Source organism: Carassius gibelio, chromosome B20 (assembly GCF_023724105.1).
Source record: "Carassius gibelio isolate Cgi1373 ecotype wild population from Czech Republic chromosome B20, carGib1.2-hapl.c, whole genome shotgun sequence".
Classification (NCBI taxonomy): Eukaryota; Metazoa; Chordata; class Actinopteri; order Cypriniformes; family Cyprinidae; genus Carassius; species Carassius gibelio.
Window position 1 is genome coordinate 10006491 of NC_068415.1, and position 72089 is coordinate 10078579.

At 36.0% G+C, this 72089-nt stretch overlaps 3 protein-coding genes and 1 long non-coding RNA gene across 10 annotated transcripts; all 4 read right to left on the bottom strand.

The window, feature by feature from the left end:
- Positions 1-4298: 4298 nt before the first annotated feature.
- Positions 4299-31932, bottom strand: scml4 (Scm polycomb group protein like 4). Of its 7 annotated transcripts, none has more exons than XM_052586292.1 (9): positions 31687-31932; positions 25801-26038; positions 15916-16142; positions 15145-15271; positions 12325-12525; positions 10972-11172; positions 9894-10100; positions 8656-8801; positions 4299-7705 (listed from the first exon to the last, which is right to left on the bottom strand). In XM_052586292.1, the coding sequence occupies exons 2-9, from the start codon at positions 26000-26002 to the stop codon at positions 7580-7582; spliced, it is 1437 nt and encodes a 478-aa protein (XP_052442252.1). In that variant the 5' UTR covers positions 26003-26038; positions 31687-31932; the 3' UTR covers positions 4299-7579. The 7 variants fall into 7 exon arrangements, with proteins under 7 accessions (XP_052442252.1, XP_052442253.1, XP_052442251.1 ...); XM_052586293.1 differs by having other exon boundaries at positions 9894-10097; positions 31317-31927; XM_052586291.1 differs by lacking the exon at positions 31687-31932 and adding an exon at positions 31317-31650.
- Positions 31933-35000: 3068 nt separating this feature from the next.
- On the bottom strand, positions 35001-47440 carry sec63 (SEC63 homolog, protein translocation regulator). Its single transcript, XM_052586290.1, has 20 exons — positions 47054-47440; positions 45576-45675; positions 44698-44812; positions 44483-44595; positions 44116-44177; positions 43948-44006; positions 43774-43824; positions 43274-43382; positions 43102-43196; positions 42865-42997; positions 42539-42631; positions 40243-40388; positions 39972-40119; positions 39809-39891; positions 39441-39500; positions 39149-39316; positions 38405-38566; positions 38126-38326; positions 36086-36190; positions 35001-35532 (listed from the first exon to the last, which is right to left on the bottom strand). Exons 1-20 carry the CDS (start codon positions 47175-47177, stop codon positions 35395-35397), a joined length of 2265 nt encoding a protein of 754 aa, XP_052442250.1. The 5' UTR covers positions 47178-47440; the 3' UTR covers positions 35001-35394.
- A 526-nt stretch (positions 47441-47966) lies between these two features.
- si:ch73-257c13.2 (uncharacterized) lies at positions 47967-49989 on the bottom strand. Its single transcript, XM_052585785.1, has 4 exons — positions 49773-49989; positions 49388-49426; positions 49191-49287; positions 47967-49110 (listed from the first exon to the last, which is right to left on the bottom strand). The coding sequence occupies exons 1-4, from the start codon at positions 49874-49876 to the stop codon at positions 48163-48165; spliced, it is 1188 nt and encodes a 395-aa protein (XP_052441745.1). The 5' UTR covers positions 49877-49989; the 3' UTR covers positions 47967-48162.
- A 2911-nt stretch (positions 49990-52900) lies between these two features.
- LOC127984323 (uncharacterized) lies at positions 52901-57777 on the bottom strand. The gene is made up of 2 exons (XR_008160574.1): positions 56784-57777; positions 52901-54795 (listed from the first exon to the last, which is right to left on the bottom strand). It is a non-coding gene; the product is annotated as an uncharacterized LOC127984323 (long non-coding RNA).
- Between the last annotated feature and the right edge of the window lie 14312 nt (positions 57778-72089).

Genomic DNA, 72089 nt, shown 5'->3' on the forward strand with positions numbered 1-72089 from the left:
AGTTGGCAAATTTCAAGCCAATCCATCAAACTATAATAAGAGTTTTAAATAATAAAATATAACGGATAAAATAAATGGAATATATCAGATTTATAAGACTATATTTCTACAACTTTCTAAAGTATTGTTTTTTAAGGATGTTTAGATATTTTACTGTTAAGCCAGAAAAAAAATTGGTTACCTAAATTTTTGAGGTATGCTGTAAAGTAGTTTTTGGTTAGTCTGATCTTTCATATAAACTGTGTCCTGATGAAGTACAAATGCATGGGGGAAGGGTTTTAATTTAACTGGACAGTTAGCAAAACTGTAAATGTTCTAACAATAAACAATAAATAAAAACTTCTAACAATATTCTTTCCACAAAAGAAAAAAGAAAATTATACAGGTTTTGGATGACCTACGTATGAAGAATGAAAAATGTATGGGTGAACTATCCATTTAAGGTTGTACTGTACAAGTTTATCTTTGAGGATACATCCCTAGAGACAAGCTATACAATTTTTGCACTTTTCCCTAAAAATGTACCTTACTACCATAAGCACCTTGCTACCATACGCATCTTTAACACTATCGAACATCCATGTTATCCTTCTAAAACTGCAGACCCAGCTCCCTCAGCTCTCTGGTCATATGATTTTGCTCTCCTGCTTAACCAGACGAGACATGTGCATGTGTGGGAGTTGATGCATCCGTCAGGCCTGAAGCAGCTGTAATGTAACTTAACGTTCAAGACTCCAACCATGCGGCCGTCAGTCTGCCAGTCAAACCCTGCAAACATCTTCACTTCAGCCCAACAGACAGCAGTTTCATGCCAAAACCTGAAGGAACTGACACACAGAAGTTCCCCTGCCCCCCTCTCACTCGCCTCGCCTGTCATCTCCTCTGTAATCACGTCTCGATCTAGTTATGTTTCTGTCATTTGTTCCTTGATGCATGTTATCACCAAAACAAAAAGCCAAGCTCTGGTGAGAGGAAACGTGTGCATACAGATTTTTTTTTGCCATCCCAGCTTTTCTCTCTCCACCCAGAACCTTCCTTTTTTTTCATGTTACAAGGCTATATGTCCTTTTGTAATTGTCACAAGAAAAAGTAAATCAGAGAGAAATGAAGAGACGTGATAAAGCAGCAGCAAATAAAAGTGATCTATTCATATTCGTTTCCTGAGGCAAAGGGGATGCTTTACAAACTATTTCAGAATAAAATAATTACTCAAATAGGATAAGAAAACCCACAGGGAGGGCACGACATATCCCACTCTCCTTTCTGTCAAATCCAGTAAGTTACTTCATCTTCTCTCATCTGCTGCTGTCCCCCATTTAAAAACATCTCCAGACGCATTCAACATCAACTCCAAATGGATGGCACAGGGGGAGATGGAGGCAGATGAGAGTGAGTTATGGTTTTCAAGGCAGATGGAGATGTTTTAATATCTTTATGTGACGTATTTGTGCCAAAGTACAGCTTATCTCTCTCATCCAAGAGCAATAAGCTGTATGTACATGAGAGGCTTGTCTTCAGTCGGTCTTCTGACACTCTGCCATCACTGAGATGAGCTCATTTGAGTCGACAGATAAGACTAGAGCGCTCTTCTAAAGAAGCCTGCACTGCTCCAAGCATGTTTTCCTAAAGCCTTTCTTTTTTCATTTCTTATGATATACAGTGGAGAGACTACACTGAAGATATGGATTTCAAAATGTATTTAAACCTGGAAATATTTTTTTTTTTTGGATTTGAATGATGAAATGGTAATTTGTTAACAAATTGTGATCTTCAACTATGCTGATAATGTAATTTTGAGAAGAAAAAAAATAATGGCAAAAAAGTAAACATAATATAAATACAAACAGAAATAATGATTGGTAAAAAAGATGATCCAATATGCTTATGGTATAAAGTTTAGACTATTTAGAAAATGTTGAAATGCCATTCAGAATTGAACTGAGGTCACTTTATAAGTTCTTAAAAAAAAAAAAAAAAAAAAAAAACAGACACCAAACAGGAAACAGAAGTTGAGTTTGAATTAGAATTTTATGTAGAATTAAAGTAATGTTAGATAGGCCGACAGAATGACAGATCGACAATAATACAACTATTGATAGAATGATAAAAACGATTGACATTTATAGACAGACATAAAGCTTTAACACTCACAGTCCTTCTATTTCTATTTCTTATTATGTACACAAATAGGCGTATAACTGAAATGTATGAGATTTTTAACAATTCCAGATTTTGACATTGCAGAACTTTATTGTATGTGAGGGAATATTTACATTTCCACTGGTGGTAATATTCTACAATATACTCTTCCTGCAATTTACTATAAAAATGGATTTTCCTCCATGCCTTCGGGTTGCACATTGTATCATTTCAGCATTAATTTAAGAGCTTCTCCAGAATCTGCAGAGCCTATATTTGTCTTTCTGTTCAGAAACATTTGGCCAGAGGCCTGTTTTTTTTTTTTTTTTTTTTTTATGGCAATAGTGTTCTACTGTTGCATATTCTCTTCAATGGGCGGCTTCAGTCCTGAGAAGCTTTTGTGTGCTTCCCCTTCAGCACGATACACATTCATTTCAATTGCATCTGTATTCTGAAAACACTCCAGTTTCAAAAGGAATAGCGTGAGCCTGACCTGTCTGATTTTTCTTAATCTTTTTCTTGTGCATGGGTGTTCTTTGATGCCATCAAAATAACAGCCTCAAAATAAACAGACAATAATAAAAAATAAAGTGAAAACATAAGAGCACAAATCATGATGTGCATCCTCTATATTAAAGGCACTCAAGGTAAACACTCCCGGCCATGAAAACAAGTGCTGAATATCAACTTTGCCATCTACTATATACTGTCCTGTCAATGAATGAATCAATGTGGCATCAGGTTTGAATGGAATTCAATTCAATGCAAAATAATTGTAGTTCACCACACATATTAACCATTGGCCTGATACTTTTTTGGTAACAAGTTTAGTTTTTAAATACACCAGGGGTGTTTTGTCTAACTTGCTGATTTATATGTGGAGACAAGAGAGTGAAGTATGATTTATTAGCTCATGTTGTGTTGGGCTGTTTTTACATGCAGCACATTTAAGACACAACAGTGCCACCTGTATGTAGAAGACAGTCAGCACAACACAACAAGACCGGCAGTATAAATAGTCCCAATTTTTTCCCAATATTATACTCCCAGAATATTCCCAATTTTTTAACTTAAGTGTCTTGATATGGAGGACTAGGAGTGCCACAGTGTATTCAAATGACAATACTTTTCAAATTATACTATTTTGTATATCAATTTATACCGATTAGAATCAGAATCAGAAAGAGCTTTATTGCCAAGTATGTTTGCGCATACAAGGAATTTGTTTTAGTGACATAAGCTTCCAGTACACAGAGACACCAACACACAGACAAAAAAAAAAAAAAAAAAGGTAGTCAAATAAATAAGTGTATAAACAATTGTGCTATAAATGATAATGGAATAGGATTGAAAAAGATGCAGGGATGTACTAGGATGGAGGGGTAACAAATAAATATAAGGATGTTGCACTTTTGTTTGCATAAGCATAAGTGGGGAACATTTAACTGTTCATGAGGTAGATTGCCTGGGGGAAGAAACTGTTTTTGTGCCTTGCTGTTCTGGTATTTGCGGCTCTGAGACGCCGGCCAGATGGCAAAAGTTCAAAAATGGGGTGACTTGGATGTGAGGGGTCCAGAGTGATTTTATGAGCCCTTTTCCTCACTCTGGATGTATACAGTTCTTGAAGGGTGGGCAGGGGAGCACCAATAATCCTTTCAGCAGTCCGAACAGTTCTCTGTAGTCTTCTGATGTCTGATTTTGTTGCTGAGCCAAACCAGACAGTTATAGAAGTACACAGTACAGACTCAATGACGGCTGAGTAGAACTGTTTCAGCAGCTCCTGTGGCAAGTTAAACTTCCTCAGCTGGCGAAGGAAGTACAACCTTTGTTGGGCCTTTTTTACAATGGAGTCAATGTGATTAGATTTATATATATATATATATATATATATATATATATATATATATATATATATATATATATTGTTTTCAGTGTCAGTATCTATTTTTACAGCACCTATTTAAAAATATTTAAAACAATTATTAAAACAAATACATACTGTTTTAAGCATCTATTTATGCATGTCTGATTGGAGAATGTATTATTTTACACTTACATTTAATTACTTTTTTGTTTAAGTGGCACAACAGCCATGTTATTCTGCAAAACAAGACTAGAAGTCTGAAGTTTGAGAGCTGTTAGAACATTCTACATTCTCACAAGTGCTGAAAAGACTTTATTTGAAAAGTTTTATATGCATTTTCTAGTTTGCGATGGGTTGTCTTGTTTGCACAAGAACTGAAATACAGGAAATATGAACAGCGATATAGTGATATAGCCATATCTAGAACTACAAATACAGTTAGAGTTCAGTATAGGGTGTTCATAATGCTTTATTCTGACTCTTTCATAATGCTCTATATTAACCTCACAAACAGACACGCAATGCAGAGCCTGTCGTCAGTCACGAAAGTTCACAAGACTGAAGCCTATCTGAAGAAATAAAGCAAACCAACAATAAAATCATATGCATAAAATCATTATTTGTTAAATACACAGTCATATCATAGCACCAACATGAATGGTCCGTGTTGTAGTCCCCCTTTTTCCATTCAAACTCTTTTGTGAGCTGACAAATTTAAACAATCTTACAGGGGCTATCATCAAGAGCAGCATTCATAAATGTACATTTACATTTGTCATTACATAAAAAATGACAAGGAATGACATGGTGCGGAGGCAAACGCAACCTGACATATGCACACACAAAATTATGAACCGCAGAAAGGATCATCCCTAAAAGCCCACTAATATTCCCGTCACAAATGTTGGCAATATCTAGCCAGGAACATCAGAGTCAGTCGATATCAGTAGAATATTTGTGTGATATCATAAACGGCACAAAACAAAATTATTAAAGATTGTTATGATTGTTATTGTGTCGGGGCTTCTTACATGATTTAGTTAAGTGCAGCCATAGAATATAGTATTTAGAAACATATGTAAAATCTCAGTGCTGCTATTACTCAGTTAAAGGGCTTTTAAAACTAACAAGATATTCCCACTGTTTGAGTACATGAGTGGAAAGAAAAAAACTGCTTTTAAAGCTAATACAAGAAATTGAACATCACACATGGGTAATTCATTTCTATAATCTTGGGCATCACATGATTAAAGCCTAGTTTATTAAAAAATGAACACTACTTTTCAAATCAGTAGATTTAGTCATAAAGAACCCTGACCTCTTGGCACCAGATTTAAGAGCTCACCGATTATTTCCCTTTATTTCTTACTGGTGCCTACATTTTTCATTGAGAAAGCTATTACCCAGGACAACTGATGCTACACCAAAAGGAAAAAAACATCTCAAAAGCCTCCCTGTTGCAAAATGATAAACAATGATTCTGTACAGACGCTCGGTTTAACATAGCAGTGGCTTTAAGAGGCAGATTGTTCAACAATGAAATCTAGCACAGCAAAGCTGATTACATGTTAAAGCTGGATGTGTTCATTGGATGATTGGCTCTAAACTGTACTTAATAGATTTTTTAACTTAAGAAATGGTAGATTTCATCAGTGATTATCACATAAGTTATCATATTTACACATGATTGCAGATACAGAAAAGTTGTACACTTCGGTGTAATCCATTTTTGGATATGACATCATCAAGGCCGACTTAAAGGGATAGTTCACCTAAAAAATGGCAAATCTGTCATCATTTATTCACCGTCATGTCATTCATAAGCATTCCTGTGGAACAAAACTGAATTTCACTATAAGTCTTGGAACAACATGAGGGTTAATAAATGATGACAAATTATTCATTTTGCATGAACGATCCCTTAAGTTCACCTGTCTGAATAGGAATACAGTGATTCTGAATGCCATTTTTGTTCAATAAAAAAATACTAATAATACAAATAATAATAACAATTATTACACATCAAAGTCTAAATGTCACATTTAAAAAATAGGCTGAAACATGTTGTACTTTTTGATGAAACTTTACAGTAAAGTTCAATTTGTTTACATTTATTAATTCATATGTAAACTAACAATTTTACTGCATTTATTAATCTGGGCTAATGGCAATTTATAAATATGCTATTGTGCATTTTTAATTTATGTTTGTTTATAGCACAGTAATACGAATTCATGCAAAGCTGAATTTTCAGAATAATTACTCGTCTTCAGTGTCACATGATCCTTCAGAAACCAATTTAATATGATGATTAAGATTTCGTTTCAATGCTGGAAAAGTTGTGCTACTTAGTATTTTTGTGGAAACCATATCTTTACTGCTAGATTTGATCAATTAATTTTTTTATTCTACTTTCTTTCTTGCAGACCCCAAACATATAAACAGTAGTATATGTAGTAATTATCATTCAACTAGATTAATAAATACTGTAAAAGTATAGCTCATTGTTAGTTCATGATACCCAATGAAATGAATTAACTGAGCACTACTGTAAAGTTCTTCTCATTTTCGAAGTAAATAATAAGCTGACATTTGTGTAGAATCAGAGCAGCTTTTCAGTCTGCTCCGAAAAGAGGAGAAAAACAAGACATTTAGGGACTAATAAGACCTCTATTTGGTCCACAGTAAGAAATGTACTGTACCAGTATAGTTGTTTTTATTAACTTGACTTGTTTGTTGAGAAACAGCACCTGGTATGCATTACTATGTTTGTAATGCACCATTTTAAACTGCCTAGTAGTGTATCCTGTTTAGTTCTGATTTAGGCTGCCAAGGAGGCTTTCCAAAGATGACGTGAATGGTCCATTGCTGAGTAAAGTTGCATTTGTGCCTGTTATTTGCTGGTTGCAAAGTGAAACTGTTCATAGTTGTACCCTGCAAAAACTGTGTGCGTACTGTATCTGTTCAGTCAAGAGCACAATGCTGAATTCTGTATGTTAGTGATCTCCCAGGTTAGCGGCCTCTGAAGTAGCTGTCAAAATAAAAAAGAAAGTTGAATGGTTCCTGGTTACAATGGTAGTAAATATGACAGAGTTGCAGTGACTCCACTTCACCAGCAGGTGGCTGAAGTTCACAGGGATTTAGACAAGGGTCCATGGCTCTGAAAACATTGGAGCTTGTTTGTCTCTGACTTAATATGTTTGTAATGACGCCCATTTGAAAAAGCATGATTTACACTTATAACTCATCTGCATAACTCTCACTTGAGGACAAATAACTCAAATCCCAGAAAGCAGCTGAGATGACATGCCATTTGATTAGAGCAGTGTTCAGTATCAAGTAATCAATAAAATGCTTGTGCACTTGAAATTAGAAAAATGAAACGTTCTGGTCAGTAAAATGCCTCAATATACAGGCAGACACACCAAGCAAGTAAAAAAAATGGTCTGGTACTTGTCCTCAAATGACCAGAGTGGGGGGGAGTGGGGTTGGGGGAGGATCCTGTACTACAACAAATGAGAGTGACAGTAAATACTGTGAGTGAATCCATCTGTGTTTGTAGGGTGCAGAGACAGGTCAGAACTTGTTCTGTTTTAGTTTGTCGATGTGGTAGCAGAGCTTGAGAGCCGGGCCCAGTTTGAGTCCCAGGTACTTCATGATCATGTCGCTCTTCAGGAGAAGAAGAGCATCCCCATCAATCTCCTGAAGAAGTAATCACAATGTGCACAACAGAATGTTTTACAATACTGCTAGTGGAGATGCCATAAAAATCTGGTCCAAAAATGCTAATTATTTTAACAAATAATGTGATAATAGAAACTAAATTATGTGAGTGGTGCAGAGTAAAAGCAGAGCTTAAAAACTTGGCAAAGACCTTTACTATGAAGCACTAATGGTACATATATTAACTAGATAAGTAAAGTTTGAAGACCAATTGTAATGCTGACTTGAAAAGGCCTTTTTAAAAGATTGAAGGCTAACATATTTAGCACACAGATAGCATGCATCTAATCGAGTTGCATCTAAGTTCAGTGGCCATGGCTTGAAAGCTCTAGGACAATTTACTCGGTCAAGCCAACATACTTATTGTAATATTTATAAAACCAATGTAAACTGCACATTCAACCTGGATAATAACAATCATCTCTACCTCTATTTCTTCACTTGTAGCAAAGATGTGGCGAATTACATAAATGTGAAGCTGCAGTGCTTTCCAATTACAATTCGCACATAACCACCACACTCAGAGCACCTACTGAGATCCACTCATTTCCACATTTAATTAAATCACAGGCTTTTGCACTTTAATAATGCACACGATTCCAATTTCAATTCGGCTAAGTGTGCAGCCCTGGACGGAAGAGTGAATTCAATGTTAGTGTTAAATTGTACTTTGCTTTTGTTCTAATCTAAATAAGCAGTGTGCAAAGAAGTCTCCTGTAACATTCAGATCAGGTGCTTATTTTAACAATGATGTGAACTTGAATTGCTTCTGAAAGTGTGAGCTGTGAAAACACACAGTTGATCATATCTAGGGTTGTCTAACGCGAAACTGAACTAATGTTACCCACACAGGGATTTCTTATCTGACTAAATGTTCAACACATGGTGTTTGTTTGCCACTAGTAAATAAATGTGTCAATCAAACTCACATGTTTTCTGAAGAGATCCACGTGAGGGCCCAGCGCTTGAGGGTCTGCATCCTTGATAAACCACACCACCTCATCCACGCTCCACCTGGAGGGATCCTTACTGGGTGGGGGCTTTGCCTCCCCTCCCTCTGGGGATGGACTATAGGCTAGATAAAGAGAAATCAGGTTCAGAGGTAGAAGGTAAAAATAATGAGAAGTTAATTGTTAATCAGAATATACCAGTGGTACTTAACCTTACTGAATCCAAGGCCCTCCATTGTCCACCACAGAAGACCCCATGACTCAATTTGAAGATTTTTTTTAATGTATCACTCAATTTCTACCCATTAAAATATGTTAGAGCTTGGCGAAATTAGAAAAATATTTTCGGCTCTAGAAATCATAGTTTTAAAATGAGACTTCCTCATATGTAGTTTTACATAAATGTGAGAATCCAGGTTCTAAGACAAACAAAGAATTAAAATAAGGATATACAAAACCACTAAAAATCGTAAAGTTTTTTAAGTCATCTTTAAACACAGATTTGGCAAAAAAATTCCGTTTTTAATTTGTCTAGGTTCTGTTTTTTCCGTTTTAATTTTCCTAGACTGTGTTTTAATTGTTAAATTAAATCTTATTAATCAAAAAGCATGTCTAATTCATTTAAATCATGAAACGTACACAATTTAAAAGCATTAAAATTTAAAATAAATAAAATAAAATAAAAATAAATTAACATTTATTAAAAGTTAACAGAAGTTACATTTTCAAGGCCCTATGAAATATGTTTTAATTATTTTTTTCTTTCTGAAATGCAATTTTATTTTTGCCAGATTCTGTGTTTTTCAATCATTTTCTGGACTGAATAATCAAAAGCATCTCTAAATAAATGATTTTAAGAAAAACTTTTCTTTTTTTTCCAGAAATACTGTGTTGTGTATTTACATTTTTCTGGTAAATAAAATTCTAGTAAAAAATGTTCTATTAAATATTCCTTAAAAATAATGTTTTAATCATTTTGTTAGTTGTAGTAGCAGTACTACATTAAGTAATATGTTTCTGTCACAGTTTAAACCAAACTTTTATTTTGATGCGTTGTTGTGAAGAACAAAATCATAGGGCCTATATATACCAGTTTTTAGTGTTTTGATTCCTTCTTGATGTCTTCTCACATGAGCATCTTCTCATCTTAAAGCAGTTTTACAGTAGTGTGGAAACACTTGCAGCTTCTGTGAAAAAGTGGACATTTCCTCTCTTACCACTTCTGTTTCCTTCCTGGAATGTGCTGGGACTGGCTGCTTGCCTGCACACACCTCCAGAGTAGGCAGTGCCAGAACGAAAACCATACACAGGTTTACTCGCGGTGTACGGTGAGGACATCGCACCGTAGGCAGAGTCAATGGGGTCAACTGAATAGCGCTTGGGGTCCATTGAATCTCCATGGTAATCGTCCACCATTGAGTCTGCTGTACAAAAATAAACACAATTTAGGGAAAATAATGCATGCAAAGTGAAGTGAAGATGAAGATTGCCTTGCATGGTCCTTGAAGAATATTGTATACATACATGCACAAAGAATGGTAAGAAAACACATTTTTCAATTTCATTTTTCACTCAAAAGCTAAAAATTAAAAAACATTAAATATAATTAATTACAGGTGGTTCAATAAATATTTAAAATCAATTAAATGAAAATGTAAATTAAAGAAAGAATTACTAAATATAACCAAAATAGTGTTTTTACGTAGTTTATCTAGGTCAAATTATGGGGTAGACAGTGCAAACGCTGCTATATGCAGGAATCACTGATATGCATACAGTATATGTAGGCACCTTCCAGAGTAGGTTTTCCTCTCTTAACCACGTTAACCATTGACATGGGATTGAGTCATGACATTCAGACTAATCTCTAGAGCTCCAAAACCACATTCAGGCAGGAACGAGAGAGAGAGAGAGAGAGAGAGAGAGAGAGAGAGATGGAGCCAACAGAATTTAGACACTCAAACCACAGGCCACTCACAGAGGCACTCAACCTTTCACTGCCACTTAAAAAGCTCAGCTTGCACTAAAGGCCTCCTCTGCATTTTCAGAAGGGCAAATTTGGCAGCAACAGAAAAGAGTGCAGATGCAATAAAATGGGCAAATTACAAAACATCCAAAACCAAAAAGACAAAAAAACTATAAATAATAAATAATAATCTAATATATAAAATATAAAAAGTTATGCTGTGTAGATTTGTTTAGGGAAAGATGTAAATACAGCTCTATTAATGGGTAGAAGAAGAGTATAAAAGGGTAGAAGAACAGAGGTCACGTAAAAGCTTGATGAGCACGCACTTGACTTGGGCTGTCCGTCTGAGTGCTTTTCAGCATGGAATGAAGAAGAGGAGGAGGGAGACGATGAAGGGGCGATGGGCTGGTCACTGAAGAGGTTCTCACACAACAGGCTTCTGCACAACTTCTTGAGGAAGCGTAGGACATAGCCCACGCTGTTGACCACTGGCAAACTCAACAAATGCTGCTTACCATCAAAGGTGGCTGAGGAAGAGAAACAAAGAGTGTTTAACTTCCAATAAATTGCACATTGATGGAAATTGTGTTAATACTTAAGCAGCAACACTTTATTTCACTGAGTCTGCATTATACATATTAGATAGGGCTTCACGATAAATGCCATGTAATATTTAATGTGCATTTTGTCAGTAAAGCCAGTTCTGTAATCAGCTGTAAATCTCAATCACCTGCGCACTTTCACATGGAGCAGCATTTACTACACAAAGCCATTGTTCTCTGAAAAGCTACATGTGCAAAATATGATCGAGTGGAGATTGACCGCTGATTACAGAACTGTCTTTACCATCAAGATGTGCATTAAATATTGCATGCAATTTATTGTGCAGACCTAATATAAGAGGTTACAGTGGTGCTGCAAATGTGAACTTCTTTTAAAATATGCAACATTTACAGTTGTTTAAATAAGTTTGTAATACTGAAAGTTCATTACATTTAGAACTTAATATAAAATACGAATACATTTATATATAAATATTTACTCTATATCTTTTAAGTGGACGTAGTTTTTATCAAACACTGACAGATTAATCTGCTCTGGACAATATACCCATCCATCACATAATTAATATTTTACAAATTGTTTTTTAAATAAATCCTATACTCACCAAGGCTGAAATTATTTGATAAAAAATAAAGTAAAAACAATAAATAAAAAAGCAAACAACATATTTTAACAAAGCAATTTATTCCTATGATGGCAAAGCTGCATTTTCCATTACTCCAGACCTCATGTCACACGATCAATTAGAATTCTTATTATATGCTCAAGAAACATTTCTTAATACTATCAGTTAAAATAATTCAATGTTGTTGAAATGTTGTATGAAACTCTTTCTCTGATTAATATTTTAGTAGAAACTGTGATACATTTGATGAATAGAAAGTTCAAATTAACTGCATTTATTTGATATAGAAATCTTTTGTAACATTATAAAATGTCTTTACAATCACATTCGATCAATTTAATGCATCCTTGCAGAATAAAATAATTCATTTCTGGGGTTTTCTAATCTTACAAGCCTCAAGCTTTTGAACAGTGCATATAAAGGATGAATATCAGAATGCAGAACGGTAATCAGAATGGAGACACGCATTTGTGTTGGAATGCAAATGAACCTGAGATCTTTTCTCCCCCGTAGCCCTCAGTAAGCAGGGTGAAGACGGCTTTCTGCTGAAACGCGCTGTCAATGCAGCCCTGTACCGCCTGCTGAAGCACCACAGAGGGCCTGGCAGGACCCAGGTGATCGGGCAGCTGCAGCACCTTCTGCCTGTCCAGGTTAGGACCCGTGTTCACATGCTTATTCACGTAGATGCACACTGGAATAAGATGGAGAGATTTTAAATATGGAGAAACAGAGAGAGATGAACAAAGAAAGATATTTCTTAGTTACTGTGTAAAATTAGCAACATCTGCATTTATAATGGAATAAGTATGATATAAAACACCACAGTTAATTGCAATGCTATGCAGGGTAATTAGCTTTGAGCTTGCTTTTGAGAGTTTTGAAATTGAGTTCATTTGGTTAGCTGGTGATGTAAGTGTTTGTGTAACTGTAGCAATAAGTAACTTTAAAAGCACAGTAAATTAATAGTACAAAAAAAATCACCCCAATAATCCAACATTAATTAATGAGCTATAAAGACAGTGTAATTGTGCAACACACATACACAGTGCATATCTGAGATTTTACTTTTAAATCCTCAAATATTTGTCAAGGAATCTACAAATATTTGAGACCACTTTTATAGATTGTTTCCAGAGGTCAGGAAAGGAGAACTGCATTTCATAAACAAGAAGATATCACATCCTTATCATGGGATCCAAGAGACAAGCAATAAAGAAAAGGTGGGAGGCAAAGCATAAAAGACATGAAAATAAAATCTTGGCTCCTGTGACAGCTATGGTTTTTTGTATCATGAACAGTGTTTTATCCTGTGTATTTACCTAGTTGTTTACATGAAAAAGGAATAATTAATTCAATTAAATCACTAGATTCACACACTTAGAAATACAAAGCATAACACAAATAAATCTTGTTGCTTTTCTTGAGGTAATGACTTTAAACTATATCACATACTGTAAATCATACCCAAAAAATCATCTGTGGTTTTATGAGCCAACCGTAAGCAATAAATTTTGATTACCCCAAATAACCCCCCCCCCCCACCCCATAGGAACCATTTCCATGTACTCATTTATCTCAAGTGACTTACAAACAAGGAAAAATACATGCATGAGCGAGTCATCTTAACAAAAAAAAAGGGTTTGTATGCATTACCACAGAAATAAAAAAAGCCAGAAAAAGAGAGAAAGCAGCCTGTGCAGGAATCCACCAATCACTTGTCCCCCTCCCAAATCCTCCCACACAATCTGTCCCCACTGACTTCCCTCGCTCGTCTGCAGCATGCGGATGCTTTAATCTGACAGACTGCCATGCTGAGGGATTTCCTCCGTCGTCTGTCATCTAGAAGCGCCATGACCAGGAGGCAGACACACACACACACACATACACACTGCCCGTGCCGCCCATGGGCTAAAATAATCGCAAAAAGTAGCATGTGCGTGTGTTTAAGAATGTGTAAAATGATAAAGTCAATGAACACTTAGTGTGGGAGGACTGATGTGACACACAAAGCATTAAATCAGATAACTGACAGCAAGATTACTGACATGCCAGACATGTACAGTAGACTTACAGACACTGAAAATGTTGCATACTCAGGAAAGGCAATATAATTTAACAAGCACTAGCACACACGTTTTCTGGCTCAAAAGCTATTAACAATGACCTCAAGTCATCAAGGTCATGACCTCCACCAGCAGCCGAAACAAGTCCCTTGGCGACCCCCACAACAGTCCAACAGTTCACACACATACTGGAACACAGGTTTGTGAGCATTGAGATGCTGTCAGATTTCTCTCTTCAAAGAATTTATGGAAATATGCTGATGTCAAACATATGAAATTGGACAAAATGATCATGGTTTTTTGAAATACACTAAAGGGACTAAAAGAGAGCGTGACTCTTCCGCTGTACAAAGAATTAAAGTCTAGACACCTGGTGGGCAGACAAAAGCCTCTTGTTCGGCAACTGCTCCCTACGACAAAGGGATTAAGCTTTGAGAACTCAGGATTGAGTTCAGCCGTACCATCACATCTTCTCAAGTTTAAAGTAGACCTAATGGAGAACCAGACAGGTGCATTGAGACGCAGCCTCTACTCATTTTGAAAGGCAGAATTTAAAACACACAAGCTGTAGTCAGGATTTGAATTTATTCTAAGCTTTTATTCTTTAGTTTAAATACTAAGATTTTTTATTCCATTATAAAAACAATGTAGCAGAACAGAATTGATCTCTCCACTGTAATAAAGAGTTAAATTGGATGATAATGCCTCCAAGGCAAGAGCAGTCAGGTCCCTCAATAACGTCCCTAGAGACTCTCACACCTATTAACCTTTAAAATAAGAGATGTAACTACTCTTTTCTCTCTGTTCCATCTCCTTTTAGTGATGGATGTTATTGCCAATTGGATGGGCAGCCCGTGTAGACCACTGGGTCCTGACCTCAAAGATTGAGTGTGTCTGTGCAGTGAAATAATTTATGGCTACATTCACACAGACTGAGTTTGGAGTGACAGACCAGTGGATTGAAGTCTCATCACAACTGGCACAACAATATTTGAATGCAATATATGGGTAGGGTTACAGTCTTACAGTTACAGCCACGAAGAAGAGAATGAGATGGCACTGAGTCATAATGTGACTCCTCTGAGGACAGTGATTCCACTAATGCTCACATTTTATTATTCTCTTACTAGTAAGAGCAGGGTACTAGTTTCTGGGATAGGCACAGCAACACTGCAAATAGAAAAACTGGGAGTCGGCAGAAGTGTGTTGTGTGTGTGTGTGTGTGTGTGTGTGTGTGTGTTTGTTACCTGTGAGGACCTGTGGGGTGGCTGAGTGGGGGATAGTAGCAGCGTCCTGGGGAATAGAACTCATGTCTGGCTCCGGGGTGCTGCTGGGAGGAGAGATGGCTAGAGGTGTCATCAAGCGAGCCTTCAGCTAAAACACACACACACACACACACACACACACATCATATTTATTATTACTGTTATTAATAATAACATTTTATATGATAATATTTAGACATTTATAAAACATATATATATATATATATATATATATATATATATAAGGAGATTGTTATTTGATAATAAATATGGGTATGTTTTGGAAGATAAACTGTCCCTAACACAGCTACATAAAGCAATAACCATCAGGTTAAGGTTAAGCAAGAATGTATTTGCACTGTGTCTTATCCAAATCTGCTAACATGCACACACATTGTGCTAGCATGTTGCTCTTTAAATCAGCAGCAGCGACATTATGAGGCTTGTGCTCAGGCACACGGCTAAAAATAACTCAGCAGCAGCAGACTGCAGATACATCAGTCAAAGAACAACCACCTATCACCTCCTTCTCTTGTACAGTCAACATCAGATGGGCCTACCTACAAAGCATTACTCTGTTCCTCTAGCTAAACCATCATAAGTGTTACACACACACCATTATGCACTAAAATGCACCACTTGATGACGTTTATGCATCTGGTAGACACGGCTGAAAAGGCCTAATCTTTTTTGTGGCCTACGCATGCATGTGCGTATTTAAACAGACACACAAACACTCTGATATTTACTGACCTTAAAGCCAGGCTTCCTCCCTCTCTTCTTAGGCACTTTAATGGGTGGGAGGGATTCTGGGTAGCGACTCTGATATTCCGGGTGCCTCTTTAGGGGTGGGCGACCCCTCTTGCGACCTGGAACTTTTCCACTTGGGGGCGGGAGGAAGGAGGGACTAATGGCCCCAGGTGATTGCATCTCTCCACCCCCTGACTGAACTGATGCAGCAGAAGGAATACTCATCAGACCTGAGAGAGAAAAACACAATGACAATGTTAAACTGCATTTACATTGACATTACATCATTTGAATACATTAGGTAGCATTTTTTTTTATATAGTAAAAATTGTCATTCTGCATCGTGTGTTGGAGATCTGACTTTACAAATACCATGAATTGTATAAGGAGTACACTTGTCTACTAATTGGATATTTATGTTATAAACAAAAACAAAAACTACAACTTTTTAATATCCAACCATAAATTCATCATAAAACTCTTCAACACACCCCTCAACCAAAACACGCATACACAGAAATATATGTAGTCAAGTAAGAAATTTTGGGTTCCCACACCTTTAGACCAATGATTTTCCATGATTTTTCATTCGTCAGTCATTCGTGATTACTGGATAATTTTAGTAATCTGAAAGAAAAAAAAATTAAAATAAACAATATAGCAATTTTAGCGGATGAAAATTTAAAACTGAGCATAACTATAGAAATGATTACATTAGAATAGTGTATGAGTAAAAATTGTATATGTGTGACCCGATATTCAATATTTACAACTATTTGAATATCTGGAGTCTGAGGGTGCCAAAAAAAATCTAAATATTGAGAAAATCGCCTTTAAAGTTGTCCAAATTAAGTCCTTTGCAATGTATATCACTAATCAAAAATTAAGTTTTTATATATTTACAAAATATCTTCATGGAACATACTTAACTTAATATCCTAATAATTTTGGGCATAAAAGAAAAATCTATTTTGACCCATACAATGTATTGTTGGCTGTTGCTACAAATAGACACATGCTACTAAAGACCGGTTTTGTGGTCTGGGGTCATATATATATTGTAGCTGATAATTTAAAAATGAAATTAACTAGAAGGGAAGACAGCATCTATTGAATTTTCAATTACATTTTGCATTTTATTTATTAGGATTTTCACTTCCATGTCTCTTCCAGTCCTAGAAATCACAGCTTTAAGATTCCCTGATATTTCCAGCTTTTCTATGACAGTGGGAACCCTGGGATTTCCCTTTCCCTTAATTCACAGAAAACAAACATCAAACCAACCAAAACCAAAACAGTTTGAATTAAAATAACAGTCAATGCTTTAACATATTCATTCTGAGATTTCAACTCAAACACATGACCACAGCTCAAACACTGCAACCGGTAGTGCAACCTGCAAACGAGCAGCTGTTCCTGGAAACATCACAGTGAAACAAACAAGATAAGAGTACTCAGTAGTACTACAGCAATGCTGTCCAATTAAAAAAATAGAAACAATGCACGACAAATTTAACATACAGACCATCCATAATTACATATCACAATCATATTTATTGTGTAAATGCCAGAAAAACATACTTTACTAACCATGCACATATGAAACTGGGCTGGTATGAATTATGTGAAGAACAAAAGCTTAATGATGAAACTGTGAAGAGGCCTACCGTGTGCAGACTGTGGAAGAAACAGACACTGAGCCACATAAAAGCATCTTCACTATCCTCCGTTCTTCCAACTCTCTCTCTCTCTCTCTCTCTCTCTCTCTCTCTCTCTCTCTCTCTCTCAGTCAGTCCCCTCCCCCAGTCCTCATTCACTCTCATCCCCTCCCCCTCCAGCTGTGGCGCCTGGCCTCAAGATCGGCCCTTACAGACAGCTTCCCCTGCTCTCTCCTCTCTCATCCTTCCTCTTTAAGTAAGTATTGCCTGGGACTCTAATGAACTGGGACCTTTTAAGGTGGCATTTTAGGATATAATTATTTAATTATGTTTTCTTTGACAAAGAAATTAGTAAAAAATATTATGAATTACTTCTCATAACTAGAGTTAATAATAATAATAATTAAATTGGGATAATTATTGATCATTTTAATTAATATGCTACCTTCTAATTATTTGTATTGATTCTGTGACTAAATACACAGAACACACTACTTTCATGTTAATTTTTAAAAGGAGGGTACTTAATATGCCATGCAATATGGTAAGTGCACTCGCTGTGCATAGTGTCAATAGACACTTTGAAGATCAGCTGTGCAAGCAGAGATAATAAAATGACATGAATCTACTTTCCTGCTTTTCCGGATAAACATTCATGAGATTAAACTACAAATAGTATGAATACAAAAAGTTATCTGCACAAAACATCAAGTAACATGCCATATACTATAAACGAAATATAAGGGAATCGTCAATTTTTTTTTTTTACAAGACAAATAGGCATGACCCCAATTTCAAATAATTTTCATCCACTTTCTAAACATCAGATTATTTCCGCTCACCTGCTCGCGCGCTCTCGCTCTCTCTCTCTCTCTCTCTCCCCTATGCATCAGCCAGGCCATGCGTAATTACATTAATCTATTTCTCACGCACAATGGTTTTTCCTACAACTACACGATTTTATCCTACTTCCAATAGGACAGAAAACCGGTGCCTCGCAAAACGTCCAGAAAGCAGCCTGAGAGAGAGGGAGAGAGTGAGAGAGAGAGAGAGAGAGAGAGAGAGAGACTTTAAAAATAGAGCGTCGAAAATAGAGCAGCGTTCCACATGCGCGTGTTAATGTTTACGAGCAGCGTTGCTTTGCGCGAGCTCTTCCTTCCTTATCTCCTAATCTTACTGCGAAATCAGTGGCACGTGAACACATGTTAAATGTATGAACACTCACCGAGCTCTCAGCGCTGGATCGGAATCGCTATCAGCAATGTCAAGACTCAAACTCGCTTCCGTGCCTCTGTCGCTTCCCAGACCGGCCGCTTCTGCCGCTCGCGATACCTCCGCGCGCTCCGCAGCCGCTACTTCGTCCCCTTTTCTGTCGTCATGGCAACTAGGCGCCTAACATCCTCCCTTTGCCATAGTCATAAACTGATGCAGAGCCTGCGGAATAATTTAGACTACAGCAGTGTTTAGAACAGCCGAGACTCCCAAAACGATATGTCCACTGCCAGCAGCTGATGGGCTGAATTTTGTTTAGGCTAGTTGAATTGAAAAATAGGCTACTACTCATGATTTAAACAGTTTTTCTATGACACATTTTATTCGATTTCATTTTTGGATATGTAATAATTAATAAACTGTAAATTCAATAAATAAAAAATTGTATTTAAAAAATAAACAAAAAAAATGTAATATAGCAATATTTTGGGAAAAAAAAAAAAAAAAAAATATATATATATATATATATATATATATATATATAGGTAAATCAGAATTTCCTGATTCTTCGTGCAGGTTTAAATCTACAGGATAAACTAGAACAAATCGACATCCTTGTTGTATAGTGAGACTTTAAAAATCCTCAGAAAATAAAATATGCATAAAATATGCATGCATTTTCTCATGTGGGCATGAAACCGATTTCAAGTTCTTTCTCTGTGTTTAAATAATGTAAACAAATACTGCAGACTACAGAAATGAATTAATTATACCTTATAATTATTGCCATTTTTTTTTTTTTTTTTTTTTGGCATAGCCTTTTTACAACAAACAGATTTGTTTCAAACAGGGTGTTGTTATATAATTTAATGATACTTGATAGGTAGTAATTAACAACTAATAATGTAAAATATTACATTTTTAAGGGCAAATAAATAAATAAATGCCTGTCCCCAGCTCAAAAACTCATACAGGCCACAAACTGAACTCAATATTGAACTCATCTATCAGCAACACAAACATTCAACCATCAGCACATATCAGCACTGCCTAAATGCTTCTGAACACTAAGCCATAATAAGGCACATTAGTTACTATGTTATAACAATAACAGGTATAAAAGGCAGCTTCACTGACCATGGAGTGCATACAAGCATTCAACCAGGCAAACTAAAGAACTAGCCTAGATGATTTCAAAAGGTGCATTAAAGCCCTCATTCATGGTTTTTTCGTTGAACTCGACAATAATATCAACACTGCTGTGAAAGATAAGTTCTAGCACTGTACAGAGTGAAAGAAGCTTCCTTCTTCCCTTCCGACCCCTCTCAGAAGAACGCAGGGAATGTGTAGCACTCCCTGAGTCAGTGGTGTGTGTGTGTTTGGGGGGGCGGGGGTCTGGCTCGTGTACCACCCACACTCACACACTATCACATGCTGGCTAGTGTACAGACAGTGTATCTGCTGACTTGCTCTGTCCAGGATAACGTTGTTAGATACACAAGCAAAAGATTAACCACTATGCAATCTGGACAGTGAAATAAGATTTAGAAAAAGTCTTTGTATGAAAAGGTTAAGCCATTGGGCAGTGAGGCAATAAATTACATTTTGGCCCCTTTTATATCAACACTTTGCTGCTACAAGAAAACTACACAAAGCACACACACACACTGTTCCCATGTTTTATGGGGACATTCCATAGACGCAATGATTTTTATACTGTACAAACTGTATTTTCTATCCCTTTTCTATCCCTTCCCTTTATTTTATCCCTAACCATACCCCTAAATCTACCCCTTACACAAAACTTTCTGCTATTTTAGATTTTTTAAAAAGATTCTTCTGAATGATTTATAAGCCTGTTTCCTCATGGGGACCAAAAAAAAATTCCCACAGGGTTAAAATGTACTGGGATAAACTTGTGGGTCCCCATAACACAAGGAATACCAGGACCTGACCACCACACCCCAACCCATCCCAAACACACACACACACACACAGTCTATTAAACTGACCTGTCCTTGACCTCCCACATGGATACTTACATGTAATAAACTGCTTCCAGGTCAACTGAAGGTCAAGCCAATTGTCTTCCAAGTCTAACCACACACACGCGCACACACACACACACACACACACACACATACGCACACACACACTAATGCATGTCTTCATGCATACAAACAAACAGAACTGGAAAAAAAAAAAGGTAAAATTCCAGGATCATCATGCCATAATTTGCAATGGAATAATAGTAAAAAATAATAATTATCAAATAAAAAATTATAAAAATTATGTGGGTTACAACATATTTTTAAACATCTTTTATGACAGACAAAAAAAAAAATATTGCGTATACTGAATAAAAGTTCAATTAAAAAACATAATAAAAATGTGTGCAATCAGTGGGAATATTTTAAAAACATAATAAAAATACAGTTTCATTTGTAAAATTACGGTCCTCGTGTTACTTCCTCCTGTCATATTGTGCTGTTTTTCCTCTTGTCATTGCTGGTTCGTCTTGTGCCACAGAGACAGTTATTGACTTGCTGCTCTGTATCCCAGTCTTGCCCTGTTACTGTGTATCCTTGTTGTAGTTTTTGCTCTTGATTTTCAGATTTTGGTTTTTCTCCTTAGTATTCTTGTTTATATTTAATTGTTATATCATATTTAGTTATTCATCAGTCTTGTTTCTGCTCTTGAACTGTTTAGATTTTATACTTTAGATATTTTTCAGTCTAAATTTGGATATTTGCATTACATTTGTTTTTGTTTTGCTTTTCTTTTTCTTTTCTTTTCCCCATCTTGTTGTCTCTGTGTGTTGCGCTGAGTAGTGTTGTAGTGTGGTTTTGAGTGGTGCCTTGTTGAGTATTTGTTTGTGCAGTGTGTTCTCTCCAGTCCTGCTCTACCAGCCTGAGACTCCCTACCTGTTGGTCCCCCAAGGCGGCCTGCCAACCAAGCCTGGTGCTGAGAACCGTATCTTTGATGCTGCCCCTGGACAGCGTGAGGAGATCCCTCAGCAGGATCAATCTAAGTCTGAATAAGCTCTTTTGCACTACAATCATTTTATCTACACTGTTTGTTTCCTTCACTGGTTTGCACTCTAGCTGCCATGTGCTTTGGGCTGCTTTATTTAACTGTGTTTAATTTTTTATTTTAAATGTTTATTTTATTTTTTTACATGCCCTCATTTGTATAGTTGTATGTTATATTTAATCTGTATTTATCTGTATTTTTATGCCCTACTGTTAGTATTCTCTATATACACAGAGTAACGCATTTTCAGTTCTCTGTATGTATTTGCTCAACATGTGGAAGAATTGACAATAAAGCACACTTAACCAGTCTTAAGTCACTGGGGTATATTTGTAGCAATAGCCAAAAAAACATTGTATGGGTCAAATTTATCCATTTTTCTTTTATGCCAAAAATCATTAGGATATTTAGCAAAAATCATTTTGTAAATTTCCTACTGTAAATAAATCAAAACTTAATGTCTGATTAGTAATATGCATTGCTAAGAATTCATTTGGACTACTTCAAAGGTGGTTTTCTCAGCATTTAGATTTTTTTGCACTCTCAGATTGCAGATTTTCAAATAGTTTTATCTCTGCCAAACATTGTCAGCTCCTAATAAGCCATACATCAATGAAAATCTTATTTATTCATCTTTCATGTGATGTATAAATCTCAATTTCGAACAATTGACACTTAAGGTCCAGGGTCACATATACATACATATATGTACAGTATACATATGTATGTATGTGTGTGTGTGTGTGTGTGTGTGTGTGTGTGTGTGTGTATACATACACACAAACACACACACAATTATTTACCCACAATCCCTTTACAACAAAGAGCCGCATGCTTTGAAAACAACAAATGGATGACCATGTAAACACAGAAACAAAAGCACCAGCAAAGTTCAAACTACATCAGACTTACACAAAATCAAATGGGTCATCAGCAAGATCAATAATCAACATGGGTTGCTATGACAACAGCACTTGCCATTGCAGAAATAAAAGCCAGCAAAGAAAGAAAGAAAGAAAGAAAGAAAGGTTATTTTCTTTGGGACTTGTGAAGAATCTTGCTGGCAGAGCACTAGCTGCTATCACAGAAATCACATCCGCTCTCATGGCTGAGAGACAGTGGTATCTAGGGAGCAGCCATACTGGCCACTAAGAGGACGCAAACCACAAACAAAGAGCAAACTCATGGAAACTGTGCTCTAAACCCCGCTAGCCTAACACAAATATTCACCAAACCAAGGCCTCTATACAAATCACTTCTTCAAGTTTTGCTTCAGGACCCAGATTTAACACTAGAACCAAGTGGTGATCTAACAGAGCATCAAAACGGTTTAGAATACAAAAGCATAGAACATGTGCCAACAGCTGAGAACCAGTGAAATATACTGTCTCCCTGGACACTGTACTCTGTGAAATACATTTAGACATTCTGACGCAGAGCTGGCCGCCATTCACCCATACAGCTGATTGCTATATTTAATTTCTAATTATGCCTGGAATACAGAAGACAATAAATCAAAAGTTAATTAAACTCATGGATTCATCTTTAGTGGCAACTCAATCATCTCAAACCCATTAACACTGCAGATGAGGGACAACTACTGTGTGTGAGTGTTCATGTATGTGTCTATGTAAACGAATGAAAAAGAAAGGAAGATGGAAAAAAACCTGAAACATGTTACATTATATTAGTTTAAAATGTCATGTGGAGTCAAGTAAACAATTTTCTATCATTATTGTTACTATTTTCTCAATTACAGTAATCTAAATTTTCTTATTGCATTCAGATGTAAGGCATAACTGGATTCAAAGCTAATTGTTTAACAAGCATTTTATAATGTACACACACTGATGTTAAACCACCAATCTGACATGTTGACAAAAAGCTGCTTTGACTGGAACTACAGCTCTAGGTGAACTAAACAGAGAACCATCATCAATTTTCTGGTTTCAGAGTCACATGCCCAGAATTGCCTGCAGCCACTGACTGGAAATTATACCTAAAATATTCCCACTGATTGCACACATGCACAAAATGTGCAATACAATGTGCACACACACACACAAATCTACTAACTCAAACCAAAATAACAAAAGATTTAAAAAAAAAGCAAGCAACTCCAGCCAACGCCTAGCATAGAGGAGGGGTTTTATGAAGAAAGAAAAAAAATTAATTGATGTGCTACCCCTCACAAACAACAACAACAAGTTATTTACTTCATACATGGCACATTGCCATAGCAACAGACAAGGGAACCCTGATTCTAAAAGACCATGTGATCAAAATATGAAAACTAGTACTAAAAATGTGTGTATGTATGTGTAAGACAATTATAGTGCTGCATACTATTTCCCCCCAAAAACTGGAAGGAACATCTGTCTTTCTTCATACACAGCGTGAGAATAGGGAGTGCAATAATTAAGAACGACACACATTAATCTCCATTAATCTTTTTTGGAGTCAAGCAGTGCTGAATCCCAGGGTCCGATGTAATGAACAGAGGATATTCTCACTCTTCTTTTCTTACTGTCTATCTTATCCTCTCTAATGTTTTTTTTTTCCTCTTGTGCCCAATTACTCTATTCTCATGTATTTGCCAGTCCTTTCATCAGCTGGAGAACTATCTAAATCCCTTTTAATGATGATAAAACCCTGAGTATTACAAAGAGGTCTCTGTATGCAAAAATAGCATTTTATACACTGTCTATAGATCTGACATTTTCACTCATGAACAGGAAGTGAGGAAACGGCATCAAGAACCCTAATATAACTCTTAGTTTAAGAGTATCGATATTATCATGTATTGATGATGGTCAGAGATACCTGATGCCTTTGACGATATCAAGAAATTTATAATAATAATAATAATAATAATTATTATTATTATTATTATAGTACTTTTTAATTACTATTAGAACTTATTTGTTGCACCATATTTCTTTTTACACTTTTTTCATGGTTGCGTGTTATAATCAATCACACACGACTCCGTTGAGTTCATGAACGTAATGGCCAATTAGAGGCATTCAGATAAGTCATCGCTGAAACACTCTCATCATAAAAGAAAAGTGCCGATGTACATGCGATGTAAATATGTGACCCTGGACCACAAAACCTTATTTTTAATAAAAAAAAAATAAGGGTAAAAATCTCTAAACTGAGATTTACATATCATCTGAAAGCTGAATAAATAAGCTTTCATCTGAAGGATGGTTTGTTAACTATATATACACAATATTTGGCCGAGATACAACTATTTGAAAATCTGTGCAAAAAAAAATAAATAAATAATCAAATCAAATGAAAATACTGAGAAAATCACCTTTAAAATTGTCCAAATGAAGTTCTTAGCAATGCATAAAAAATTATGTTTTGATATATTTACGGTAGGAAATTTACAAAATATCTTCATGGATTATGATCTTTATTTAGTATCCTAATGATTTTTGGCATAAAGGAAAAATTGATCATTTTGATGCTAAAAATATACCCCAGCGACTTAAGACTGGTTTTGTGGTCCAGGGTCACATATAAGAGACAGCTTCACTGATTACATTTGAACGGAAGAAACTCATGCTAGACTGAAGTCATTGATGATGTTTTTTGATAATGCAAATATTCTTTGCTCGCTTTCTGTAGCTGCTGTTTAAATAACTAAGGAATATCAAGACATCCATGTCCTACTCCACTGAAAAAATATATAACCTTTAGTTAACAAATTACACTAACATTAGGCTGTTGTATGCTGGAGTTGGTTCACTCTTAAGTAAAAATTTGTATAAATTAGCATGATAATATCGTATATCGGCAATCTCATAGGCAAGGCAAGTTTATTTATATTATATATCTCAATGGCTGATGATAGGACTATGGAGCAAATCGCCCAACACTATTAGCCATCCACATAAAGCTGTTAGAATTAGAATTAATTTTATGTCTCTGAACTCAGCTGTTGAACTGCAGTTATTATGAATTTATGTCTTACTTTGAGAACAAGTAGGAGGCGTACTGTCTCGTATCCGATGCCCACTCTGTGCTTCCTCTCCCAGGTCAACCAGTTGCCAAAGGCCCCTCCCCCTGTCGTCACGGCGATTGAGGCGAAGGCGGAGCCTGACGGTCTGCACACCCAGGACGCTTGGTATCCAGGAGACAGTGGAATCCTCCAAATCCCTGCCACGCAGTCTCATTCCCACAGCAACTCACACATCGACCAAAACATTACACTGGGAGACACAAACACACACATATTGAGAACATTAGAGCAGTGTGCATCATGTAGCTATCAGCTACACTGCTGAGGGACACACATTATTTCTTTAAGGTAACAAGTTGTCAATGAATGCACAATTCCACCACTTTCTGAGTAGAAGAGTGGAAAAAAAACAGACTGTTGCATCTTATTGTCATCATCGTTTTTAAAATATATTATACTAAGACTGGGAAATTATGTTCATAAATCTTTCAAAATTTGAAATTGAAACAATATATTCTTACTATTCACTATCTAAATATTTTCCCCTCAAAAGTAGGTGATTTCTGAGAAAACAAAGTACAGCTTAAAAAAAATGTCTTGGACAATGACCTGTGCTATATGGATGTTATAACAACGGCTAGCTAAAAACTATTAGTTATTCAGTCTAGGACAGATTATTCTTTGTATTTCTAGTTAGAATAATCCATATAGACATGTGTAAAGTAGGCTTTATCTGAGCAACATTTGGACTTGGGTAACAAATTCCAGCAGATTTAAATACCCACCAGAATTCCAGTTTCAGACATAAAAGCAACTACAAGTACCTTTTGAAGTGTAAGGGATGATTTAATTAACCCTAAATAAGGTTATTGAAGGAGTTATCGAATTAGAGTTTCTCAGGAATCTTTGTCAGCACAATAAACGATCAGACCAATGCTTTATTTGGCAAAGGAACATGTCTTGGCAGCCATTCCTGACCCAACCACTGGGTAGGCATGTTTGTTATTCAGCCGAGAAGTGATGCAATGCATCTTCAAAGGAAAGATGACCCAAAGTGGTCAGGACATCACACACACACACACACACAACACCACCATCACTACCACTACAGGCAGCTGTGGATTTCAAAATGATCAAACCAAACATTTAATGTAAATGACTTTCTCCACTGCAAAGTTAAATGTACCTGTGGAATGAAGTCGGTTTAGAAATCTAGTAATTTAGTACAAGAATTTAATTAAATTTTTACTATACACAAATGTATGTATGTAGCAACGACCTATTGTTGTATCATCTTCCTATAGAGGTTTGTAAACTCTGACTATTTCTAATCTGCATATTAAGGTCTCTCAGATTTAAGTCTTTTATAACCACAAATAACCATTTCCATTCCTTTCAAGCAACAAAAAAATGAAGCATGAAAAATCCGAGGTTGAATTTTGGTTTGAAAAAAGCAATAAATTTGACTGACCAAAAAAACAAAACAAGAAATTATAATAAAAAATGAGATGCAAATTAGCCAACTGTGCCAAACAGTACAGTTATTGTTAGGAAAATTGGACTGGAGGAGAATAGATGACTTTTCAACACAAGACAAGAAGTATTGGCTTTTAATAACCATCCTACTTCAAGCATGCTTTAAGCCATTTCTTTACAGTCTTCAGAGGAAGTCTAAGCATTTCAATCATTTAATTTCATGGCACAAATTTTTTCCATCCCAATGTAGTTTAAAGTGACGCATATGCCAAGCTTGTTAACAACCTAGTTATTTTCCAAAGCTCAATAATATGGTTTTAAATATACTTTAATGTGTTCTGATTTCTTGCTCGGAGAAACATTTGATATTAAAATGTGCATCTTAATGGAAAAAGTCTGTTAAATTTGTAAGGTATTTCAAAAGTACTGCAGCATTTGATAGAGCATTACACTGTACTGCATGTTTAAAGTAGTAAACAGTATGTATATAGAGCGCACAGCCAAATATTCCAATTAAATAAATGGCTGCTAGTCTTTGAATGTAAACTCCAGGAAAATACTGTGTAGGAGTCTAACAAAGGGTTGTAAACAGTGACCTGTGGAAATCATTTCAACAGGGGGTTTGAGTACGCCCTAAAACTGAATCATTCCTATGATATTTAATGAGAGTAATGGGACCCAGCTGAAATGAGCCAGTCATATCACACCCTGAGAGCCAGTTTACAATTGAATTTCCTTAGCCTTCAGCACAACAAATCAGTGCAAAAGAGAGCTGTGCTCCACAATCACAAAATCAAACCTATACCCTCACCCTTTTAAGTTATTACATAATAAATAAGACTGAGATGAGCAATCTGGATGCAGAAGTTTCCGTGCTTTGTTCTCACAGCAGACCGCCAGCTGCCCTTGCAATAATGTCTGCCCTTCCAGATAATCCTTTTAGTGAGGGCCACACTTGGCCGGTGCTTTATTAGCATTCATCCATATTTTATCATATTTATTCGTATTTGCCCTTGTGCTCTGTAGGCGCAAAAAGGCTTAGGCTCCCCTTGAGAAATTACTTCAGAAGCAAAAGACAGAATCAGAGACACAGACACATTCAGAATTTAAACATTAAAATTAATTTGTGCCCAAGACAAATGCAAACTGACTCTCTTGATTCACATTCACTATACACACACACACACACATTCTGGATTGCTGAAATGACAAAAAAAAGTGCATTTTTATTACTTAATATTTGTTTACAATCATGACATAAGATATAGACTCTATCAATAGCCTAAAAAAAGCTGTTTTATTTTACACTTAGGGGTCATGTTAAGATTACATGTCAATATACATTATGTTACTTAAATTTTTAAAAACTAACTTATGTCTTAGTTTAATAAACACCATTGATTGTAATTTTATTCATAAAATTGATTGTAAATCAAATCATAAAAACATCATCCATTTTTAATACTGTAAATTATAATGCACTGATGAATAAATCCATGTATAGTATTTACAGATTATTGGTTTTAGTTTTTAAGTTTTCATTTTTTTGTTTATTTAGACAAATAACTATCAGCTTGGCCATCACTAAAATAAATGTAAAAATTATATATATATATATATATATATATATATATATATATATATATATATATATATATATATATATATATATATATATATATATATATATATATTAAAATAGATCAGTTTTTTAATTATAACAATATTTCACAATATCACTGTTTTTACTGATTAATTCAAAGCAGCATTGGTGAGCATAGAATATTTTTTAACAATATAAAATAAATGTTTTCAACCTCAAATTTGTTTGTGTAATCTATCCATAAAAAAAAATTATATAGAGCTCAATACAAAGTACAAAAAAAAAAAAAAAAACCGATTAATTTGACATACCCTTTATATCTAGGCTATATAATAATAAAAATAAAAATAAATAAAGCAGAGATCTATCAATTCCCTAACCCTAACAACCTATCAATGTCACTGTGCTAGGTTGAGTCAGCAAAACAAGAAGACTGAATTTCATTCTGGATGACATTCAGCGAGAGATATTCAGATACACTTTCCTTTAGCTTTACTGTAGTATTTCAACAACAGGAGACATATTTGAATATCTCAGTTAAAAGTAAGAGGTGAAGCCAAAGGGTAAGTGGTGCAATCAAAGACATTATGTGAATAGTAAATGGTGAGGTCATGTGAGGAAGGTCTTGTTAACAGACATAACAACAGGGGAGTTCATGGTGAGGATCATTTAAATAACTTTCAGGTTAAATGAAATCTCACCCAGCTAAATCTCAGTCGTAATCATATTCTCAAAGAAACACTTCGGAAAATTGCAGAGTTCATATCAGCACTTGGAAAGGCACTCTGTCTACCAAAAAATAAAAAAGATTTGCCACTTTTGGGCCAATTACGCCACAATCAAGTCTTATTTCAGGCCCATTTTCAGACCAGGAACGAGTGTGAATTTGAATGTACCATGTGTGGCACTCTCCAACATCCTGCTGATATCGCTGATGCCTCAGCACAAGGTCAACAGAACAATTATTTACCTATCGTTCAGCGGTATTTCCTTACACGAACCATACCATACACTGTAAAAGGGCAGGGCTGTTTTTGCATGACCCTGAAGTGCTCTGTGACTGCAGTGCTTTTCTAACCTTGTAACCAAACACACTTCCACACAGTCCATCTCTAGTGGCTTATTTGGTTCAATAATGAAGAATGTGTGTATCCACTTATTCACTCTGACACAGTGCCTGAGGGTCTGTTAAAACACACACCACTGCATTGTGTGTGTGTGTGTGTGTAGGTGTCAAGGGGGAAAGGGACCTTCACAGGAGTCATTTCAAGCATGCTTAGTCTCTGAAGTTGTTCTTTTCCAAAAACATAACTTGAGGATTAATAATGATGGCTATAGTAATCAGGACTGCTTGTTTCATGTAATGTAAAGTGCAATGGAGAAGAAGAAATTATGGCCCATAAACGGCCTTGACAATACATTACTTTTTCGTGTCTGCAAAAAGCTGTTTGCTTAGCTGAAAACAATAAAGCAAAATTATTATCAGCTCTCTTATGTACAAATATCACTATCGCCCCCAGGCTGAACTGCAGTCCTTTAGTATTTAAGGGAAAGTGGCAGCAAAACAAAGCAAGCACAGGTGGGGCAGATAGGATTTCCCAACGGATTAGAACACATAAACAGCTCTACACATAGGAAATGTTTATTGATCGGAGGTTGGCCCTTAATAAATCTAAATTCTTACATAATGAAGATCTGAACAATGTTTCATTTAAGTATCAACTTTGCCTCAAAAGTTTTCCCCAAAATCATTAGAAGAAATAAAAACAGTCCCAAATTGGACAACTTTTAGGACAAAGCATTCAAATTCATGGATACATGGCTCAGATCATTTGATCATAAATATTATAATCTCTGCAAAACAGGCATTGCTGAGATCTCACATCTGGGTCCATTTTTACAACATAAAATCTGAGAAGCAGGAGACATAAGGTGATCTTGCCATTTAATCTCATTGCTGTCTAGGATAAACAATGTAGACCTAAAAAAGTAGCCATCTGTGATTTTTATTTCCTGTGGGTGTAATCAAAAACTGATCATCAGATAAAATATAAGAATTTACTATACAATATTCAATCAAATAAGGGAACTGTACTGACATAAATAAATAAATAAGCAAGCAAGCTACGCTGCACAGTGTCTAAAAGTACCAAAAAAAATCGAAGATGTCATTCAAATCATGTTTTTTAAATTAAAGACTTGCACAACCTTAGATCTCAGAGTGTTATCCATAAGTGCAAATCTCATCTCAAGATCGTCTAAAAATAGACAGACGTATACTGAACAGTAAGTTATCACAATTAATGCAACGTATCTGTTGATTAATCACCAGTCAGACAATATCGCAGTGGCCATTTCATATTTGCATCGACGAACTTGACGTCTCGAGCGACACCGACATCAGCAATGATCCACCTGGAAAAAGCAGCGAATGTCAGAATGATTTTACCTCTGCTTGTCGACGGCTACAGCGCTTAGATTGTCGCCTGTCGGAGTCGTGCAGAACAATTTCGCCAAGCTGCGGCAGCTGGACTGCGGGCTCGATTTTCCTCCCGCGCCGCCGGTGCAGAAGTGAAGTCGCGCGAGGACCGCGGCCAGGGCTCCGGGAGCAAAAAAACAGCCGGTTTCGCTTGCACGCAGACACGGTGCCAAACTGATCCGCACCCCGGGGATCTAATTAAATGCCAAGCCACGGGGGCGTATGGTGAAACGTTTATATATTTCGCCTTGCTATGCAAAACGATGTAGGTGAGAGTAAAACACACAGACACAGGACATCCGACTGTATCCCAAAAAAATCTATTGCATAAATAGCCTACTTCGTGTGTGTATACGGTGAGGGGAATCTCTCTTCGGTTCTTGGGTTTTGGAACAAACCCACTTGATCCCACAAGAAGCTTGTTTGTGAAATTCCGTGGAGGATTGCGGGCTATTTTCACCAGTGTTTCCGATCCTCGCTATAAAGCAATGTGGAACGTTTCTGAATTTAGGATTTGAAACTGTTGTTTTATATTGTCCACAGACTCAAGTAGCCTAATAAAATACAGAAGACCCAGTGATATTTTAACACTCGTAAGAACCCATTGCATAAAACAAGGCCACTATAAATAGGCTCATTAATTTCGTTTTTTTTTTTTTTATAAACCATATACTAGAACATAAATCTTGTTTATGAAATTCAATGCAAATTTTGATCTAAATTACAGTAAGCTAAATTATAATTTTACCAACTAGTCGTCTTCTACTGTACATGTGTGTGCCTACCATGAATTCAAAATTAATTAAATGAATTAGTCTACTTTACTTTTGGTAAAATAAATAAATAAATAAATAAATCTCAGAATGTTTAAGACCTCAATTCACGGTGATTTGGTTAAGGTGCTATATCTTATTTATTTTTATTTTATTTTTTCTCCAGATTAAGTAATTTTAAACAGACTCTTTTAGAATAAAAAAAAAAACTTTCCCTTTCTTGTCGTTTTATGAACTGAGATTATTAATAAATCTTTATTTATTTATTACGTTAATTGAAAATATATGTCACCATTCCCTGTGGTCATGTCCTCAAAGCTATTGAAAATCAGAAGTGGGGGGAAAAAAAGATAAATATTCGCATATGTTGGATCTGGGTGTTGAATATGCATCGCAACCTGTTCAGGACGCCACACAAGGTCAGTGGGAACTGATATTGGTTGCAGAAATACACTAAAGCGTGTCCGTCATAGTCTACAGGACATGGAGTGAATCTAGTTATTGAATAACTGATCTAAACTACATCGAACTAGTTATTTTGCACTTTTTAACATGTTGACGTGTCGCGTGGAATTCTAACTTAATACATTAATTTGCTTAAAGCGGCAACAATTATAAGTGGCAAAAAATGTGGATGAATATAAATTAATCAGGTACATATGATTCACTCTGTAGAGGAAAAATATAAACATTCTACATTATTAGACGCTTTTAGAACTTGTCAACAGAACTGAGATATTATTGGAATAGCTGGATTTCCTATTCAAATCAAATCACTCGTGTCCAAATTGCAAACCTAAAAACATTTATATTAGATATTAGCCTAGCAGAAGCTAGGCTGTTTGACAGTAAACATGCAAGAAACAAAATGTAGATTTTATAGACTAGGCACCCTCAATATAAAAATCAGGATGTTCCCTGTAGCACTTTGCCATAATGATAAGTTTCCTTTGTATAATACTTAACAGGCCATTGACAAATATTCCTTCAAATAGTTTATGAAAATTTAATGGGAACCCCCAGATGCCTTCAGAAGAATAAAACTTGGACTAAGTTTTTGATCTATAAACCCATGCATTTATCAAAGAGGATGTAGTTTCAGGGGGAAATATTCATTTGTTTAATCAAAAAGAAAATCTTTTAAAAAGTTATTTTATTTGAAATTATTTAAATACAAATAATATATATTTTCCATTTACAATGACAGTTTTCTTGTAAACAAAAGTGGCAGATACTGTTTACCAGTCAATTCATCCCTTTTTCTGGCCGGTGAGTTTCTCGGTTTATGTCCAGGTATGATTTCTCATAATCTGTGCACTTCAGGTCACAGCTTTCTGTACACAGCATGAATAATGTGGCTACAATCTTTTTGGAACTATAATATTAAAATGTCTATTTAGCTGTAAAACTCTTAGATAAAACTGATACATAATTTTGATAAAATGGGTTGAGAATGAATGCATGTTACATGCAGCCAGAAAATGACACTTTCCCTCTGTGAGTAAAGATTGCATTGTGTTTATGCTAATGAACACAAGGGGGGAAAAAGAAGTAAACGATTTCTGAATGACATTTGCAGTTTTCCAAAACGTATCTATAAATTACATACATTAGCTATTGGGAACAAACAAGAAAATCCAATTTCCTGTCATAAATTCAATATATATATAAAAAAAAAAAGACTAGGAAAATTAACTGAGAAAATTAAATGAAGAGATTACATTTCATATGCATTTCTACATTTCAAATAATTTCATATCAGTCAGCTTAACCCCTCCCACTAATTGACAAATGAACAGAACAGACTAATATTTTCACAACCACTAAATCAGCACTTCCAATACGCTGTCAGACCTTCCACTGGTGCAAAATAACATTTAAATGGGACAAAAATAATCAGATCCATAAAAAAGCTAAATCTACCCTTAATTTTGAGCCTCCATACATAAAACCAACAAAACCTGCAGAAATAAACACTGACCCTCCATTATTCCCATCACTCAAACTGACGGATTTGTATCAAACCATTTGCAATGTTTGTGTCCACAAGGAAATCGAATAAGGCATTCATATTTGATGAGAGTGGAATGTAAGATACAATTATATTTTAAAAAAAAAAACTTTAAACTATGATCTACAATTGAGATATCTAGTTCCAAAATAAACCAGATAAAACCATTGTCCTAAAGTGAAGTTTTGATAAGTTTGATCATTTTCAGGTAAAAAAAAAAAAAACCCAACTGTGTTTTGCTGCACTATGGCCAACAGATTAGTGTAACTGATGGGGAAAGGCTTCAGGCTGTAAACATGGTCTCCTTGTAACAACTGTACTCTGCAACAATGGGGACATTTAAAAAGTCAGTGGGATGGATAAATTGGGGTGGAGAGAGACTTGAATTGTTCTAAGATTTCAATAAACATATGACAAACCTGCGTATCTGTTGAACAGCAGCGGCATCAGGAGTTAAATCAGGACTAAACCATAGACCTGGCTGTGGAATGTCTGCAGTCTTTTTTTCTTTTATTTTTTTGTGAGGCTGTGACAACCTGCGCTTGTGATGAGAAGCTGGAAGAAGTTAAGATAGGTGAGATTTATAAATGTATTGTACTTCCACACTTCATGACCATGGAGACAAATTGAGACGGCAACCCACAGCGGTGCAGTACACCCTTCACTCCGTCATTTCTGCTCAAGCTTAGAACGCACATCCACGTCCTTGCGGTTCATGCTCACTCCAGATTACTCGTCACACAGCCTCGTAAAAAGTGGAAACACCTGGTCAATTTGATATCTAATAAACTACATAAATCTACAAAATAAGGTAGAAAACACCCTTGAAGCCTAAACAGTGACATTGAAAAATGACAGCCATGAGGTGTGTGATTTTTCAGTGGTACTCTGGTTTTTATTTTTCTGACGCATTGGTTGGTCAGACATCTTTTTCGTCGAGTGGAGAGGAATCTGAAACACTGCTGGACCCCACAAATAACCACTGTGACAGCCCACTGATAACGAACGCAGGGAAAGGTAACCAACAGTTCCTTAAGTCTTATTTTGATTGGCAAAATAAAAGGACAGATTTGTGATTCATGAGTGTTTTGAACAGGAACATGGGGCATCAACGTCCTTGCCTCCTGTTTGCCTCCGGTGTGTGGCGGCCCAGAAGACGGCAATGGTTTGGAGCTATGTGGCTGTGTAGGAGCGTGTGTGTGTGTGCGCATGAGTGGGCACATGTGTGTATGAGCTGTGCTCAAGTCTGCATGAAATGACTGGTTTAGTCGTTATCTTCTTCGTCTTCGTCAGATTCCTCAATGCCATCACTGTCCTCCTGGTCATCCTCCTCTTCTTCAGTTTCTGGGATATCCCACTGAGGGTGGTTATCCATCAAGGCCTTTGCCTCATGAACCTCCAGCTGAAACAAAGAAGATTATAGTAAATAAATTCATTTATATTAAAATATTATATATGTATATGATGTATGCAATACATATTTTTCATTATATTATAGAAGATATTAACACTGTTCCTTGATCACCAAATCAGCATATTAGAATGATTTCTCAAGTGAAACTGGCTGAGGAAAAATCAGTTTTCATCACAGGAATAAATTCGATTTTAAAATGCATTCAAATAGAAAAGTTATTTTAAATTGTAAGAATATTTCACAATATTACAAAAATGTTTTTTTTTAACAAATAAATGCAGCCTTGGTTTGCATAAGAACTTTTTTTTTTTTTTAAATCATAAAACAAAAATCTAATAAACTCCAAACCTTTGAACATGCATCATCTTAAAATATTTTATAAATATTTTATAAAATTCATAAATACTTAATAAAATCAATATTTAAAAAAAAAAAAAAAAAAAAAACTTCATAAATATTTTATACATTTATGACAGAAATAAGAAAACATTTCCAAAAATGAGAGTATATAAAAAATAAAAATAAGATAAAATAAACTGACCTTGAGTGGCTTGATCTGATCTAATCCCATGAATGAATCTGATCTGAGAATCACAGAATATTGATAGTTTCCGGTTTTGGTTGGAGCGGGGAATTTCAGTTCAACCTGAGGCAGACAGGAAGTTTAGATAATCATTGGTCATTTTACACAACTCAACAAAACCTTATACGGAGGAGTAATTGGGAGATATGGGGTGATTTATGACCCTTTTGTTTACATCCTTGCATTCTCATGCTCCTCACAGAGAGGAAGCACTCAGTGTGTCAGACAGAATTATGACAGGCGTCTGGCTGCTCTGTAACCAGACAGAGACTGCAGTATGGAGGTTGCCTGGCAACAAGCTATGGGGAAAACTGCTGTGCAGGAGACTGTGTAGCTAGTACCATTCAGCCAGTCTCTCTCTCTCTCACACACACACACTCGTTCTATTATCTTTCCATTTACTACATTTTAATGACGGCACACCATATTTTAATTAATTATAGTAATTCGTTTTTGTCATAATGTATTCGAACTCTAAATGCCTTTATATCTCTCTTGTAGGACTTCCAAAACAACAAAAACAAAAACCCCACCAAATTAATTGACTGAAAATCTCTCCAAATAGAAATACAGTACAGAAGTACACTCCCAATCCCGCAATGGCACAAACTACAGTCATGGTTATATGAACAATAAAGAGATTTTTGGGCTCCCACTCCTTTTCAATATTGACTCAATAACAAGTCATTTGTGATTATCATTCTGATACAGACTGAACCAGTTTGATTTTAGTTTGATTTCAATTCAATTCACTATTTGATTCACAAACTGTTAACTACAACTACTAAACATTTGGTTGTTTGGCTATTTGAAATACATCTGAAATGAAATAAAATACATTATTACACAAAAAACTTAAAACAGGTTGCATCTGAAACTATGTGAAATAAGATTAAAATGAAGCAAAACATTAGTAAACTAAAGCAGAACACTAAAATTAAATGTGAAATAAAAGTAAATTAAACCTAAATAATAGTATTGAAGTATTTTAAAAAATAAAATAACGTGTTTTTTTACCATGATCAGTCATTTACGATTACTGGAAAATATTTATTCGGATTCAAATCAATTCACTTATTCATATTTTGTGAACCAATTTGATAAATTCAAATCACTTCACTCACAAATGGGGTTACTACAACTAAAACTATTAAAAACATTTTGAATATCTGAATGAAATATAAATATTACAAAAAAATAATTAATTAAATAAAAATTTGAAAGGTTGCCATGGCAAGTAACTGGAGTCTAAATTGTAGCAGTAAAATTACTAGCTGAATTAAAAAAAAAAAAATATGGAGCTAAAACTCAAAATTCAATAAATGACACCTAAACAGTAACATAAAAATAAAAAAATAAAATAATAAATATAAAAATTTAAAACATTAGTAAAAATTATAATTGCAATTTAAAAAAAAATCAAATCAAATATCAATTTGATTTGCAATCACAATTTACTTTGCACAACCTTTCTACAAAAGGTAGTCTTTCCAATAAATATATTTAGCAAATTTTTCACAAATTTCTGACTTTAAAATTAAAAGACACTTTCAGGCCCATATATCTTGTAAAAACTAACTAACTTCACACCACTGAACAACCAGGGTTTCTGCAGGATTTTTAAGCTCAAATTTAAGACCTTTTAAGACCTTTTTTAAGACCTGAACACAAAAAATGTACACCATATGCTTTATACCATAAACAGGCAGCACTAGACTTTGAATGTGCAGCGCTCATGTTTATTCAATTAAATTATAATGTTAGCCTTTTGAAGTTTAATCCTCACATTCAGCCATATCGCAATTCTGGTCTTTCCGTCCCCAAATTGAAGCCCTCTTGAAATAATAAGACAATTTTGTTCAATTTAAGAATTTTTAAAGGCAACTAAATACAACTAAATGTAAGACTTTTAGACACACAGAAACCCTGACAACACAATTTCACACTTTCTATTCCCTCTTTTAACTCTCCCGCACAAACAAGTGCTTGTGGCCTCACCTCCTCTGTGTCTCTGAGTGTGCACACATGGTTGGGCATAGACACCAGCGTCTGTTCCTTCCTATCTGCAATGTAGAGCCACCACCACTCCTGCTTCTCCTCAGGGAAGTACAAGCTGTAGACAGGATGTGTGACCTTAGACTTGGTCTCCAATAGTGCCTTTTCCCGACGCTGGATGCTCTGTTGTAGTGCCTCCCATTCCTACAGAAGAGATTTGTGGGTTATGGAAAGCTGCACTGCAATGGCTACAATCAGCAGTCTGAGGGATAGGACACAAACCTCCTCGTCATCTCCAGCAATCTCGTCCACCTCGGTGTCACTCTGCTTGTCACTCTCCTCATCCCTCTCGCTGGGTGAGTCCTTATTTCCCTCTGCCTCGTCTGATTCACTGCCTTTATCAGAGAGATCGTCCTCTTCCACTTTTGATGCAGCAGCAACGTCCTGTGAATGAGAATAAAAGAACATGGAGCTGGATGAAAGATTTTTTTTATTTAGATATAGATGTGCATAATAGTAAAATTGACTAAAGTGAATAAATATGAAATATAGACTTCTGTTTTAATTAATATAATTTAAATCAAACTTCTTATGCGTTAATTCGATCAAAAATATATAATATCTGCAAAACTTTTCTATTTTAACAAGACAATTTTTCAGCAGCCATTACTCCAGTCTTTGGTGTCACATGATTTTTCAGGAATCATTCTAATATGTTGATTTAGTGATCAAGAAAAAAAGTTTAAATGAGTTGTGCTGCTCCATTTTTTTGTGGAAAATTACACTTTTTTTTTTTTTTTCTTCCCCCAAAGTTCCAAAGAACAGGATTTATTTTAGATGACTTTTTTTTTTTTTTTTACATTTTAAATGTCTTAACGAACACTTTTGACTAATTTAATGCATTCTTGCTGAATAAATGTATTCATATCTCTCCAAAAAAATATTTTGGATCTATTTTTTGAATGCTAGTGTTTATCGAATATAATTGAAGACAACACTGAATGTATACAGTTCTAGAATCCCTACATTTCCTCCCACATTGCCATTGGCTTGTTTGGCCTTGTCTCCCTTTGCCTGCTGTTGGGTGACTGGTTTCTTCTTAGTAAGTTTCTTCTTTTTGGACTTGGCAGCTTTTTTGGCTCCTTTATTCTTATTTTGCCAAACTTTTGTTTTGTTTGTTTTGGCATCTCCTTGCTGCAAAGTACAAAATAATATTCATAAATCCTTTAGAGATTATAATGAGCAAACAACAAGATGTAAATGGAAATTTTTAAGGTCACTATAAATTTACATCTGATGAACATGAAAGCATTGCTACCTCCTCTGCATTAGTTTCCTCAGTAGGTGGTGGTGCATCCTCCTCTTTCTCAAACATCTCCTAAACACAATCACAATTTAGTTCAATGTTGTTGTGCATTAAAACGAAGTCATATAATACAGACTGTTTTCGTCATGTATTGTTGCTGAAATGAAAAGCTAATCCTAAAAAAACAAAGAAGCTCAGCATTGACCTCTTGTGGATGTCTGCTGCAACTGCAAGATGTGCCATTCCATGGCTAAGTACTTAGCGTAATTTTAACATAACTCACAAATCAACTGCTGTATTTGAAAATAGCATTACACCCTCAGCCCTCAACTAAACATCTGGATGGACTCGTGAGATATTCTCACAAATGTACTACTTACAGACATCCTCTTCCGCGTCAAGGTGACTGTAACGGTGACAATGGATCCTGCCGTGATGTTATTGCTATCTTCATCATCCAACACTATGGATCAATGAAACATACACAGAGTTTAAAATCACATGTTATGTGATTTTTATTGAAAATCTGCTGAACAATCTCACCTTGAAGTTTGGTTTCCATGTTGATATAGGGAAAGCTGCCGAGGACCGCCAGGACCTCCTCATACTTCTCCTCCCCAAGGAATCTCAGCATGTTTCTCCTGTCAGAGTCCTTCAGACTGACAAGATCCTGCAACGTCCGTACCTTATACTGATGACAGATGGGCCATATTTAGAAGATTTGAAAACAGTTTTTGCATAACAGCTGGGGTATCAAACACAATAGTTTTAACAGATCCTTCTGTGTTCTGCAACGCCTTTCAGAAAGATGTACCTTCTTCGAGATACAGTATCGGAGGTGCTCCTCTTCAAAATGGGGCAGCTGCAGCAGAGGAGATTTGGCCTCCTGCAGTCCTTGAACCACCATCTGAGACAACTTCATGCAGTTCTCTATAGACGTCAGCCTGGGAGCCCGAAGCCCTACACAATCCAACATCAGCAATCATTTTTTAATCATGTGTCATTTAATATATACACCACTTTTGAAATAATTTTGTACATTTTTTAAATTAGTCGCTTATGCACACCAAGGATGCATGATGAGCAATACACTAAGAATAGGTGTGTAAGGAAATATATCGATATAGGCAAGAATCACGATTTTTTTTGTTCGGCGATACTGTATCGATTCTCAAAAACAGAATATCGATATTAAAAAAAAATAAACAGTTGATTCGTTTTGAGTTTATATCCCAACCGCTAGAAGGCAGTCTACATCTCTAAACTTAAACAGTGTCAGGAAATACTAGCATTAGAGCACGCCACAAATTATTAGTTTGCTGCTTGTAATGGAAGATGAAAGAATTGATCCGGTTCCCGTTTCGCTGTGCAAAGGAGAAAAGTGTTGGGATTTTTTTGAAATACTCTGACTTGAACCATTACAGACACACACACACAACACAGACTAAGTATGAACCTCGCAGAACTAGACAAGACAAGCATTTGTTGTTTTTTATATCTATATATATTACAGATCGTTTTGCTAGATAATATGTGTAGAACCCTTTAAAGCTGCACTGAAACTACATTTTTAACCTTTAATCCGTTGAGCACCACTATAAGTCCACTATATGGAGAAAAATACTGGAATATGTTTCTCAAAAACCTTATATTTTTTGCGACTGTCACATCTTGGATGACATAGGGCTGAGTAAATTATTAGGAAAGTTTAATTCTAAAAGTGGAGCGATTCATTTAAAAACTGTTGCTGTAATGTACTCCGTACTGTAGCATACAAAATACGTATTTAGTTGTGCGTTGTGTTTGCTTCATGCAGCTTGTCGGTCTCTGTCTAACCAGCTAACAGCAAGTTTGCTTGCAATGGTCTAGAAATATGTCGATGAATAGTGAATGTTTGTTGTTGTTATTATTGGAATTGTTAAAGAATTGAGCAATACGTTGGTGTACAAACTGCAGTGCTTTATCAATACGTTTCTGCAATGGGCGAACACATATAGAGCCCTTTAGACCTGACGTCACAGTTACGTCACCGCGCTAGCTGGAGGCAAAACAAAGGGGAAACTGGAGGCGGCCAAGTCAAACCAGCACAGATTCAGCTACATAAGCATAATTTAATCTGTCGTTAAATGCAATAAAACGAGCGGACTGGACAGAAGCGTGTCAAAAATGCTCGTGTTTGCAGTCCACACTTCTTGTCAGAAAAGGTTAAATAAAGTATTGTCTTTTGTTGTTATGTATCATGGTGTGTATTACACATCTCAAGATGTTTTTACGCATCTCACGACTATGTTGCATATGAAATAATGTCTGTGTGCATGTGTGTAAAACAACAAACTGACGATTTATATGCTTAATGATCTGTAATTTTATATACATTGTTGTAATTGGGAGTGACTGGATTTTTTTTTTTTAAGAACTTAAATCAAATAAAGAAAGTTAAAAATTAGTTTCTGGAATTTTTTCTAGAAAATATTCAGTCTCAATTTAAATGTACTGTATGTCAAATAAAGGTTATGTTATATCACTGTACATTTAGAGAAGCTATAAATTTACAGAAGGTCGGTTAGCTAACAAATTTTATAGCTAGCATTACTGAAGTGGTCAGGGGAATTTTTCTGCCTCCACCTAAGCGCCACTCACAGAAAAACATCACATCCTTTACTAACAGAAAAAGGGTCACCGAGATGTGGGCTAAGTAATGGTGATGGGCATTCCGTTATTGACCTACGCTGCATGCAGTAGACCAATCACAACAGACTGAGTCATCAGACCAATCACCGCAGTTTAGCATCACTCAAAGGAGGGGTTTGGAAAAATGAATCGTTGAGCGAACCATTTGGGAGTCGTTGAGCAAAAAAGGAAAAAATTAAGGGATATTATAAGACAATGAAAGTGTTTTTTGACCTTGCAAGCATGTAAACCTGTTGTTGGGGACTCCCAAAACCAAAATATGAACCTTTCATAAGTCTTTAGTGTCACTTTTGCTCAATTCAATGGATTTTTGCTGAATGATACAGTAATTTCATTACTGCATAAAATCTGAATGAACAAACCTTTGAACGGTAATGAAAACATGTTAATTAAATTAATAACATCCTTATATTAATTACCTCCTCTACTGGTTGCCATCATAGTAAGTTGACAGCCAACATTGATCATTTCCTGTAGTAAAGCAGGGCACTTCTTCATTACAAACCTCTGATCTGTAGAAAATACAAAACAGCAAATTAATACACATAAATAACATGAATATTGTGTTTGGGTAGGTCAACTGGCAGAGCATTGCATTAGCAGCACAAAGCTCATGGATTTAATTCCCAGGGATCACACACACACACTTGTCAAATGCAGAAATGTAATGAATTGCATTAGATAAGTAGTTGGTGTGTCATCATCCTACAGAATTGACACTTGAGAGGTGTGTGTGAATGCATACCCTCCTCTATGTTCTCAGAAACATCCATCCTGGCAAGATGCGTAAGTAATAAGACTCGAGCCTTCAGGCTATAGGGATAGCAGAATGGAGGCTCCTTCTTCTTCACATTAATGTTCCCCAGCTCCCGAATCAACTGCACAAAGGAACACAAGCATTCAATTTGAATCATTATTCACTAGCCACTTCATTAAGCACTCTAAATCTTTGGCACAAAATACATATGTTGGAAGATTTTACCTGGGGAACTTCTATGTTGTCTGTTGGTCTTATAATGGCCTCTTTGTTACTACGAGGATCAAATTCAAATGCTGCCGTCAGCACCATCACCAATCCTGTCAAACAGAGAAGAGACTTAGTCTGTAGAATCTAAAGCATCTAAAGGGTCATGACATATTTTTCTTCAACTTACGTTTCATGTTCATTGTAGGTGTTTTGTACATAAAGTGCATGAAAAGCTGAGTGGTGTTGATAAGGATCTGATCACCACTGTAGCGGATGGAGCGGTACCACCATGTGCCCTAAACAAAAATGCACATTACTATTGGGTTTATCAGAATATCAATTAATTAAAAAGGTTCCTATTCTATGGTTTCCAAAATCCAACAAGGCACACTAACTTTAAAAAAAGAAAGAAATGGATACTTTCATATGGCATGGACACATTCAATTTATCATAAGTGATAAAAACATTTATAATGATACACATTAACAAAACTGTTTTAAGTCATTTTCAACTGTAATAATACTTCACAATTTTAGGGTTTTAATGTATTTTGGAACAATTATCTGGGTCAGCATTATAGAAAACGTTCAAAAACACTGAAAAAAAAAAAAAAAAATTCTTACTGACCCCAAACATGTCTTTAATGATATCTAATGTCAGAGTAATTGATTAGAAGTCAAGCTTACCACAACCACAGGAAGAATAACCATAAAAGCCAACCCATAGACCAGCAGCACCTGTCAAAGGCACAAGCCAACAGGTTTTGGAATAAACTTGGAATATTTATGTAATTATTATTTGACACTTAATTGTGGTCTACATTTAACTGACAGCTGGACAAAATGAGTAGGTGAACATACCAGCATGGAATTCTTCTGGTCAACAATCCATGCAGGAAGAGCGATTCCAAAACTCGTCACTGATCAAGAGTGAAATGGAACACAGAGAAATAAGGAATAATGATGAATTTTCAGCAGAAGGCAGAACACTTCCTCAGAAATACGTTAACAAGTTAAAGAAACCGTCACCTCTCGGGCCATCAGGGTTGCCATACATCTCCCAGTTGTTCCGTGATTCCTCATTTGTTAAACTGTGAGAAAGCATGAGTGTGGACAACAGTTTTTAAAACCCGGATGATTATATATGTGGTGCAGTATTGATAAGTAACAGAAAGGTGCTGCATGGGTATTTTAAGAAGATTAAGTGTTTAATTTTGGCACAGTGGATTCGATCTTTATAAAAAGCTTTTACGAATTGTATTGTGCTGCACCTATGATTACACACTGCAATTCCAACACCAACCCATACACATAAAAATGAGCTGGCAAATGCTATAAATAACATGAGATTAAATGCAAAAGGCAACAATAAATAAGTCAAAGGCGACAGTCTTACGCTGAGTAAGCTTTAGCAAGCTTCATGAACATGGCCTCATCTCCGCCTTTATCAGGATGGTGTTTCAGAGACAGTACTCTGTACTGCTTCTTAATCTCAGCAATAGATGCTCCCTAAACAAAAATATAATGGATACTTTACTCCTGAGAAGAAGTAGATTAAAGATTCAAATGCGAAAGAAGAAGATTCTCAAAAAGTAAGAAAGGTTTACTTACTGCTTCCAATTTGAGGACCTCATAGGGGTTATACTCCTGGTACTCTCGATCTAATTTAGACACCTTATAGGCCAGGAAAAGAAATACTGCCCACCCAAACAACAGGGCTGCTTTTCTAAAATGACAGAGAAGTACATTTTTATTTTGGAACCAACACTTGGTGACTAAACGGCAAAAAGAACATATTTAAGCAATGAAAAACAGGGTATTTCTGAATACTCCACACATCTGATGCAAGCTTTGTTCTTTAAATAGTTAGAGCAGAGATTTGACGAATGTCTGAAGTCAGTATCATCCGGTAGAATTCATAATTTCATAAATTTCGACAACTATGGGAAGTGCCACAATATTACAATAATATGATTTTTTTTTTTTATTAGACAAACACAATCAAATGGATCTAGACTTGTCTGACCCTGAAAATTCATAAATCAAATTTAAAAAAAAGCATGATATCTGTTGCAAAACCAAAAAGCACTGCTGTCCCCTTGCTATTTCAAAGGAAATTAAATAATATTCTCAGAAAACCAAGCACTTAATACAATAATTAAAACAAAATATGTTTATTTTGATCCTTTAATATAATTACCATGCAAAGCAAGCAAATGGAATAATACTTTAGCATTTAACATCATTTTAAATGGATGCTGTTGTCCAATTAATTTTGTTCCTTAGTGCTCACTGTATACAGTGCACACAACTCCAGAAATCTATTGAAATTAGAATGATTTATTCATGTTAAAAACTAAATGCTCACAAACAGCAAACAGACAGGACACAAGTACAGTTTGTTATAATAATATTTGGTGCAATGAGCTAAATGAGATCAATTCCCCTAAACCGCCTTTTACTAATTACACACAAACATAATCACTTACTTAAGAGTTGGAACAATGCTCTGCTGTGATTTCATAAGCCGAAGGCGATACCACAGACATCTTCCATGAACTCGTCGTAAACTCTTCAACCTTAATTGCTCTGTGAATTAATTCACATAACAGACAACAATAAGAAAAATAAATTCAAGTTCACAATTACTATGCGAACATGCAAATTCTACCAAAACAGAACTGTACCAGAGTACAGAAAGTTTTTGATAGTAAATTATACAAAGCAATAATATTAACATGTCTAAAAAGCATAGTAGTACTGTTACTTTTTAGTTAGTGAGGTACTGCAAACCTTTTTATTTTTATCTGAATGTGACCCTCTTACACTGCAAGCTAGATTACGAAAGCTGCCTCAAAGTATGCCAAAATGTTATTGTTTTATAACAGAATAAACAGAAGACATGGATTTGTGTGCGACAAACCCATCTTTATTTATATTTAAAGGGTTTTATACACACACACAAATAACTTTCCATTCATTCCAGTCTGGTAGGAAATTAATGAGCCATAAAGGCATAAAAAACAATAAACTATTAACTTTTCTTGTGAATGTGTTATTGCGCTGCATACTGAAAATCTACACTAAAACAGACATTTGAACTTTATATTCAAAAGATTAATTTAATTACACATTGCATTTATTCTTAAGTGTTTAATTTTATTGAAACAATTTCATGGTGTCAATATTAAATTAGTAATCTGTCATATTTGTTCTATTGTAGCCTGCAGAATCTAGAAATCACTGTCTGCAAATATGGGTTAATTTATTGTGATATTCGATCAGCTTCGATTGACTTAAAATTGAAGAGCATGTCGATCTAGTGCAAACAGCATGTAAAAGTGCAGTTCATGACAGTGTAATTCAAAACAAAGTTAAAAAACACACCATGGGCAGCTAAATAAACAGATACATTTGCAACATTTCATAACACGTGCTGAAAAATTAGTGGGAGTGGCATGCCATGAAGACAGAAAAGTCACAATTAAAGATCTATGACGAGCATTATTTGATCAGATCAGCTAATCTTAAAGCAAAGCAATCTAAACAAACGAGGACATAAGAAAAAAAGCTCATATTAAACGAATGGCCAGTTCATTTAACGTGGGTAGCATGCGTTTGATGCTATCAATGTTCAAATATAGCCTACATTTATTCTTTATAAGTACTGGCATTATGATGCATAACATGCATTTAAAAAATATCGGAAATATCTGTAGTCTAACTGTTAGTTAAGCTGAGTGGTGTCAGCTGCTAATGCTACTTATCCATAATCAGGCAAGAACTTAATGCCATTACTTAGATTTAACGTTACCTTCGGTATTCGTTTTATTAAATAATTTTAATATAATGTCAGAAAACATTCCTCATAGATGTGGCAATCTGGTTATCAGTGCTTATCATCAAGCGACATGTAACGTTAACTACTTAACGTTAGCTGGTAGTGTTTTCGCATATGGGGCCTTACCCGCATTCTGATCCCGGGGCCAGAGGTAATAGGTGGCTGGGATGACTATTAGTCCCACAAAAGACGTGAGGAAATAGAAAAAGGTGTTGCCACTGTCGTCGTACTGAAACTGTTGTCCAGCCATTTCGCAGCGGCTCTAAACCCCGATTTTTTTCTGCCGCCTTGCCGCCCAATCAGTCGCTCCACTGTAGTAGGACTAGTCACACATCTGCTGGAGAAGGAAGCCAGCATCCACGCTTTCTGCCACGATTGCGATTGTTTTCAAAATAAAAGCTTTTCGTGTTATTTTATTAAGACAGTCCTTACCGTTTAAAAATCAGGGGGTATTTGTAAAAACGCATGCTATTTTACTGCACTGCAATCAAGCTGCCAGTAGAATAAAGAATGAGTGGATTTCCACGTTCAACAGGACTTGGGCTTTTATTATGGCGAGTTAATAACGCCTCACCGCTTGCTGTCGAAGTTCTGAAACACGAAAAATCTGTGCGCCTGCGGTGTACGTGTTCTACGCACGCGCTCTACTGGAGTACGTGTTTACACACAGCTCTTACTTTTAGATGCATTTTTCATTTATTTTACAAATAAAGAGGGGTTTTTAGCCTCTACAGATTTAAGGACCACTCACACAGATTCTTAGCCAACTCCAATATGGCTTTTAAAAATAGCATTCGTGTTATTTAGAACTTTAATGAAAATAAGATTCCATGCTGTATAATGGATTAATAATGCATAGAAAATTAAATTAATGCATTTAGCACACGCTTTTATCCAAAGCGACTTACAGTGCATTCAGGCTATCAATTTATACCCATCATAGAAAACATAATGGAAAATCCTGTTTTACAGGTTACAGGTTCACAGACCCCTAATTGAAAACCCTAGTTTTAAATCATTAGCAGATTAAAACTTTAGATCCTTTTGGAGGATATTGTTTTATTATAGACACTTGTCCTTCTTGATTTTGTAATTCAACATATGCATTGCATTATGACAACATAACTGTACATAAAATATACATACTACAGTGATTAACAAAACAGTCACCTAATAAATAAAAGTAGAACATTTTGTCAACATGTTGCATTCATTATCATACGCAACATTACTTTTCAACACTGACTGTACATATATTTTCTTTTTTTAGTGGTTCGCCCGAGTGAGGCTGCAATGTCTTGTCTTTTAGATATTCCACCAAGACTTCCAGAATGTCCGTAGCGTAGTTCATGGAAAGGTTTTTGAGTTACATCATCCCTAATGCAGTCCACCAGAACATTGTACGTTTCCAGGAACATGTTGTATAAAATACAGCAGGTCTTCACAGCTAAACTGGTTTGGCAAACCGAATGCTTCTGCAGGCATCTGAGCCTCTGAAAACAAGAGCTCAGAGTATGGATGGAGCCTTGTGCAACTGCAAGAGATGACTGCACTTTCTGGTTATAACAAACTTTTTTCTGTCCGAGTGTTGCATAATCAGGGAATGGAGTCAGAAAATGCTCTGAAAGTGGGAAGGTGGAATTGCCAATAATGTGTTTGCCATGTAGCAGAGCCACAGGGTTTTCCCGCAATGCTTTGCCAACCTCCGATGCTGAAAGGACTCTTGAGTTGTGCCAATTTCTAGGGTGCTCTGCAGACACGTAGGTAAAGCGACCCTTGTGGTTGCAAAAAGCCATGAGTTTTACAGAGTATGACCCCTCTGCATCTCTATATATCTCTGGATCTGGCACATCTGTAGGTTTCTCAATAGGAATGAAACCAGTTCCTACTACACAAAGTGTATCTGGTAACCCCACAGTAGAAAGGAACCCCACCACAGACATTTCTGCTTCTTCCCCGTGTGGCCAGTGAATTTCATTAGCCAAGTTACTGGTAACAAGGGTAGAGAACTCATCCAGCTGATCACAAATGAGTGACTCTGTGATGTGGAAACGGTTTGCCACAGTGTGGTAAGACTCTTGGGTAGAAAGAGCCCACAGGCTAGCAAGCACTGCATGCCACACTGTCCATCCCTCTTGCCTAATGGCAGTCCATTTACAAGGTGCCAGCAGCCGTACCAACTCCTATAAACACAAAAAGAACAATTGTTTTACCAAACACAAAGGAGATTAGCAGAAAATAGGACCAGCATGAACTCAAGTACCTCAGTTTGAGATGTAGTCAGCTGGAAGTGACTCTTAAAATCATTTATTGTCAAGCTTTGCAGCACGGTATTGAAAACATCTCTTTTGTCATCCTCTCTGACATGTGAAAACAAAATAATGTTAATGCATACATCCAATGTGTATTAAAAACAGCATCTTTTTTTTTTTTTTTCAAATACTGTGTGGATCATCTTACCTTTGCAGATCATCACTTGGCTCAGTTTTCACCTTCATTCTATTGAAATATGAATTAATAGTGGTTGTATTATTGGGTTTTCACAGCTGAAAATAAAAATGGTATTTTGATGCTGGTTTCCAGCTAGCTGTGATCTTCAATTAACGCTTAATTTATATAATCGAGCGGTTTTTGGCACATCGTATGTAGTCATACAGCAACCAGGTTTCAAAATATCACCAGTTTAAGATGGATTTTGGACAGGCTGGACAACTGAAAGAATATTTCCAAGTCAAACAGTTGCAAGCTACAGTGAATAAACGGCGTATAAAAAGAGGTGCCGTGTTGTTTGTAACCAAAAAAAGCTAAATTGTAGACATATAGAATACAGTTTTCTTCACCTTACCTTACTTTCCTGCGCTTGCGAGTTGCATTTTTCTTGTAAAACAAGAAATCTTCAACATCATAGCTGTCTGCTAACAGAAACGCAATACATGTTTCCAGCGCCATGCTTTTCGGATTCAGACTGTTGCAAAGGCGCCCTCTTAAGGCAAATCCACCTTATAACATGTGATGGATTTTCCTACTAAATGGGGTTGATTTTCTTCATGGATATGTTGTTTGTGAACTTGTTTTAAAACCAGGCAAATTTAGACAGAAAATATCTTGAATCAAACTACGACAGTTAGGTGGTCTTATCTGGTTTAAGCTGGTCTAGGCCAAGCAGGTTTTCTGCTAGTTTAGCTGGTTAAAATCCTGGTCTCCCAGAGAGACCAGCTAAAACCACTAAAACCAGCATACAAAACCAACAGGCTGGTTTATGATGGCCTTTTTTTTTTTTTTTTTTTTTTTTTTTAGCAATGATTGCATGAACACACATCTGGTCTCAAGTCTATTTTTCACTCATTAAAGAGATAGTTCACACAAAACAGTTGGTGGTTGCCATTGACTTCCATAGTATGGAAAACATATATTTTTTTTTATGTTCAACATAATAAAGCAACTCGTACAAGTTTGGAACGACATGAAGGCGAGTAAATTATGACAGAATCGTCATTTTTTTACCTTAAAATCATGTTCCATCGATAGATGGAGCCAGAGTAATACAATAAACCTGGCTTATGATTTATCTCCATGTAGATTCTAGTCGCAATAGATCAACTGATAATAAATTTCATATAATTTACAAAAGAGAGAAAAAACATCAAGTGTGTTTTCTGATATGAGAGAGAATGAAATGAGAGGAAGTGATCATGCTCAAACCCTCCTCAATAACCTTTGCCGTTTCCTCTTCAGTCCCATTGACCTGAATGATGGCAGCACAAAATAACAAATAAGAGCTACAGTGATGAGACAGCTTGCTTCACACTTGAGAGCTGCTCTTAGCATCTAGCGTTAATCAGACAGAATTAAATATGCAGGAAGTAATTGTGCAGGTCACAACCCCTCATCTTAATTTACACATTATTACATGGAGGTTATGCACTATAAGGCCATAAATCTGTATAAAAATCAACTATAACAAGTTGCATGGAAATTAAGACTGTGACATTTACTTTTGTGTATATATTTACTAAATGTTCTCTTTACAATTCACGTTTACAGTTAGAATCTTATCAGTGGATATTCAGTTATAGCAATTATAAAATAAAGGTAAATTCCATAAATATGAAATATTGGTTTTCAATATTCTAATACATTTGGCATGTAGTCTAACCATTTGATACCTAAAAGTAGAATATTTGCATGTAAACAATTAATTTAGCGGCTCTCCTGAATATTGGATTCTGATTGGTCTGATTGGAGTCAAGCGATCAAATCTTTTCTTTCAAGGCGATGCTGGATCTTAGACCATTCGTGCAGGTAAATGAAACGTATTTATTTTACTGTGTTATTGTTGCTCGTTCTTGTTGTACTATTTTCTTTACTACCTGACGGTTTAAGATAATATACAATTGTAAAATTGTTCAATATGAATACGAAATAGAGCTTAAACAAACATTGCCATTAGAAAACATTTGAGAGTAAAATATATTAGCGTCTTGAGTTGAATGTGTAACATCATGGACATTAATATATAGGCCTTTAGGAAAGCACATTATTTATTTTATCCAGTGCTTTCTGTTTTGTTGTACTGAGCTATTCAGATGCCAAACTAATTTTAGAAATAGTCCTGAATGCAGTTCATCATTGATGATGACAGAAGCACCACAGTGGCCACGTATTGCCTCCCTCAAATCTTCTCCCTTATTGTCTTCAAGAGGCATTATAGCCGTCTTATCCAGCTGATGGGCCATGCACTGTACCCAAAGATGAGTGGGCAGGGGTGCCCAACAGGGTCAGATGTTTCTGCCCTTATGCCATGGCCCATTATTCAAAAGCTCTTATTCTGCTAGACCCCCTGGGTCTGTGTAAGCCTTGCAAACTGTGATCCTGTTGTCTTATTAAATGAAGCTACGGGGCACAGAAGTCAACAACCTTAGGTTTCTGACACAACAATCAGCATATGCAATGTCACCTCCAGCTGACCTCTTGTACGACCTTTGTAATGAGGTTGAACATTTAAGAAATAGCAAATAGAGGCTGGAATGGAAAGATCTGTAGCCATCAGCGGTGCTAAGTGACCACTGTGATGAAGTGATTCTATAATCATAATAACAAAATCCCATGATCTTCAGACTTTGACCCTTATGAGGTCATAATGGCCCCTTTCATTCAGCAACACATGTTGGCTCTTAAGTGAGAATTGTCTAATTATAAAGCTATATTTCTTCAACAAAGCACCATATTCAACTTTAGATAATTGACAGCTTTAAAAAGTTTGCATAACTACCATGGTTATGCAGAAAGTATGTGTGACTGATTACAGAGCAGATTTATATAGAGTAGATGAAGGAACCTCAAATTACAGGTATAAAAACAAAAAATACCTAAATTAAGAAAGGATGAACTAGAAAGAAATACAAATTTGATAAACCTAAGTTGTGATAAATTAACAGTATCTCATTAACAGTATGTCCCAATGTTGACAAACACTGCATACTTTTTCTGTCATCATAAACAAAACATCAGTTGTTTATTTGTCCTTTGAGATTCTTAACCCCCAACATAATACTTGATTTTATATGATGGATTAAATTCATGTTTCATGCAATATTTTATCTAACTTGTACTGATTTTAACACATAAGAAACAAAATAACTTATGCTGACTTACACATAGGCTACTACTTTCAATGTTATATTTATTCCTTACAAACAATATTCAAGCAATATTGAGGATTTTAAAAATAATGACTGACATTGAATCAAATTACAAAATTACATTTTCTAAATAAATTAATAAATAAATAAACAATGATTTTCTTATTCAATTCCTATTAAAGCTCCTTTGGGTAGATTATGGTGCATGGAAACAAGCCAGAGGGGTTATTATTAAAAAAAAAAACATGGTAAGAACTCACTGCTAAATATGCTGTATAAAACATAATAAATAAACAATACATATGGAAAATAAATATACAATAAAATGAAACACTTTTAGAATGAGATCTCTTTATTATTCGTAATAAAATTACAGCCTTACAAAATGTGAAAATAAAATCAGACTTTTGTTAGTATGCACATTTTTACAAAAGAGCACAAAGCAATCATTAATCAACACACAGAAATTATTTATAATAACAAGTCATCCAAAATCCTAATGGCAATATTTAAACAATGCAGCAGCTACTTTGAAGGTTTGTTTGGATCAAACCTTGCTGAGTTTCAGGCTCAGGGATATTTCATAATGGGCTCACTGCTTAAGGTCCAAAGTCACTGCTCCGATTTTACCAAGGCAAAATGTGATGATGGATAATCTCACCCCCCCACCAGTCCCCCCTCATCCTCTCTAAGGTTCTTGTCAGGTAAAGTAAGGCTCGGGTCATACATCTCAAAAGGTATTTCATGTTTTGCTTCAGTTCTATGAACACGTGGCCTTAAAATTCACCTGGTTTCTGCATTTGGCAGTCAGGTCAGGAGTAATGACTTTCACCAACAGATCTGCCATTGCAGGGATGAAAGCTGTCATTCTTGTTAGACATTGAACTCATGAGCCACAAATGAAAAGGCTATTTTGCCCCATATCTTCCTGTACGATCATATGACGGGATAAATCAAGTGAAATGCGCTTAACAGGCAGTGTGATAGGCATTGGCTTGGCTCCATAAGACCAAAAAGCCAATGCAGCTTAACGGATGTGTTGTTACGATTAATCGGCCAAGTAACTTTATCCTACATTTAGATTAGCTGCTAATGACTTGAGAAGCAGGTGCTTTGCAATCCATGGAAAGTCCACATAACCCTGAAAACAACAAGCCTGTCAACAGCAACAAGGAAGAATTTAGGATTCAAGTACAATTAAAACAAAGGTATGAGGAAGCTTTCTGAATTGAAAACAATTTTGCAACTTAAGAAGTATGCAAATATCCTATGAATAAACCTTACTGCATTCAGAGAATAAAAATAATACTTTACTTAATGCTATGGTCAACATCTGAGTTCAGAAAATGAAAGATCTCTTTGATGCATCACCATTAATTAAGCTTTCCTATTCCATGTCTATCTTTTTCAGAATAATTTGTGTGTTCATTAAATATATTTTAGTTTAGACAGTTTAGTTTATAACCACTCAATGAGAGAAGACTATGGCAAATCCATTGTTAAACAAAAAAAGAGGTAAACAGGCACATGGACCGGCTTAAAAGGCTTCATGTTGCCTCTTCCGTCCTTTACTTTTCTCCTCTACTCACTGCATACACCTTTGACCCTGAATAAAGTATTTGCTACAAGATCTTTCTCTAATGCACATGGAGTGCTTCCAGAAATGGCACCACAGCCATGTACTGTATGTTTGTGTGTGTGTGTGTGTGTGTGTGTGTGTGTGTGTGTGTGTGTGTGTGTGTGTGAGACTGTACATTTGTTATCACCTAGGAAAACAGAGAACATAAAATGTACCATGGTCTGTTAGTGCAGTAAAAATGCAGCATAAATATTCTAATGTACAAGATAAATTTCCTTTATACAATATATAATAATAATATACTAGCATCCACTGTAATTATTGAAATCATCACTGATCCTCTGAGAAAATCAGTAGAATTATCAGTAATACTTGCAACTGGCATATTTCAAAGTGCAAATTACAAATCGTGCAAAAAAATAAAAAAAATAAAATCTGATTTAAATAGGAAATCATAAATTCTTTGATGTGCTTGGAGTCCAGAAGAAGATGTGAACCCTACCTGTCCATACTGAAAGTGCCTGTTGGTTTAGAAGGAGTGATGAACCAAAGAATCACTGTCCTCTCTTCCCCTCCTTGCCTCATCTCCACTCAGCTGAATTTGTCTTGGATATTCATTAGGCTTCTGCTAGACTCGACTCTTTTGGCTGTGGATCAGGATGAGAGAATAGATTTGAACTAAACTGGCAACAGATGCAACAGAATAATCAATGCACAGTTTAACATTGAAGTCAGAGACTTGCTTAGAGCATTAAAAACACACTTTGTCAGTTTTGACAGATGCTAAAATTAGTAGTTTTCAAGACCGCTTGGTTAAATACTGTCTGAAAGTCATTTACCATGAAATCTAAAGCAGTAAGGATCAAGCATGCACAATTAACACTATTAAAGACCTTGGCCCTTTCCTTAAACTTTCTAAAGACACAATTTGCAAGGCTAGGCAAGTTATTTACGGTGTATAAGCTTGCGCTTCTTTTGTTCTGAGTGCAGGAAGCTGCTTAAGTAAAAGATGATGGGGAGGAAGAGCATGAAGCTGGACACTGCGATGACAGGCACCATCTCCTCCCGAGGCAAAAAGCAGCTAAAGTTTGTACTCCACAGGTGCTGTGTCATATTCATCTGATAAATAAGCAAGGTAATGATACCACAATTCTGATAGTTCTATCATAATCTGCTACCATTAAGGCTGGTTCACACTGTACCAACAAAACTTTAGCAAAAACAGAAGAAATAACAAAAGTACTGTAGTTCAATTAAGAGGAAGCTATATAAGCCATTTAAGATGAATGGTGGTAAAAAAAAAAAAAATCTAAAATGCATTGTACCAACAAAAACAAAACAAAAACAATGTGTTTAGTAGATGTTCTATGATTTTATCCAAAGGAAAATGCATTTTAGATGTACATTTTATAATGGATTTTAATACATTTCCTGGAAATAAAACCAATAAGTGGTGTTCCTACCGTCTGTAAAGTCTGGAATACACTACACCACTTTTAATAGAATAGTTCATCCAAAAAAAAAAAAAATTGCCATCACTTGATCACCAATGGATCCTCTGCAGTGAATGGGTGCTGTCAGAATGAGTCAAAACCACTAATAAAAGCATTACCATTATCCACAAGTAATCCACATAACTTCAGACCCCACTAATTAATGTCCTGTGAAAAGCTGCATTTTTGTAAGAAACCAATCTAACATTATGACTTACTTAATTTCAAACTATTGTTTCTGGCTAAAATATGAATTCTCTATGCACAAATATGCACAAATCAAACACAAGTAAAAAATAAATAAAGAAGACTTCAATTAAATAAAGAAGTCCAAAACAATTCTAAACAAATATGTTGCTGGATTTTAATGTAAGAGGACAACTGAGGATAGACTTTTTTTTTTTTTTTTACTGGAGGAAGCGTTAATATGTATTATGGACATGCACCCTTTGGCTTCACAAGACGTTAACTGATGGACAGAGTCATGTGGATTTCTTGTAGATTATTGTGATTTTTTTTACAAGCTGTTTGGATTCTCATCTGACGCCACCCATTCACTAATGAGGATCCACTGGTGAGCAAAGCGATGCATTGCTAAATTTCAAATCTGAACAGCTTGTAAAATATGTTTGATATTCTCCATTTGGATAAATACTCTAAGGCTCCAAAAAGCTATGCCCCTCATAACAACTCAAACTGTCCAAAATTTGAAGACTAGCTCTGACTTTGGCAACTATGGTCAATGCATCCGCAAATTCAAGGAATTTATTTATTTTTTACATAAGTCATATCCTGTATTCCAGCCTTTAGTTTGCACAGATGTAGGACTATAGAGGGTGCTGTTTTACAATTCTCCCAGAATCCCATATCATAAATCTTAATTTTATCATAACTTAGGACTGTGTTTAAATCCAATAACAGGGTTTGTGTATATTAGTGCAAACTCACTGCATCTTCTAAATCAATGCAGAGCATTTGGTTTTTCTCCATTCTACCATATACCTCGTTCAACCTTTTGTATATGAGGTTTTTCAGTCTTTACACAGTTCAGTGTGGTTCCTCTATTAAGAGAACAGCATACTCTCAAACTCAAGTATTCTCTTTTAACCAAGCTCGTACCTATATGAGCCATTTGATTTTACCTGATATGGTTCAAAGCAGGAGAATAACTGATTCTGAGTGGCTATGAAGTGAAGAGTATCATTGGAAAGAGCATCTTGATCTTCATTCAGACATTCTAACATGCAAAAGATATTAGAATTATTCTCTAAATAATCATAACTAAATAAAAACAAATCATAAAACAGACACAATTTCTTCATACTGCAACAAGTGGTTAAGAGTGAAAATGCTTAAGGGAATCATGCAGTCTAATACCTGTTTTAATTGAACCTACAAAATTTAAGGCTATGTTACTTAAGCTTGCATTCTGCTGATGTCCAGATCTCATCTAATTCGATGAAGAGGGTATAGAGCAGTATCAACCTATCAGAAAACATGTCATGGCTGTCATGGCAACTGACATTTCCAGAGGCAGACTATGAGGACTACACATAATGACAAGTCATAAAGTATTTTGCAATTAACTTCTACAGCTGCAGTCCATAACTGATTTGTGACCCTGGACCACAAAACCAGCCTTAAGTCACGGGTATATGTGTAGCAATAGCAAACAATATAGGTTAAAATTATAGATTTTTTTTTTACTGCCAAAAATAACAGGATATAAAGTTAAGATCATGTTCCATGAAGATGTTTTGAAAATGTCTTACCTTAAATATATAAAAACTTAATTTTTGATTAGTAATATGCAATGCTAAAGACTTCTTTTGGACAACTTTAAAGGCGATTTTCTCAATATTTAGATTCAGATTCCAGATTTTCAAATATTTGTAAAAATAATAAGTGACGTCACATTCAGCCAAGTATGGTGACCCATACTCAGAATTCGTGCTCTGCATTTAACCCATCCAAAGTGCACACACACAGAGCAGTGAACACACACACACACCCAGAGCAGTGGGCAGCTATTTATGCTGTGGCGCAGCTGGGGATTTGGTGCCTTGCTCAAGGGCACCAAGTCGTGGTATTGCCAGCCCAAGATTTGAACCCACAACCCTAGGGTTAGGAGTCAAACTCTAACCACTAGGCCACAACTTCCCCATCTTAGCCAAATAGTATCTTCCCCTATGTTAGCCAAATAGTGTCCTATCCTAACAAACCATACATCACTGAAAAAAAAAGTATTTATTCAGCTTTCAGATAATGTATACTAAATTTCAATTTTAAAAAGTTTACCTTTTGCGTCACATTTAATAAAAACAACTTGTACAATGTCAAAAAAAAACATACAGTACATATTGGACATCTTAAGCTTTGTTTGTTTGTTTTAAAAGGTACAATGAGAATATTATTGGCCTACTTTAAATAGACTTGGTTTATTTCATAATAACTTAAAATATCTGTTTAAGCATACTAAAATATTCCATTGTCAAAGTGAGTCGGGCTTGGTGAAACCAGGGTGAAACAGTGAACACACAAAATCACGAGACATGAGTGCATGTGACTCGTGTAATTCTTCAAACTACGCAAGAACATTTATAGGCACTTTAGTGTTAGACTTGGGATGAGCACCTACTTTGTCAAATGATATGCTTTTCTAAATGTCCTCCAGACTGTTGAAGCCGGTGTAACAGTTCTGACAGACTTTGACAGGTCGTGCATAAGTCACGAGGCAGTTCGCCAAAGTCACGTAGCGTTCACAATAAATACGAAGCAGTTCAGTAAAATACTCGTCGACTTCCAAGCCTTCTGGAAATGTAGATAAAAACTGATCCCAAAAAGCTGTTCTGTGATACAGGCATGACTGCTGATGGCAGCTTTAGTGAACTATAACCACTAATTTCTAATGGCGAAATAGAGCAGTTAGCAACGGCAACGAAAGTAACATCCCATTCAGCAAATAAGCATAGGCCTACTGATACAAATGTAAATTTCGTTAACAATTGTGACTCAGCACAGTTTTCTGTTGTCCTTATTTTCCATATGTCTCAGTCACATGACCACTAGGGTAATCTCGCGATAGACGGAATTTCAACTGATGGGTGCACCTGTAATGTCTAAAGTGAAATTGAAAGAACTGGAAATTTAGTCTCGTTTCATCCATTTATAATTGTTTTGTGTCTATACAATGTACTATTTTAACTAAACTATTTTGCTTTAAGTTGATCGGAACTAGACTTATTATTATTCAGAGTTGAATTTCTGCATGTTGCTCAATTTTTTTACAGAAAGAGCTTAATAGGGTCACTGATGGCTCTGGCATCTATTTAACGTAAAATATATGAGATACCCTTTTGTTTTTATGACATATACATTTTACTACTAGTTTATAACGCTGTGAATTTTCACTTTTAAGGAAAGTAGGCTATATATGGTGCTGTTACGTTTTACTGGTGTTAAAAAGAAATTTAACAGCTTCTAAAAAGTTGCAGAATTAGTTTATTTCGTTCAAGTTTCTGATCATGCACACAGAATATAGTCTATTTATTTTATTTATCCCTATCAGTATTAATCTATTAGTCAGTGTGAATTTTAAAAGGTACTACAACATAAAGGCAAACAGTTTAAAATCGGGATTGATACGCAGTTTAATATATTCTCACTGTATTCTTTTTGCATTTCATTATTCTGTGTGTGTTTGGAGACTGTCTTTATGAAAACGCGCTGCATCCTCTCTCTTCTCGGTTTTTGACACCGTGTGCAATTTTGCGAATGTAGTCTATAGCGCGCGCGGCCAAAAAATAATTACGGAGTCAAGGTAAACGATCTGGGCTCCGATTCTGATTGTGTTAATTGTCGCAAACCCTCGAATCAAGCCACTGCAGTCAATGGTCTTTAATGTGAAATTAGTGCCTCTTGATAACTTGCAGTCCGCGGCAATTCTGCAGTCATGAGAGCCTGATGGAAATGGGGGACTGAGAATGCCTCACATTAAGGGCTATTCTACTGCGTGCGCTGATGTCTTAGGGTAAATTCGCAGGTTTTATGTCGTGGATTGTTGCATTAACTCTCCACTACTACAGTGTAGCAGCTCTGTTATTGTGATAGCCTTAAATTGGATGATCCAAGTCATCCCTCCACTCCTCCCCTCGGCAGCTGAATTCATTGATTTGCAAACAGGGAGTTTATGAAAGAGGTATACAAAATCGTGATACCAAAAGGACGTTTGCAGTGAAAATATTACCAAATATTTGATATATGTTAGGCTATATATGTTACGTTACCTCACATGTCCTGGAAGAAATAAAGATTATTGATAATTGTGAAACTAATCAGGTTTTATACAGGTAGGCCTACTATTACCTTGTGCATTAAGGCTTCATTTGAATGCACAACGGAGAAAGAGGCAATTGAACGAGGACAAAAATCACTAATTAGGCTGCCTAAGTGAAGTATCTTCATCGACTGGAGAGCTCTTAAGCAAAGGGATGAGCCTGGACAACTTGGTTTAAATTCTGAAAATTATCAGTGTTCATGGCTCAAGATTATCCTAATGAATTTTTAAAAAGAAAAGCAGGTTTTCAAGGAACTACAAGAGACATTGATTTCATGGGTCACCTGACCCTCACAATGATTTCTGAGGTAGCCTAAATGAGGCGTGTGATCGTGATGACTTTATCCCGAGATTAATTATTTTTTTCTTCCAATTAAGGCGTTTCAAATCTTAAAACAAAATTCTGCCATTCAAATAAAACTTTCGGAATAAAACACCAATAACAGCTACACAACTGAATGTGGAATCTTTTGATCGTTTGTCTCATGTGAATAATTTAGTTAATTTTTTTTAATGAGAAAATATAAATACAATATTTTTAGATTAAAAAATAAATGCGATTCGGTCTTGTTTTTTTTTTTTTTTTCTCAAGTGCCTTAACTTTGACTTGGTAAATCATGACTCTGACCATAGGGACCAGTTAAGGGTTAACTAAAGACTGTGCGCTTTAAGCCGTAGTCTAAACCTGGAGAGAGAGGAGCTGTAAAGTTATGCAGAAGTTATTCTCCATCCTTTGGGACGTCCCTAATCCCCAAAAACCGAGTTCTTTTATGTGAGAACTGTGCCTCTTTTCTTGTTTTGCGCTGCCTATACAACATAAAGTCAGACTGCATTTAATGCTTATGGCGGGATGTGAGGGGGATTTTGCAAATGCGAGGCCCCCTTTCGCCGAAATATTGCTCTCTAAACGTCGTGTGAGTCTACCAACCCAAAGCGACCCCAGATTCTCCCCCCGGTGTCTGACTCGAATGACAAACCAGCCTGATTTCACTGCATCGCTGGGAAATGTTGGGGTTGATAATAGAGATTTCGCTTTCATTTTTTACGGTTGACTTGGTTATTGTTGCTTTTCTTTTGCCCCGATTCCTTCCAGGGATTAGGCCTGACTTCCCCACTAGCAGCGGCCAAAGTGGCCCGAACTGGGGATGACAACTGACGAGGATCAAGGCTTGGGCTATTCTGCCCTCTGAGAGGCAATGTGAACCGAGAAGAGCTGGACAGGAGAAAAGCCCTTGGACAGGAGAAACGCGCTCTCAATGTTCAATGAAGGGATGCCCCTAAATAGCTTAGAGAGCCCTGCAGCCTAATTAATTACTGCTAACTTTCTCGTTAAAACGGGAATAGGCTATAGCTAAACGTTGCGTACGCACAAAATGGGCATAGAAATGTGCGCACGCTGTTTTCCAAGCACTTATCAGAATTTATAAAAAATAAACTTGGCGTAAATATGTGCGCAGCGTACGGATGCTTTTGACTGTGCGTATTTCGATATAGGCTACTCATTTACATTAAATATTCCACTCTCATTAATGGAGATGAAATTACATTAAGTCATTACGCAGAAGTTAAACAAAAATTAGGCTAGCCTATATTAATTTATACATATGTATTTGCAGTTGATGCGCTTAATCACTTGTCCCGAGGCATGCAATGTTTTAATCTAAACTAAACTTTAAATACTTGCGCCGAGTCATACAGGCTTATCTGTTTCCACTAAAAATAGCTAAACGAAGTTCACATTTTCAGTAGAACTGCATACATTTTATCTGATTTGAACTGTTTAAAACAACTGAAATACTATTTGGCCAGTGGAAAAGAATTAGGTCAAGTAAAATAGGCTTATCTGAGAACTAAACAGTTTTGTTTTTCTAGATATAATTCTAAAACATTCTGGATGATTTTGGCAATAAAATTTAATGTGGTACAAATGGCATTTAGTCAGGTCTCTTATTTTTTTTTTACGTCTTATACCTTTGACGTTAAACATGGTGTCACGTGGGTGGGAATATGCATGGAAATGATATGCAGATGAGGTTATGCATAGTAAAACGAGGGGTTGTAATCTCCATATATGGTTATTTCGGGGAGGAGTGTGGAGATGCACATGCGCACTATCGTTCCATGACTGGGATTTATAAAGGGATTTTTTTTTGCGCAGGTTCTGGCAAAGTCTACGCATGGTTTTATAAATCTAAAAACTTTTGTGCGTACATAAAATCTATCTTTTGTGCGTATGTAACCTTCCCAGGACCTCACTATTTTGTATACTTTAAATGTTGGTCTCATATATATATATATATATATATATATATATATATATATATATATATATATATATATATATATATAAAATAAAATTCAGAACAAAACTGAGACAACTTTTAAAGGGGAGATGATGTACAGCTGCCCCATTAAAATTAAAACAAATTACTTATTTACCCCTAAAGGGTGCATAGTACCTTAAAGGGTAGCCTACATAACATACACAGTTTCACCTATTCTCATGTTAATCTTGAGTACCTTTAGAGTATAGTACTGCATCCTTCATATATCCAAAAAGTCTTTAGTTTTATCATATTTATAAAAGAAAATTACAGCTTTCCGATTCTTTCCGGAAAAATCAGAGCTCCTGAAGGCGTGCAGTGAGTGGAGCTATAATATGGATGTTTCGTGTTGTTTCCATTTAAATAGATTCACTTATGTGCTGATTTCCAACAAAATACAGAAATCTAATGCAATTGTACTTATATGAATGGGTTTTTTTTTATCACAGGGACAGCTCCATGTTTTAATTTCAAACAATGTGCAAATCCAGCGTCGACTTGGGCCTTGTTTATAAAACATTCGTCACTCAAATGACCAGAACACACAAAGGCACTTGATACACTCTGTTGCTGCCCCGGAAAAACAAACTGCATCCACTGTTTGTGGAACGCTGGGTTCTTGGGGAAGCTGAACACCATAAACTTTCCCTCACATCCAAAAATGTACTTAATTTTATTAATTTTGAAAGGGCACCGACCATTATGTCATGTTATGCTAGCTGATAAAAAATGTTGATTAATAAAGATAGTATGTCAGAGCCGTTTGACACATCCTGAAAGTTTCTGTTCTGCTTTAGCAAATCAAACTTCTGTTTATGGCTAGACCTTCACAAAAAATATAGTTTTACAGCTACATATATGCTGGTGGATTTTATTAAACTTATTCTAATAGAGAAATATTTGTTTGCGCAAAATGCACAAGTCCTGTATAATGTTTTTATTCACACTGTGAAAAAATTGTGGATTGTATCAGTTGTCTTACTATTGAAAACACACAAAATTAAACCTATTGATAGCACTAATCAATAATATCTTGAGCTTTTCTCCCTCAACTAGACATGTTGACCATTCATGAAGAAGTTAATCTTTATTGACGGTGTTGTGCTCCACTGTCGGCCCGCTTGGCTCGCAGATCCAAGTCTCCAACAAACAGTCGGGATAATTACCAAAAATGTAGCCGACGAACTCGATACACAATGGCGCATTGACTTCCTCACTGTTGGTCGCCTCTTTGGAGCGCCACAGCGAGGCCATCGCTCCACGCAAGTCACCCCAGGCATCATTCACCCGGAACGGAAGGCAAGGACATCTTGTTTCATAACAAGACACGATGCTGACTTCTTTCAGCTCCAGCGAACTGGACATAAAACTCGGCTGACAACCTCCAGCACAGGACGATCAGAGAGGGAAAAGCGGGTGGTTAGAGTCAGCTTTCTGTGGGGGAAAAGAGTTACAGTTAGAGTTTACTAAGTGGACTTAAACTGCATGAACATTTTAACAGGTCACTTTTTGTTGCCCCTAGGACTTACTCTTTGTGTTATGTTATTGTCTTGGGCTTATAGTGACACCTAGATGCCTGGGTCCATCAACTAAAAAAAAATAAGCCATGATTGTTTGTTTTTTTTTTTAACTGAAACAATGCATCTGAAATCACATACTTCCCTCATATATAGTAGGCAAAAAATAGTATATGAAAAGAGTAGTATGTCTGAATTCATAGTATTCATAATCATTTGGTGTGCATCCGATGGACACTTTGCTATCCCATGAACATGAGGCCCTTTAGGAAAGGATTCATGAATGACCGTGAAGTGATTCAATGGTCACAAATTATTACTTATTCTAAAGAAGTGCCTACCTGATGAAGCCAAAGAGTCCAATAGTGGAAGCAAATGGCATTCAGCTGGTCATGTGATTTAAAAATGGCCACCTTCATTAGGAGATAAATTTTGCAAATGCAATGGATTTCATTATGTAAAACTTATTTAAAGAGGGAAAAATTGCACCTTTAAGAGCCTTAGTCAATTTCCCTGTAATATGTAATATAATTTATCATATTTCTATTTACGTTCGTTTGAAATTAATGTTAACTTTTAATCCAACATATTAAAAGTGAATACATTTTTAAGGTTTGGTGAGCTGGCAGTTTCACCAGTGATATAGCTGAATGAAAGACCCCCCTACAACTCCTTGTTAGTTGCCAACTATGAACTTTTTTTGCCCTGAAGAGCAGTTCAGTGCAAGTCGGTTCTTATTCACTGGCCGGCTTTTGTGGGCCGCCCTCGCTTTCATTCCTCTGTGCGTTACACCAATTAAAGGAGGACGTGCAGCAACTGTAATGGCCCGAAGAGTGATTGTTTTTGACAAGCAACAAAACACATAGATCTACCCCTCCGATTAGGAAGGCCAGGGGGAGGGTGTATTTTAGGGAGGTAGTGCTCAGCCCAGTCAGTGCCCTTAAAGCGGCATGAGCTATGAGAAGAGGGGTATGGCCTTCAAGGGAAGGGTTTTTTTCTCAAAGACCGGTCATGTCAAAGAGGAGGACAGAAAGATACCCAGCCTCCCACTACCAAGTTTTATACACACTATACCGCTTGCCTGTGTACAAGTGTCAGCTTTTACCACACCAGGGCTCAGTTTGAGAACTCTGGAATTCTCTGGAAGAGCCAGATCTCAACACACAGACCAAATCCCACATATATTAAATCCAAAGTTAGGCTTTGCTTGGTGATTTATATCAGTCATAATCAAATAAAAAGAGCAGCTTGGGTTCATGTGGCCAGGACAATACAGTTCCTGGAGGAATTTCTCTTCTGTGTGATGTGTAATGTTAGTGAGATTCTTACTGTCTTCTTAAGTGATAATCACTTATGCACTTTTAACTTTCACTCAAAGACTTGACCATTAGACAATCGTTATCTAATTCTGCAACAGAAATTAGTTTCTTCATGTCAGTACTCAAAACAATTGACAGCTGTGGTTGCCAGAAATTCACAGTTTAAATGTATGTTTACTGTGAATGGCATATTGATGCATTTACTACATATCATAAATAATAAATCATTAAATTATGTAATGTTAATATATCAATGCACTTGAACTACAAAAATGTGCTTTTACCCTTAAAATGTACTTACAACCAACAGAATAATAGAGGTGGCAAAAAAGAAAGCCATGTGATGAATCAGAGTTTTATAAAACATGGCCAATACAGATAGATGGTGTAACACGTGACACTAAACTAATAAAATAAACACTAATTAAATAATATAAAATGTAACACAAAACACATTTATGTTTTTTGACACTGATGACAATGAGCACAAACTAGATTATTTTGTCATGCTTTAATTTAAGCTCCAATTCTTACCACTAACAAAGCATCTTTTGCCTCAATAAACTCCTAATTTGTTGCTTATTAATAAGATATAGTTAGTAGGATTTTAGAGAACTCGAATATGGTCATGGAGAATATGTGCTTTATAAGTACTAATAAACAGCCATATGTTAATAATAGGCATGCTAATAAGCAATTAGTTAATAATGAGAATTGGTCAATAAAGTGTTACCAATTATTTATATAGAAAATATTCATGTGATGTGTCATGTAGATATCCTTTTACCGAGAATATACACAAATGAAAATAAAATTTATTGTTTACACCAATTTCTTTATAGTTTTTACATGCAAAAAGCATACATTTCACAATATCTTACAGTGTAATTACATATAATCCAATGTTAATCAATTTACACCGTATATATTTAGCTCAGTTTTTATTGTAGCATTTTTAACCATTTTCAAAAAAAAAAAAAATAGCATCAGGAGTAATATTATGCAATTATTTCAACTGAAAATATTTGCTGAAAAAATATTTGACAAATAGAAGCATTCTGTCTCCGTTCATATTTAATACATATACAATTTTTCATGACAGTTGTCACAAATAATTGTGTAAACAGAGCAACTATACCAGTATAGATTAAATGATTTAAATATGATGGACTGCCGAGCCAACAGTCATTCTGTAATGTAACAATACACAAATATAAGGTACCGATACTAATATTGATCTGAAACGAAATGCATAACCGCTCATTAATTGATCACGGTAATGCATTGAGGCAAATCCGGCCGTGGTGGAACGCAGATGTCAGGTGAAAGCCGGCTTTGATCAGCAGGGGTGCGTATGCATTTTGCTCCTTTAGAGAGAAGGCTTTGGCCCAGATGCAGCCATGTTAACTTTGAGTGGCCCCCCCAACGCACTCCTTCCCACTCTTCCCAAGCCCCCAGGTTGCCTTTGCATGACATCATCGCTGAAGCATGCCCCCCAAGCCCCTGTGAATCTCCCCGTCCTTTTTCCCATTGAGCCTCTGCAAGCCATACGTTTCTTTCTCTCCCTCTCCTTTTTCCCCCTCCTTCTCTTTCTCTTCCTCCTCTGCTTCCACCAATCCCCTCCCTTTTTCCTTAACCAGGAGAAGGCATTGTTTGGGGCGAGGGCCTGATCAAAAAACGCGGCCCGCCCAAACTGCGGCCTTTCTGTAAATTCAATAAGCCCACCTTAAAGATTTGCCTAATTAATGGATGACATCTTTGGCTGGAGGAGAGGCGAGGTATTTTGCTCGGGCTCGCTCATTGTTGGCCTCCTAATTAACTTTCCCAGGTCAGCCCGGGTCTCAGCAACCTGGGAGTGAAGAGCTTCATTGTGAGAGGAGTTGTAAACTTACTTTTTTTGCCTCGGCACTTAAAAGGGAAAGCAACTATAGGGAACAGAAAATATCCTATTTAAGGCCTTTGTGAGTGAACTGCCTGCACATGGTCCAATAAAGGAAGTCTTTTTAAATAAGCGTTCATGGTCCTCCCCACAGTCCTCCTCTCCCCTCCCTCTCTCCTCTCCTCTTTTCCTTTTCGGAGCGACGCAGAAAGGTTATGAATGATAGTTTGGGGTCTAAGGAGTGAGGAGCAAGGGCCAGTCTTCTGTGTACCATTTGTGTTTAAACCTTTTGAGAAAGTCTGAGTTTGGGGGAAAAACCTTTCTGGTCTGTCTGCCAACTGTATGATTAGCGGTTCTCACTAGGAAGAGAAATTTGAAGTTTGAAACATGGACATATTTGGCCTTATCTCTTTCAGTTCGGCCACCTACAACGGAGATAGTCATGGTGACGGATGCAATTCATGTAAACGTAACACAGTAATATCAAGCTTAATGAAAGATAAAGCTGATCGTGGAGAATGAACGGAAACAACAACAAAAATCACTCTTTGGGAAAACAATGCATCCATCAGTTACACCTAAAAATGAAATCCCCTCCCCTCCACCCCGCCCCAGCTCCAGCTTCAATATCGCCTCACCTCCCCTCCCTCTACACCCTCTGTCTGATCCCAAAATCCAAGCCTCCTCATGTAATGAGCGGGGTGTGATCTTCCCACAGTCACTGAGGCCAGCTTCAGCATCAAAACATCAGCTATTTCAGCTCTGTCTGACCTTTACGGTCTTTTGCTAGTGTAACATAAATAAAATACAATTATAAGCTATTCCAAGCTATTTTTTTTTATTATTGAATTAATAACTGGTGGAAATGTACAAATGAAATTCACAAGACAAGAGGATTATAATAGCTAATAATGCATCCTTTTTTTTCTTTTTTTTTAGTTAAAAAATAGATAGATAAATGCATATGTTTTGTAAATTAATTTTCATTTGAAATATTATTTTACTTATTTATATTTATTCAGTAGCTAAATACTGTATTGCATGTATGTCAAAATAAATCAAAAGGTGCACAAGTGAGCTTGACAAATGTATTAAATTATCAAAGTCTATAAAATATTTTTATTGTATTTGATTTTTATATAAAATAACTGTTGTTGGACATCTTTACATACTTAGTGGTTAGTAGAAAAAAAGATACTTTTTACTTGATTTTGGTAGCACCTTACAATAAGGTTCTATTTGTCAGCATTGGTTAACTACACCATAATCTAACAATAAAACAAATTTCCAAGAGATAATTACAAGATTTACTTATTATTAAAGTTTATTAAAAAGTAGCATTTGTTCATATTATTTAATGGAGCTGAACTAACATTGAACATCTGTATTTTTATTTAATGTTAACAAATATGAATAGAAAATATAACAAATGTATTGCTAATTTAGTTGTATTAGTTAATGCATTAACTAAAGGCATTGTACTGTAGTGTTACCAGGCTGCTTTGACACAATCTATATTGTACAAATCACTACAGAATTAAAAGTGACATTTATATGTGTGTGTGTGTCTGTGTGTGTGTGTGTGTGCGTGTGTGTGTGTGTGAGAGAGAGAGAGAGAGAGAGAAAGAGGATTATTTTAACTTTTTAACAAATATATTATTTAATATGTAAATAATATATTCTATATTATAGAATTTAATTAAATTTAATTAAAATGAATTCAGGACACAGAACATACAAGCATAACTATAGTCAAAAATTATCCAATTCTTTCAGTGTCACCTCACATATGACAACAAAAAGCAAAATCAATAAATAAAGAAAAGTCCAAAATATCAAATAAATCATATCATATTATAGGCATAAAATGATGTGATGGGCTTTGGCAGCAAATCATTTCGGTGAAATATGCCATTGATGAACCGTCACTGAAGAGACAAATAAGAGAGTGCAAACAAGTAGACGAAAGTTGATGTCACAGCAGAATAAAGTTTGTCATTTCGTGCCCCTAAAGTGTTTGCCGAAATGGTGTGAACGGCTAAAGCCTCTTTAGCCAGCTGTCATAATTTGTTAACGAGGCCTTTCAAAAAAGCAGAATGATAATGAGAGGACAGAAAAAAGAGACAGGCAGCGAGAGAGGGTAGAGGGGGTGCCCTTCATGAGTGACTGTGGAAGCGGAGAGTCGGTCCCCAGGGAGCCGGGACGGGGGGGGACAACATCAGACCGATTTCAGCGCAGCAACATGATGGCATCTCTGACATTTTAATATTAATGAGAGCGAGCTCCTCAGCCCAGCCTGCCAGCACTCGCAACAGGTGCCTCTCTCCTGTCCCACTGACGATAACACCTCTAAGTCTCAGGAGGAGCTCTGGGCCTTAAAGAGAGGGAGGGCAGGCAGAAAGGGAAACGGAATGAGTTAAGTCATCCATTTAAAAACTTAGACGATGAGGGGAGAAAGGAGCTCTCTTTTAAAGTCACCTCTCGCGAAGCCGAACCACGAGGTCTCGATATTTCTCCTCTTCTCCCAAACCCCCTTGAGAAAGAAATTGACTTTTGTTTGGAGTTTGTGAAAAGTGGGAATCAGGAGAAGGACAATGGGGCTCCCCATGGAGAGGACCCGAGTGAAGCCATCTCAAATCAGTCAGCCAAGGGACCAATTAATCCGGCCATTGTCAGACCCAAGCCACTGCCAGCACATCAACACATTCAGAGCCCATTGTCCCGACCCTCCTGCAGTAGGATTTAGTCCGTCCAACAGCCAGTTTTGTCCAGGCCAGCTCAGGCGGAAGTTTCTCACTGACAATTTGCCCCAAATAGATTTGTCAGAAAGCATCCATCGACCTGCCAGTTAGACAGGGCGAGGTTGTGTTCGGCCTTTATTACTATTATTATATTTTGGAAATGTAGGCAGCATAATGGGAAAATACTAGAGGTGTGTGGAGAAATGTATGTGTGACAGTCTAACCTCATGTAAGGTGCGAGATGAAATGAATATGGTAATCGCTAACACATGGAATGTGTGTTTGTATGTATAATTAAATTAGCTATCAGGTCTCTTTAATATTAAAACATCTGTGGATGTGAATCCAAAAGATTCTGAACTGAAAGAATAAGAAAATTATTAAGATGATTTTTCATACATCATACTTGCTATGGGAAGATGTATATTTCTATTTATTAAAATATAATTTCCTTTAAAATACTATATGGACAAATGTTATTGCATAAGAATTTGCAATGATAGTTATGAAATTGCTAATGTTATTATTCAATCCTAAACTATTTAGGAATTGACCTATTTAAAGATTTGAAGATACTGTATATATTTTAAGTTACCAGGGAAAAGTTAGCTGTCTAATTCTAGACAAGTTAATAAGTATCTGATTGTTACTGAAAAAAAAGAAGTAAAAAAAAAAGGTGTCAAATAGGCAACAGTCTGAATGGCAGATAATATGTCAAATAAAATAATACAAAAAAATAATTTTCTATTTAGTGAGAACTTTTTCTGAGTATTCAATAAGTGATTTGTGGTGTGTGTATGTGTGTATATATATATATATATATATATATATATATATATATAAGATCAAATAAAAGATATGTACATGTAAATACAAAACAGTTTAACAGACATTTCTAAACAAATATCCTATACACCACACAGATGGATATTGTATATATATCTGTTAAAATTATTCAATAAAACTGCTTTTTTTTTCTTAGTGGCCCAAGAGGTCAGCTTTTAATTCCTTAATTTAGTAATTATTTTTCGGTTTTTAATTAAGTAATTTATAGTTTGATCAGATTTACTTCAGTGAATTAAGGGTCAGAAAGACAACGCAAGTTGTCATTGCTAATAGACAAAGAGGTTACTCAGGTGTTTTTATGTAATATCAATATATTTCTTCCATTTTTAATAATGTAAAATAAATTAAAATGTCAGTTCCCATACTCATGTGTTTCTTTCTCTATCAATCAGGAACAGAAGTGCACTGAAAGTGTCATCAGCAATCCGCAACTTTTTTCTGATTTGATTCTGCCTCATACATTTGTTCATCTCAGAACAAAGTGCCAACACAGAAAAGTCTTTTGCAACATCTCCAACATGCTGTTACAGGAGTGGTTAAGAAGAAGAGATGGTTTTGCTGTCCCTCTCCACTTTAAGGGCTAAGTAAGCAGTTGCATACTGATTCTGTCAAGCCAACAACTAGATACACAATCAGATGCTTCTTTGTCAGAGATTTTCATTGACTGTTATTGAGAGGAGAGTCACAAGCACAAAAAGTGAAAGCAAGCAGCCGGGGCAACCATGATGTTGGTTATGTTTGTGTAAAGACTATCTATGAATGACAGGATTAGGGCGAGTTAAGCAGATTACTACGAGCAGACCACCCCACCCCTAAGACACACACATACACACAGGCACACACACATATAAACACACAGACAGCGAAAGTGGGAAATGAAAAAGAAAAAGAGATGGGACAGAAAAAGTCTGTTTTGGCCACATTTATGCATGCATTTTTAAAATGAGCATGATGCCCTTAACATATCATATAGTCTATCTAAAAGTCATCACACTCAGAATCATTGTGATTTAATCCCTCATGGCCTAGAGTTTGCTGGTGATGCCCACAGAGATATGGGTCTTACTGTGACACTGTTTTTCTCAGTCTGGCTCATAAGGTCCTGAAAAACGCACATTTAAATGTGCAGTCATTCACCTGTCAAAAAACCCAATTTCTTTTCAGTGCACTGAGTACACCGTTTAAAGGAGGACATGACAATCACTAATTGCGATTAGATACGCCCCCGTTCGCCACGTTTAGACCGAGATTTAGGGCTCCCATATGGCCCCGAGCTACCGTGGGAATGTTCATAATTAAACCTAAAATATGGGTGTCTACTGGCGGCGGCCACAACACGGCACGCTGTTAAGGTCAAGATGTCATTGCGCACACTCTCAAAGGAGTACAGTTGAGATTCTCCCAGTCCACGAGGGACAAACGCACGCATGTGTCCCCTCTAAAACACAGCGCGCACTTGATTTTACAACGATTTCTCGTTTTGTTT

What these genes read in the sequence shown, in the direction of transcription:
- sec63 (XM_052586290.1), bottom strand. Translation starts at nt 47,177, where the DNA reads ATGGCTGGACAACAGTTTCAGTACGACGACAGTGGCAACACCTTTTTC. An exon ending in TTGCTGGAGATGACGAGGAG is followed by an intron (nt 38,327 to 38,404) that starts GTTTGTGTCCTA and finishes TCTCTTCTGTAG; the next exon opens with GAATGGGAGGCACTACAACA. An exon ending in ATCAGATCAAGCCACTCAAG is followed by an intron (nt 35,533 to 36,085) that starts GTCAGTTTATTT and finishes TCTTTGTTTCAG; the next exon opens with CTGGAGGTTCATGAGGCAAA.
- scml4 (XM_052586292.1), bottom strand. Translation starts at nt 26,002, where the DNA reads ATGAGACTGCGTGGCAGGGATTTGGAGGATTCCACTGTCTCCTGGATA. An exon ending in GCCTCCTACTTGTTCTCAAA is followed by an intron (nt 16,143 to 25,800) that starts GTAAGACATAAA and finishes TTTCTCTCTCAG; the next exon opens with GTCTGATGAGTATTCCTTCT. An exon ending in GGAGGAAGCCTGGCTTTAAG is followed by an intron (nt 15,272 to 15,915) that starts GTCAGTAAATAT and finishes TGTGTGTTTTAG; the next exon opens with CTGAAGGCTCGCTTGATGAC.
- si:ch73-257c13.2 (XM_052585785.1), bottom strand. Translation starts at nt 49,876, where the DNA reads ATGGCGCTGGAAACATGTATTGCGTTTCTGTTAGCAGACAGCTATGAT. An exon ending in CCAAGTGATGATCTGCAAAG is followed by an intron (nt 49,288 to 49,387) that starts GTAAGATGATCC and finishes TTCACATGTCAG; the next exon opens with AGAGGATGACAAAAGAGATG. An exon ending in TGACTACATCTCAAACTGAG is followed by an intron (nt 49,111 to 49,190) that starts GTACTTGAGTTC and finishes TTGTGTTTATAG; the next exon opens with GAGTTGGTACGGCTGCTGGC.